The sequence below is a fragment of the Microcaecilia unicolor genome, chromosome 3 (genome assembly GCF_901765095.1).
Source record: "Microcaecilia unicolor chromosome 3, aMicUni1.1, whole genome shotgun sequence".
NCBI classification, from domain to species: Eukaryota; Metazoa; Chordata; class Amphibia; order Gymnophiona; family Siphonopidae; genus Microcaecilia; species Microcaecilia unicolor.
In genome coordinates, this window is record NC_044033.1 from 355,951,716 (window position 1) to 356,023,804 (window position 72,089).

General features: G+C 44.2%; 1 protein-coding gene across 1 annotated transcript; it reads left to right on the plus strand.

The window, feature by feature from the left end:
• The first annotated feature begins 18,808 nt into the window (after positions 1-18,808).
• On the plus strand, positions 18,809-58,028 carry LOC115466930 (tumor necrosis factor alpha-induced protein 3-like). Its single transcript, XM_030198520.1, has 9 exons — positions 18,809-19,064; positions 33,150-33,451; positions 42,045-42,235; positions 45,382-45,529; positions 45,765-45,935; positions 46,881-47,061; positions 49,219-50,135; positions 54,638-54,870; positions 57,128-58,028. Exons 1-9 carry the CDS (start codon positions 18,949-18,951, stop codon positions 57,377-57,379), a joined length of 2,511 nt encoding a protein of 836 aa, XP_030054380.1. The 5' UTR covers positions 18,809-18,948; the 3' UTR covers positions 57,380-58,028.
• Positions 58,029-72,089: the final 14,061 nt, after the last annotated feature.

Here is a 72,089-nt window from a genome sequence, read left to right on the forward strand (position 1 = left end):
GATTAAATTGTCTTTTAGTCTTGCCAATATAGTTGAGATTCCAGGGGCAGATGGTGGCATATACCGCACCAACAGTTTTTCAATTGGAGAAGTGTCTCAATTTAAATTCTTTACCAATAACTGGATGAATAAATGTTTTAATTTGCAAATTAACCATACATACTGAATAGGACCTACATTTAAAATGAGCAAAAGTGAATTTCTTTTTTACAACATCAGTCTGTATTGCAGATGAAAAAAGCATGTCCCTCAGATTTCTTTCCCTTTTGTGAGCAATCAGTAACCCCTTGAGGCTTATTTTCGAAAGAGAAAAACGCCCAAATACCGACCTAAATCGGGAGATGGACGTGTTTCTCTTGTGGGTGCCCAAATCGGTATAATCGAAAGCCGATTTTGGGCGTTTCCAACTGCACTCCGTCGCGGGAACGCATAAAGTTGACGGGGGCGTGTCGGAGGCGTGGTGAAGGCGGGACTGAGGCGTGGTTATCGGCTGAGCAGAGATGTGCGTGCTCGGCCGATAATGGAAAAAAGAAAGGCATTTTCAGAGAGAATTTAGGTCACTTTTGTTGGACCCGTTTTTTTCACGAACAGGTCCCAAAAAAGTGCCCTAAATGACCAGATGACCACCGGAGGGAACCGGGGATGACCTCCCCTGACTCCCCCAGTGGTCACTAACCCCCTCCCACAAAAAAAAAAACGAATGTTAAACACTTTTTTTTCCAACTTGTAAGCTAGCCTCAAATGTCATCCCCAGCTCCATGACAGCAGTATGCAGGTCCCCCGAAGTAATTTTAGTTTAGTTAGTGCTGTGCAGGACCCATGCAGAGAGGAAAAATCGGAAGAAAAAAAAAAAAACAAGCAAGTGCAGTCAGGGACGTCTAAATTACCAGGATAGTAAAAGGGGGAATCAAACCAGCAACCTTCTGATTATAAGCTCAGTGCTGTAGACAGTGAACCGCATTATTCAGGTGCTTAGATATCCTTCCCTTTCCATTAAGTCCCTCCAAGTTTCTGTCAGCCAATCATCGCTGTTTAGCTGACACAGATGTCAGCTAAATGAGCTGTGATTGGCTGACAGAAACTTGGAGAGACTTAATGGAAAGGGAAGGATATCTAAGCACCTGAATAATGTGGTTCACTGTCTAGAGCACTGAGCTTGTAATCAGAAGGTTGCTGGTTGGATTCCCCCTTTTACTATCTTTTAATTTGGACGTCCCTGACTGCACTTGCTTGCTTGCTTGTTTTTTTTTTTTCTTCCGATTTTTCCTCTCTGCATGGGTCCCGCGCAGCACCAACTAAAGTAAAATTGCTCTGGGGACCTGCATACTACTGTCATGGAGCTAGGTATGATATTTGAGGCTGGCATAGAAGCATCTCAGGGGGACCAGTGCACTACGAATGCTGGCCCCTCCCACGACCAAATGCCTTGGATTTGGTCGTTTTTGAGCTGGGATGCTTCGGTTTCGATTATCGCTAAAAAACAAAAACGCCCAGCTCAAAAAACACCCTAATCCAATGTAAATTCGAAAAAAAAGATGGACGTCCATTTTTTTCGAAAATACAGTTCGGCCCGCCCCTTCACGGACCCGTTCTCGGAGATGGACGTTTTTACAAATGGGCGTTCGCGTTCGATTATGCCCCTCGTCTGAAAAACGATCAATATGTTGGATGACATGCCAATCCATGTCTTTTAAGAATCTTGACTAGATCATTTGACATATGTGTGACTGGTAAGGGATGCAATACTGTCTGATTTCTGCCTTACTGTATTTTTCAATAATTCTTTACTATCTTGTGTGCCCTTGCTGCCACCTTACTGCACAGCCATTTCTTTTTTTGATCTTTTTACCCGCTGCGGTAAAAGGGACCCTAGCAGCGCATGGCAAAAAACAGCCACCGCTGCTACCACATGGCACTTTTACCGCAGCTTAGTAAAAGGGCCCCTTCATTTTTAATGGTTTTCAGAGTGTTTATCACAGCCTTCATGTCCAAGATGTTGTAAACCATTTTCTTACATGGACAAGAGGAATTGGGTGTGAACATCTTTGCAGTCTCCCTGATCCAACCTGCACACATACATGGGCAGTACAGCTTGACGGTTGAGATTCTGATAGAAGTGTTTTGGCATGGTAGAAATAGGGGAGACATCAAGTCAATAAGGCCCCTATGTTCCATTATTTGGATATAGTCCTGTTATCATCTCAGTGTAGCAGGGCCCTCTTTCCATTACACAATAGCATGGTGGATCATTGATCCTTAGTCAGGGCTGATTCTTTTTGGTTGGGGGGCACTACGAAGGGAAAATTTGGTTTTGGTTTGAATCCTTAGAGGTCGAGGTGGGAGGAGAATTATCCTCGAGGCTCTAGTGCAGTGGTGATTTCTCGCTCAGTCAGTTATCTTTCACTTTCCTTTCATGTAATCGAAAAGAAAACTGCTGTCCACTCCAGTGTGTTTGGCTAAAAATATAATTTACTGGGTGATATAAAGTGAAACTGTCCGTCTGTTAATTCATATACCCACAGTGGTATGACAAAATGAAAAACAAAATAGGCACTGGGACTTGACACTGAAATCTTCTTCCCAGTTTTCCACTCCTGATTCTTAATACATTGAGGTTCTTCTAGCCAGGATCCTCTTTCTCCTCTGTTTGGTTCCTGGGAGATCCTCTGTCAGAATCTCTCTTCTTCTCTAAGGATCTCACGACAGTGGTTTCCCTAAATTCAAGGGCATTCCTATTTGGCACCAAAACTTTGACAGAATGACCTTTTTTCCAGACACTCCTCTGGTTTTAGGACTATCAGCAAATGCTTCTGACTGCACATCCTCTTCCTCAGCAATTTCTCAGCTGGTCCTAGGCTCCAATGCAGTCTCTTACAGAGTTTCTCTCACACTTAAAAGGATACAATGAACTTTAGAATAATATTCTGACTAATGATCAGAGCGTTATAAAGAAAAAATCAACCATAACACAGTATTCTGTATTGTCTTTATGCATAAGGATTTGAGAACAGCCTAGATAAATAACATTACAGTAATCTAAAGAACTCAATAACAAGGTTGAACCAGTAGCCGTTTGTGAATACAATGTAGATTTTGCATAAGAAAGAATGATTTTTACAATCAAAGAATGGGAGTTTTTTTGGACAAAGAGCATGCGGTCCTCATTATCTGCTGCCCTGCTGCAATCAACATATTATATTGTACACAAATCCTATTGGACACTGAAGATCTTCTGTATCCAACTTAAGCTGGTCTTGTCAATCTGCAGTAGGGTCCCTAGAACACATGCTCTATTCCTGCATTAATCTGCAGCTGTATTGGAAATTGATCTGGAGATCCCTTCAGACAATATTCGATAATTCAGATGTGTTAACCTTTAAGGTACTAATTCTTAAAGCATCTACTCCTGGCCTATTAATTCCATTGAAACATGCTAAATTGTTTAATTTAATGATCTTGATTGTACTCCATATGATAGATCTATATTGGAAGAATAGTCAACATGTCTCCTATCATGAGTGGTGGAATTGGCTTTGTTCATATAGGCGATATGAAGAAATAGCTGCTTTGAGAACTGGTCATATTTTGTCCTTTCGTAAAACTTGGTCATTGCTAGACAAATATGCAAGTTTAAGGGGCTAATAACGGCTTGTTTTACTTGTTTAAATTATACATTACTTGTTTACATATGCTGTCTGTTATATTCAATGTTAATCCACTGTCATTTGTTTTTTTCTTTTGTTTTATTATGTTCACGTTTTCTAATTCAAAATTATAAATAAAGATATTTAAAAAAAAAAAAAAAAGAAAGAAAGAATGATTTTTGTACCACCTTATTAACCTAAGGCTCCAAAATGCCCGTAGAATCCAGCATCACTCCCAAAACCTTCACTGACAAGGAGAAAGAGTAAACCTGTTGATCAATTACAACGCTGGACCCCATAGGCCCTCCGGAGCCATTGATCAGCAACAGTTTTGTTTTTTCTGTGTTTAACTTTAGTCTATATAACATCATCCAATGCTCAACAGTATGGAATATCAACTGCAATACAGGCAATGCGGCAGCAACATATTTTTGAACTGGAAGAAGAATGGTTATGTTTTCCACATAACTAAAGTTCACAAACCCTAGTTTCTCCAATTCAAAACCCAAAGTATGTATATACACATTAAATAAAAAGGGAGACCGCAGAGATCCTTGTGGGACCCTGCAAACATTACTCAAATAGTCTGACAGATCACCTAACATTTTAACTCTGTATCTTCTGCAGAAAAGGAAGCCATGGAACCAAGATCTTACCATACCTGAAATCCCAATGGCATCCAAAATCCACAGGAGAATATCAAAATCAACCAAATTGACTGCACTTGATAATTCAAACTAAAGGCGCAAGGACTTTTTCCCTTCACTAAGACACAATCAAACTGTATCAAATAATGCACCCATTACAGTTTCTGTACTAAAATTAGATCAAAACCCTGATTGCAAAAATATGATAATTGAGCAGCAAATACCCCCTCCATTAATTTCATAAACAGCGGAATTGAAGCAATAGGCCTGTAGTTTAAAACTGACCCCACTGAATCCTTAGCGTTCTTCAATATTGGTGTAAACATTATACCTCCCAATTCAGATGGAAATCTACCTAAAGCAAAACAATGGTCCATCCAACTAATAAGTTGTTGCTTAAATTTCAAAGAAGCAGATGTCATCATTGATGGAGTTCAATTATAAAAACTACAATATGAATTAGCATATCTATATATATAAAAGGCACTTTGAAGCCTCAAGCCGGACACTTGAGGCACCCAAGATATCCGGTTTGGCCTGCAGGCTCCAGTCACTGTAGCTCCGCCCTCGCGTCAAAACGCGATGATGTTGAGGGCGGGGCGGCCCTCGCGTCAAAACGCGATGACGTTGAGGGCGGGGCGGGGCGGCCCTCGCAACCACGTCACTGAGGGACGAACAGAGGAAGAGGAGAGGTGTGCAACTCGGAACGGAGGCACGGAGGGGGTGTCTGCAACTCGGGAGGGAGGACGGGGGGGGGATTACCCTGCTAGCGCCCGTTTCATTTTTTCCAGAAACGGGCATTTCTTACTAGTTTCTAATAAAGTTTACCAAACACTTTGGGCTCAGCTCCTCCATCTCCTCCCAAAATAGCAGAAACATTGCTATGGCTGGTGGGGATCCCCAAGCCACTCCAATTGAAGAGGTCTTCTCCAGCAGCCAGAAACTCCCCTTTGCTTGCGGTCGGTGGCATATTCCATGGGTTGCTACCGTGCCATACCCTCCCCCCCCCCCCCCCCCCCACACACATGCTCAATTTTCTCACATATGTAAAAACTGAGCATGCCACCAACTGAAAGCGTAGGGGAATTTTTAGCTGCTAGAGGAGGACCTCTTCACCTGAAAGGGGTTGGGGATCACTGTCAGTTCAGGTGTCTATAATTTGAGTCAGAGGTCACAGAAGGGAGGAGAGTGGGTCAGAGAGTGGGGATGGGAATAAATTTTGTGCCCAACCACTTTGGGCTCAGGCCTCCCAAACTTGAGTGCCTGGCTATGTATTATCAAAGGCTTTTCTAAGCATAAATGCATAAGTCCTGTTCTTATAAGGCCATTGTTTATTAGTTAACTCCACTGAGTTTATTTGTCATTAAAAAAATATTAAGGGCTCTGTTTTCTAATATGTGTTAATATGCTAATACTTGCTAATGTGATTTAACATACATTAAATGTCACAAGCCCCATTATTCTCAATGGGGCCTATTTACTAAATATGCATTTAATTCAAATTAACAAGTTAATATGCATTAATGTATGGTAACACAACACAGCTTAGTAAATAGAGCCCTAAGGGGTCCTTTTACAAAGGTGCACTAGCGTGCGCACTAAAAATTAGCATGCATGAAACGTTAGAGACCCCTTTATAAAAGGTCCCCTTATTACTTACCTATGATGACAGTATCTTAGTGGAGTCACACAACCAGTCCCCCCTCCCCCCTTTTTTGGGAGTTCTTAATCGTTATTTATTTTTACTGCTTGTTACGTTGAGTAATAGTCTGTTGCCACCTGGATCCCTTCCCACATATCCTCATAAGATGATGTATGTCATGGAACCCATGTGTGTGACATCATTGATCTGCTTTTATTAGAGAACAAACATAGCCTGGATAGGAGACTGGTTGAGTGGACCTTGAGGACTAGTGTGGTAATCAGTGAACTAGAGCAGCTGAAGAAATGAAGCAGAAATTTAAAAAGAAGCCCACTGTGACCTGCAGTTCCAGTTACTTATATATGTGCTGATTTATTTTCTCTCTTGCTCAGCCTGGCTGCTGTTCAGACTATCTACAGTTTATGTATGAAAGGTCATAAGTGCTTTTCTAATGGGCATATTATAAGTTGTCCTACCTTATTTAGCTTCTTTACCACAGAATGCCACCTTAAAGATCTCTGTGTCTCCACATGAAGAGCATAAAACTGTTGGAAGCCTTTCTACTGGAAGAATTTGCAGAGGCTTGAAACATTCGACTGGATTTTGACAAAGGTAAGTGAAATATCTCAGCCTGATTTCTGCCTTGATCTTTAACTGGTAAATCAAGGAAATACTTATGGTTTAGCAACCTACCAAAGGCCAACATGAAGTGAAATTGCAAGAAAAGGGATTTCCCTCATTTCCCCAAGATGAATCATATTGTCTTCCTATTTACCTGTTTAGTTGCATCTAGAATATGAGTCTGTTACAGTTCCTTATTTTGAACCTAGGTTTTATGTATCCAGAGGTTTCGTCCATTCTGTATCTAAGGAAATCATTTTGATACATTAAAAGATCCCCTTCTTTCCTCTTTAAAGACCAATAACCTTTTTATATTCACCTTTTAAGAACAGATATTTTGTTCCCTCCCTGAGAAGCTAAGTACAGGAAGGACCATTCTCCAAGTCTGTACCTCAAACTATTCTGCTTTATGATCTTTCAGCTCCCATTTAATACTCCTCCATTGTACACTAGACAGGCCTGCTTATCCGACATTGCTGCATGGATGTCCAATCGCCACCTGAAACTGAACATGGCCAAGACTGAACTTCTTGTCTTCCCACCCAAACCCACTTCTCCTCTCCCTCCACTGTCTACTTCAGTTGATAACACCCTCATCGTCCCCGTCTCATCTGCCCGCAACCTCGGTGTCATCTTCGACTCCTCCCTCTCCTTCTCTGCACATATCCAGCAGATAGCCAAGACCTGTCGCTTCTTCCTCTTTAACATCAGCAAAATTCACCCTTTCCTTTCTGAGCACACTACCCGAACTCTCATCCACTCTCTCATTACCTCTCGCCTTGACTACTGCAACCTACTCCTCACTGGCCTCCCACTTAGCCATCTATCCCCCCTTCAGTCCATTCAGAACTCGGCTGCATGTCTTATCTTCCGCCTGGACTGATATACTCATATCACCCCTCTCCTCAAGTCACTTCACTGGCTTCCGATCAGGTGCCGCATACAGTTCAAGCTTCTCCTACTAACCTACAAATGCACTCGATCTGCAGCCCCTCCTTACCTCTCTACCCTCATCTCCCCTTACGTTCCTACCCGTAACCTCCGCTCTCTAGACAAATCCCTCCTTTCAGTACCCTTCTCCATCACTGCCAACTCCAGGCTCCGCTCTTTCTGCCTCGCCTCACCTCAAGCGTGGAACAAACTCCCTGAGCCCATACGCCAAGCCCCCTCCCTGCCCATCTTCAAATCACTGCTCAAAGCCCACCTCTTCAATGTCGCCTTCGGCACCTAACCACCACACCTATACTCAGAAATCTAGACTACACCAACTTGACATTTTGTCCTTTAGATTGTAAGCTCATCTGAGCAGGGACCGTCCTTCTTTGTTAAATTGTACAGCGCTGGTAATCCTAGTAGCGCTCTAGAAATGTTAAGTAGTAGTAGTAGTACTTCTATACTTTGCTTCTAGCACTGGAATAAACTGGTTACTGAGTCCTCACATTCGGGGTAATCCTATGGTTTCTCTTGTACTAAATCAGCTAAAAGCCTTTTCTTTAAACTTGTCTATCTGGATGCTTAAAATTCTACAGTCCAATTTTCAAAAAAAAAAAAAAGCTGACTGATTGATATCCAATGCGCTTTAGCCGGTCGCTGATCAGTTAAATCACTTGGTCGGAGCTAGTCGTTAATTTTCAGTGGCATTTAACCAGCTAAGTGCTGCTGAAATTCACAGTTAGAGCCTAACTCAAAGTCAGCTATGTCAGGCGCAGAGTCAGCACTTGGCTGCTTAAGTGCTGATATTCTATGCTTAAGCACAGTGGCATAGCCAGAAAGCCAATTTGGGGCAGGCCTGAGCCTAAGTGAGTGAGCATAAAATTTCTTTGGCCCGCCCCCCCCCCCCCCCCCACCTCAAAATATAAATACACTTTCTCTGATGGTGGCCAGAATTCCCTTTTACCAAGAGTGGCAGGCAGCAACAACATCCCTAAGTTGCTGATGCCGGCACCCCACTCATGTTTAGTTGTCAGTGGCTCAAGGATACTGTCGCCGACTGCAGAGCTTTGTACAAAGGAGTTCTGGCTGTCTTTGGAGGAGGAACTCAGCTTGGGATGCTTGGGGATCACCACCAGCTATACAGCAAGGGTCAGGATTGGTGTTAGCCATACTAGGGGCCTAGGTCAGAAAATAAAGGAGGACCCCCCTCCCCGAACCCCTCTTCTCCCTGCCTCCCCTCCAATTTCGCCACCTGCCATTACTATCACACCAACAGACCCTCACCAATTAATAAAAATATTTAGACAAAAATTGAACTGGGAACCCCATAAACTTAAACTTAGCATGTATTGCAAACCTGGAGAAATAAAAACAGAAATGCATTTCCTTTTCTAGTAAACACAATATAAAGAAATTTACTATGCACATTTCCCAAAGCTAACATATTCTATTTAAAGCATTCAAAATAAAATTCTTTTTTTCTACCTTTGTGGTCTGGACATTTTATTTTTCCATCATGTTGGTTCCAGTTTCTCTTTTCTGCTTTTCTGTTTGTCATTTGCTATTCTCCTTCAAGCAGCAGCTGTCCATTTGTCTTTTCTCCTTTCTCCTGTCTATTATCTTACTACACCTGCCTCTGACATATTGATCATTCCTTTTTAGCTCTTTCCTCTCTAGTTTTTTTTTTCTTTTCTGCTATCTACTCAAATTTCACCCTTTCCCTATCTCCTCCTTTTTACTTTTTAGCCACCTATCAAATTTCCATCTTCCGCTCTCACCCACTAGCTCTCCCAATATCCATCTCACTCCTTTTCCAGTGCTCCATTCCCTTTCATCTTTAATCTACTCTCCATTATCATATTTCTACCCTCTGTAATCACTATCCTTTCTTTTGTTTCCTTACCACCCCCTCCTGGCCTCTCCCATATGTTTCCACCATTCCCAGCATCTTCCTCCCTCCACCCTTCTAGCCCAGCATCTGCTCTCTCTTTCTCCCCTCCCCACTCTCATAGCCTGATATCTCCCTGTCCCTTCTCTCTTCCCTCCTGCCCTCTCCCCCATGGTCCAGCATTTCTCCCACACTCTTCCCTTGCTCCCATTGTTCGGCATCTCTCCACCACTCCCTTCTGCTCCTGGATCCAACATCTCCCTCTTTATCCCCTTTCCACCTCCTGTGTATCTCTCCATCCCTCTCATCCACCCCCATGTCCAACATCTCTCTTGTTTTCTTCTACCATATCTCTCTCTCCCTCCCTTGTGCTCCGGGTCCAAAATCTGTCTTCCCGCTTCCCTATTCAGCATTCTCTCTCTTCCTCCTTTCCTCTACCATGTCCAACATTTCTCCCTCTCCTCCACCCCTATATCTAACATTTCTCCCTCTCTCACCCCCTTTCCCTCTCCATTCAGCATCTCCCCCTCCCCTTCACCCCCATATACAAGATTTCTCCCTTTCTCACCCCTCACCACCCCTTTGCTGCATCTCTTCCTTCCTCCCCTTCATCTTATGTCTAACAATTCTCCCTCTCATCCCTCTTCCAATATTGTTCAGCAAAAATTATTACTGGCAAAATTCTATAATATCAGCAAGGATACAAGGACAGGGGAAGAAGAGAAAGATAGCATCTCCTCCTTGGAAAAGATGAACTGAAGGAAAAATAACATTGTGAGCAGAGGTTTCCCTGATAGCTGTGAATCTCAAAGGATCAAGATATGCATACAAAAAGCTCTTCTGTGCCCATGAGGTCATTTATAAGAATCAATGCCAAGACTGTACATTCTCAGAGCTGAAGGAGGAATGGATCTTATAGAAACGGATTATACCTACAATCAAGCTACTATCAAAGCCCCCCCAGGCAGTGGCGTAGCTAGGGTAGTTGACACCCGGGGCCGGTCATTTTTTAACACCCCCCCTATAAAATCCAGTACTAGACATACCGAGAATACAAAACACTCAGGACCTATAGAGCAATTCTACCATACCATAAGCAGTAATTTGTACGAGGCACACAAGGAAAAGGAAAGCATCTTAAACACTACAGTGAGCACTAGAACATCGATTCACCTATTGTAAAACGAAAACAGACAGATTAGTACAGATCGTCAATCCTGCACAGTCAATGCCAACTGAAAGCCATGTCTTTTTCACAAACACAGATAAGATACACCCTAATCCACTATAGAATAAGTAATCATAAACTTTCTATTTAGACAAAAATTAAACTGAACCCCCGATGCCAGACTCTGCATACAATGCAACACCACAGAAACAGAAAATGTCCCCTAGTACTGTGCAAAATATAAAGACAGCAGATGTAAATTTGAAAAAACTAATACCAATCACCACTTTACAAATTAACAAATAGAAATAAAACAAACACAGAAAATAAAATAATACCATTTTATTGGACTAACACATTTAGCTTCCAGAGGCCAAAATCTCCTTCCTCAGGTCAATCCAGTATAGTACTGTTACAGTATCCTATCCTGACCTGAGGAAGGGGGTTTTGTTCTCTGAAAGTTAAGTCAAAATGTATTAAAATTAGTCCAATAAAAAGATTACCTTATTTACATGTTCTATTTATAAACATTTATTAACACAGCTACAATACTATATCCTAAAGCAAAAAAATAAAAATATATATTTTATTTACAGTTTGTTGTCTCTGGTTTCTGCTTTCCTCATCTTCTTTTCACTGTCTTCCTTCCATCCAGCATCTGTCCTCGCTCTCTCTCTGCCATCCAGTGTCTGCCCTCTCTAATGTCCCTTCCATCCACTGTCTGCCCTCTCTCTCTGCCCCTTCCATCCACTATCTGCCCTCTCCCTTCCATCCACATCTGCCCTCTATTTCTGCCCCTTGCATCCACCATCTGCCCCAGTCTGCCATCTCTCCCTCCCCCTTCCATCAACATATACCCTGTCTCTCTTCCTTCCATCCACATCTGCCCTCTATCTCTGTCCCTTCCATCCACCATTTGCTCCAGTCTGCCCTCTTTCTCTCTCCCCCTTCCACCCAACATCCGCCCTTTCTCTCTACCCCTTCAATCCGTCTGCCCTCCCTCTCCCATCCATCCAGGGTCTGCCCTCCCTCACGTGCCCCCCTTCCATCCAGGGTCTGTCCCCTCTCTGCCCCCTCTTTTCAGCCCCCAGTTCCAGCCCCCTTCATCCACCACATGCCTTGCATCCCCCCTTTTCAGCCCCAGACCCATTCTCCCACCTGCCCCAGACATGGACCCATTTTCCCTCCTGCCCCCTTGTCAGACCCCAGTTCCAGCTTCAGACCCCTTCTCCCATCTGAGGACCCCACTGAGCTCCCCCTCCCCAATCCCCTTCTGCCCTCTGAGCACCCCTCTGAGCACCCCCACCCCTCCCCAATCCCCTTCTGCCCTCTGAGCACCCCTCTGGGCTCCCCCACCCCTCCCCAATCCCCTTCTGCGCTCTGAGCAACCCTCTGAGCTCCCTACCCCTCCCCAATCCCCTTCTGCCCTCTGAGCACCCCTCTGGGCTTCCCCACCCCTCCCCAATCCCCTTCTGCCCTCTGAGCACCCCTCTAAGCTCCACCACCCTCCCCAATCCCCTTCTGCCCTCTGAGCACCCTTCTAAGCTCCCCCACCCTCCCCAATCCCCTTCTCCCCTCTTTACCCCCCCCTGCCGAGCCGGTCCCGTCCCCCTCCCCCCTCTTCTCCTGCCACCACCCTGTCTTTTTTTTAAATCCATGCAGCGATGCAGGCAGCGCCTCACGTCTACCCTGCATGTGCTGTGAAGAAGACAATCGCGTCGCTGGCGTCTGACCTTCTCTCGCTTTGTCCCGCCCTCTTCTGAGGTAACTTCCTATTTCCTCAAGGGCAGGACAACGCGAGGGAAGGCCCGACGCCAGCGACATGATTTTTTTCTTCACAGCACACGCAGGGCAGACGCGAGGCGCTGCCTGCATCGCTGCATGGATTTTTTTAAAAAGGCAGGGTGGTGGCAGGAGACGACGGAGCACCCCCCCACCCGCTGACACCCGGGGTGGACCACCCCCACCGCCCCATCCTTGCTACGCCACTGCCCCCAGGCTTACTTAACAGCATCATAAGATCCAAATGCACAAAAGATATTAAAATACAAAAGAAAACTTCCAGAATCCATTTCTAACATTAAACAAGGACAAGTGTTCCGACAAGTAGAAAGAATGAGTGAGAATTCACTGGTACCAAAAGGGAAGGAAGCAACAGAATTTGTGAAGGCAGTGGCGTACCAAGGGGGGGCCGGTGGAGCGGTCCGCCCCGGGTGCACGCCGCTGGGGGGGTGCCGCGCGCCTGTTGGCTGAGTCCGCTCGTTTCCTCCCTGCTGCTCCCTCTGCGCGGAACAGGTTACTTCCTGTTCTGGGGCAGAGGGAGCAGCAGGGAACGAGTGGACTCGGAGCCGACAAATGCGCTGCACCCCCCCCCCCCCAGCAGGTAAAAATGCACACGGGGGAGGTCGCGCTGCACCCAGGGGGGGGTAATTTCACCGGGGGGAGGCCATGTTGCACCCAGGGGGGGGCGCATCAGCAATCCGCCCCGGGTGTCAGCCAGCCTAGGAACGCCACTGTGTGAAGGAAAAGAAAGAACTCGTCAAGGAATTAGATCAGCAGGTGAGAAACGAGAAGGGGCAAATGCATAAGTACAGTGGGAAGTACAGTGTTATTTGCAGAACCATTCGTTGATCAAAACTAGACACATGAATGGTTAAGGAGAGGTGAATTAAAATGTAAGGATGAGTGATTGATAGCTGCAGCCCAGGACAGCACATTACATATGAGATGGTTTACAGAAAGCATAGAAAAAACTGGTGCCACAGACTTCTGTATATTCTGTAAGAAAGAGCTGGAAATGATTACTTATCTTGTAGCTGGCTGTGAAGTTCTGATGTCAGAAAATCTTTATACAGAAAGGCACAACAAGGTGGCACATCTCATTCATTAGAAACTTTGTAAACATTACAACATCGCTAAGCTGGAAAAGCATTGGGATCATGACCCTAAGAAAATCATGAAGAATGAAGAGGTTATAATCATCTGGGATATCCCCTATTTCGACAGATAAAAGGTTGAGTGCCAGGAAACAGCCGGATATAGTGGTGAAAGACAAAAACATCAGAATAGCATTGATTATAGAGGTGTCAGGCCCAGGTGACTACTTGTTGAATCACGTAGAGAGAGAAAAGAGCTATAATTATCTATGACCAAGAAAATGTGGCAGGAGGATATAGAAATATTTCTCATAGTTTTAGGTGCCACAAGTCTGATAAAAAGAATTACCAAGCCCACCTGGATAAAATGCCTATAAATGTGACATCATATGAACTCCAGACATAGGACCCGACTCTGTGGGTGCTGAGGGTGCTTAAGCACCCCCAATATTGAGAAAATTCCTTGTATGTGTCCAGGGAGGGATTATTTCCATTAGGCTTAACGCCCCCAATAATTTTGAAAAGTTGGCTCCTATGACTCCAGAAGGAAGCTTCTTTGGCACAGCTCAAGTACTACAGTGCGCATTAACAGTAAATTTGAGAGAATGAGATCTTACTCCACATATCCTGGCTTAGGTTGACATTCATTACTGTCGGGATATGTGCAAAACTCTCCCATCTTGGAGGCATTACCCCCTCGATAAGTCATACCACTCCAGTATTGGGTTTACTTAGAAGCCTTTTTTTTTTTTTATATAACTGTGACAATAATATTAGCAGAGACAGTGCATTGTGGTAAAGGCAATTATTAGTGTATTTACCAAGTTTTTAAAATCTTCCTTATGAGCTCTCCTCCTTGTGAGAAGATGTGAATATCATCTCCCTAACTCCTTAATAACAGTGTAGTAGAAAGAAATATGTTTTAAAGAGGATTGCCACGCACATTCTTATTTGTTAGAGATGCTCAAGGATGCTGAGGCTCCTAATCTGTGCTTTAGGTGGCTTGGTCCTGGTTGGATGTGTGATGGTCCCCAGGAAGCTTGGTGCTGTAAGCAGTTTGTAGTTTATTCTTCAGCCTCTGAAACTGTTCCAGGAACTGGTGTAGATGGCAGATGGTCTGCTTGCTATGCTGGAAATACACCCAGGGCTTGTGTTAGACATTCAGGGTCCCAGGGCAGAAACTGGAGAGGAGACCCCAAAGCTGGTCTTCAGCCTATGCCTTCATCAGCTTGAGGCAAGTTTGGGGGCCCCCTGTAGTATGGGGGCCAAAGACAATTGCCCTGTTTGCCACCCATGGGCGTAGTTTGGGGGGTGAGGGGGGCATTGCCACCCCAAATGCAGGGCTGGCGCAACGCTGCAGGCAGCTCTTGGACAGTCCCTCCTTCCCGCCCTCAGCTCCCCGACTGACAGCCCTCCTCTCCGTTCCCCCCCCCCCCCCGCGCGTTTAAACCTTTTATTTTCAGTAGCAGCGACGGCAGTGAAGAAGACAGCACAGCGGGCTCGCCTCCAGCTTCTCCCTTCCCTCACTCAGTGTCCCACCTTCCTGCGATGATGTATTTCCTGTTTCCACGAGGGCGGGACACTGTGTAAGGGAAGGGAGAAGCTGGAGGCGAGCCCGCTGTGCTGACTTCTTCACTGCCATTGCTGTGACTGAAAATAAAAGGTTTAAATGTGTGGGGGGGGGGGCAGGAAAGAACGGAGAGGAGGGCTGTCGGGGAGCTGAGGGAGGGCAGGGAGAATCGCTGGACATGGATGGAAGGGGAGGGCAGGGAGAGAGAAGAGATCGCTGGACATTGAGAGGAGGGAAGGGCAAGGGAGAGAAGAGATCGCTGGACATGGAGAGGAGGGGATGGCAGGGGAGAGAGGAGAATTGCTGGACATGGATGGATGGAGGGGGCAGGAGAGAGAGCAAATTTGCTGGCTATGGGTGGATGGAGGAGAGCGCAGGGGAGAATGGAGAGTTGCTGGACATGGATGGATGAATGGAGGGGGCAGGGGAGAGAGGAGAATTGCTGAACATGGATGGATGAATGGAGGGGCAGGGGAGAATGGAGAGTTGCTGGACGGATGGATGGAGGACAGGGAAGTCAGGAAGGAGATGCACATGGATGGAGGGGAAGGAAGAGAGGAGAAATGCTGGACAAGGATGGAGGGAAGGAAAGACAAAGGAAGGAGATGCACACAGATGGAGGGAAGGGAGAGAGGAGAAATGCTGGACATGGATGGAGGGGAGGGAAGACAGAGGAAGTAGATGCACATGGATGGAGGAAAGGGGAGTGAGGAGAAATGCTAGATATGGATGGAGTGGAAATTGCTGAATTTAAGGGCTGGATTTGAGGGTAGATGCTGAAACTGGAGGAAGGATAGGGACAGGGCTACAGATGGTAGACAGGATACATAAGGACACAGGAAGGATGGTGGACATGGTGAGAGAAAAATATCAAATGGAAAGAAGACTCTGCATAAAACAGAAGACACTGGGACCAAAGCAAATAGAAAAACTAAACAATCAGACAATAAAGGTAGAAAAAAAGTATTTTATTCAGAATTTATTAATTGGAATATGTCAGCTTTTGGAAATGTGCATCTGTGATATTTTGCATGTAAGTTTCAATTTTTCTAGTATTGCTGCATGCTGAGTTGAACTTCTTGAGGTAACTTTCCAGTTCAGTATTTTGCCTTCATGTTTTTTTTATTTCTAGTTCCTTGTATCATATCTGTTCTCATGTGTTTTTCATGTATGATCAAGGTGCAGTATTCTGCTAGTGTGTAGTATTTGCAACCCTTTTTGTTTTTGTTTTTTTTTCCACCAGATAGTGTACTGGTGTTTTAGAGCCCGGTGTAACTATAGTGCTGCCTTTCCACGCATAAGCTCGTCCTGTTCTTGGAATTAGTGCTGTTATAGTTTGGTAAAGTTATGAGTGTGTTTTTGCACAAGTTTGTGTATAGTGTTTTGCAGTGGAGAGATTGTGTGTTGGCCTTACTGAGGTAGCACCAAAACATCAGAAAGGGTGTAGAGCCTAAATCATGACACACTACCTCTTGAAGGATCTACATACAGAGCTTATGCATTTCTAAGGTCTACACTGGCATGGTATGGGGAAATACTACTGGAGAGGAAGAGGGAGTTCTGGATTAGGAGGAAGGAAGGGAGAAAGAGCTGGCTTTTTGGGGAATAACCATAATGTATATGCATGAGATATCTCATGCATATTCATTATGGTTATTCCCAAAAAAGTCAGCTGTTCCTTCCTTCCTTCCTCCATATTAGCATATTCATTTGCATCCAAGCCAAAAAATAGCTTAATCTTCAAAATATCAAATAAAGACTCATATATATGAGCGATTTAACCGGCTCCTGGACAGTTAAATCGCTTGTTAGGAGCTATCTGCTCATACTCAGTGGCACGTAACCAGTCAGTGCCACTGAATATCACCACAGGCCGCTAAACTCAAAGCCGGTTATTTTGTGAATGGTCTCGGGGCAGAGTCAGCACTTCTGCACTTAAGTACCGATATTCAGCACTTAACCGCCTAAGCTTAGTGGTTTACTCAGCCTGCAAAAAAGGTCAGTCCTATCTTTATACAGTGTCGCTTATGTGTTTAAGTGCTGAATATTGCACTTAACTGCAAAAAAAATAGCCGGCCACATAAACCAGATCTTCAAGGCCAGTGCCCAGACATGGTCCGGCATTGAATATCTGGGAATAATGCCACCACTGGCTAAACAAATTGGTCACTGCCACTGGCTGAATATCGACCCCAATATTTTCAATTATTTTAAGACATACAAACTTGTGACAAAATACTGTCTCTTAATTTGCTTTAAATGTGCTTCCTATTAGTTTCATGGAGTGCCTTAGTACTATCTGACAAGGTAAACTGGTATTTACTTGTCCACCCCACTCTGGATTTTACAGACCTCTGACATACCTCCCTTCTCTTCTGAGGATCCTTAACCTCTTTAGCTTTTCTTCAGAGGGCACTGTTCCATCCCTTTATCATTTTGGGTGCCTTTCTCTGCACCTTATCAATTTTCACTATATCCATTTTGAGATGAGAGGAGAACTGAACACAATTCTCAGGTGTGTTTGTACCATGGATCAATAGAGACGCATTATATATCCTGTTTAAATCTCCATCCCTTTCTGAATAATTCCTAACATTCATTTGCTTTTTGGCCACATAATGAGCCAAAGATTTCAACATATTGCTCACAGAGACCCCCTCACAATCCTTTCCTGAATGGGATTCCTAATATGGAACCCAGCATCACATGCCTGTATTTAAGATTATTTTTCCCTGTATGCATCACTTTGCACTTCACCACATTAAATTCCACCTGCCTTTTAAATGCCATGGTGAAACTAGAATTCACCATGTGCCCTGCAACATCTCACAATCCACTCATGGTTTAACAATTCTGAAAATTTTGTGTCATCTATAAATTGATCATCTCATTCATTGTTCCCCTACTACAGTCACAGACCATTCACAAATATGTTAAAAAGTACCAGTCCCAAAACAGACCGCTGATCTTTCTTCAGTAGGAAAACCATATAGACCTTGTGTTTCCTATTTTTTAACCAATTGCTTCCTATATCATGACTTTTTTTAAATTACTGACATTTCCCATGAAAAAGAGAGAATGCAATAAAAATGGAAAACATCTGCCCCCACCAAAACAACAGAAGCTCAGTTCTTCAGCATAATGCCCTTCACCTTAGAAAAACAGCAGAGCTTGGAGGTGTCTTGCTTTTTGGACCTCTGAGCAGACCATCCAACACAAAAGTACTCTATGTAACAGGATAAAGGAAGGATTAGATCAACTTATCAAGCAAATGTGGATTCAGCTAACAACCTTAGTAAGGCTACCAACTGGATCTAGATGCGCAGGACAGGTTTGATCCAGTCCTGGGTTTACCACATTGCATGCAGGGCCTTGTCGTTCTGATTTTCTCCCATTACGTTCCCTAAGAAAAGCAAGACTACAAGTCCCAGCATGCACTAGGGTAAACACAGGCCTAGACCAACCCTGATCTGCGAATCTGGATCCAGTTGGCAGCCTTAACCTTAAGTGCAAAGTAGGCATTCTGATTAAAATAAGTGCAACTGCAAGAAGGTAGTGACAGGGAGCAGCTTTCAGAACACCGCTCGGATCGCGGCTGCAGCCTATCTTTATGTCTCACATTGAGCTCTCAGCAGGACCCGACTGCTGGGTTTCCCCTAGGAGGAGGTATCTATCTATACAGTACAGCCGGCGCACGCTGTACGTAAGAGCAGAGCGGTAGCCCAAGCTCCTCCCCCCTTCTCTGTAGCCAGCGTCATCATCGGCTGGAAAGTCCCGAGCCATGGAAATCCCCCGCAAGCGCAAGAGCAACAGGGAGACCTGAAAGCTCGGAACTGGGACTTCATTGCGAACTGCTCAGGCTTTAGCAGGAGTCCTGCGAGCGATCGGGTGCCGGAATGTGAAGCGCTGACGGAGAACAGGCTTCCGATCCTCGCTTTCTTAGAGCTGCAGCTCTTTGCATGGGGAATTACAACCGGCAGAGAGGTTTTGCAGCAATAAAAGGACGTCGGGTGGAAATCTGCATTGCACTTAGGAAATTTGACCACCCTCTTCCCGAAGCTGATTTTGCAGACAGGTAGAGTTCAAGGCAGTTGCTGCAGGTGTTTGTTTGCTAGGCTGCAGGCTGGGGTGTAGCCAAAAGGGGTTCCTAATGTTGCTGTGAGATAGCAGAGCTGATCGCGTTAAAGACATATCTACTATATGTGTATGTTAGCGTGTTCATATCTGTATCTTATGCAGGTTGAGACTGTTCCATACAGTTTAAGGTCAGGTAGCTAGTGACATGCGCTGTTATTATTATTATTTATTACATTTGTATCCCACATTTTCCCACCTATTTGCAGGCTCAATGTGGCTTACATAGTTCTATGATAGTTGCATTCTTTCCTATTTTTTAAGCTTGCTTTGCCTGCTGTTACTTTTTATTTATGAGCGAGCGTATCCACCTCCAGTGGACCTCAGCTATAGCATTTACTGCGGACCCAGTAGCAAAATGGCCAACCAATCAAAGGAAGCCTATTGGCAAGGTGTGTTGGTATAATAAAGCCAGCCCTTTCTAAATATACACCCCTTTCTAATTTAGTGCACACCTTTTTCAGTACTAGCTCAAAGTGAGTTGTATTCAGTTATGCTAGGTATTTTCACAGTTCCTGGAATAAGTCCTCCAGGAACTGTGAAAATACCTAGCATTAATCTAAATTAATGCATGAGGCAATGCCGCAATGGAGTGTTAAATTACTTGCCCAAGAGCACAAGGAGCAACAAGTGGGTGCTCTAACCACTAAGCTACTCCTCCTCTCCATTTGTTTGGAAAGGCCACATGTGTTATGGCGAGGTTACCTTGACTTCTGACATTACTGCATTCACAGGAGTAAGTAAAGGATTTGTTTATTTTGCAGTTTAATACACGTTTGGGCCCTCTGAGGTCCTTTCAGGCAGCATCATTATCTATAGATTCTGTACCCTCATCCAAAGAAATTGCACGATGTGATACCCACCAGTGAGCCTTCTCAGGAGTAGCCAACACACACACACTGGGACTCACTCAAGACTACCCTGTGCTTCAGGAAGCAGGTGAAAGCCTGGCTCTTGTTCCAAGCCTTTAATACACGTGGCAACTGACTATCTGCTCAGTCTGTCCCTGGACTAGTTTACTGTGCAGTCTGTAATTTAGAACAGTTTGCACATATAATTTGCCTTCAATTTAGCTACCTGTCTATTTATCCCAATGACGTTGTACTACACCGCTTGTCCTATCTATATATCTCAACTGCACTTGCCCCTTCTCTATTAAGATGTTTCATTGTATTATATGAAAAGCTTGAGCCTTGTATCCTGTCTGATGTTTGAATGTTCTAATGCATGCCTGCTAAGGTATTTTCATTTGTGTTGTTCTGACACTATGAGCATCATATCTGTTATATGAATGCGCTTCCATGCTGCCTATTATGATATCATTCGTATTCTGCTGACATCTGTCATATTTCCATTAAATGATTGTATTCAGGGGCGTATCTGCGTGGGGCCACAGGGGCCTGGGCCCCCGCAGATTTCACCCTGGACCCCCCTACTGCCGCCGTGGGTACCTTTGCTGGCGGGGGACCCCAACCCCCACCAGCCGAGGTCCGCTTCCTCCTGCCGCTGCGAGGTTTTTTAAGTTCATCGGGATTCGTCCTCCGTCACTCTGCTGCTGTTCAAAGAAGCTGCTAGCTGAATGCAGTTTCGGACTGACTCTGACGTCGCTGCTGCACGTTGTACATGGGTCTGACGTCCTGCACGTACAACGTGCAGCAGCGACGTCAGACTCAGTCCGAAACTGCATTCAGCTAGCAGCTTCTTTGAACAGCAGCAGAGTGACGGAGGACGAATCCCGATGAACTTAAAAAACCTCGCAGCAGCAGGAGGAAGCGGACCTCGGCTGGTGGGGGTTGGGGTCCCCCACCAGCAAAGGTACCCACGGCGGCAGGGGGGGTCGGAAATAGCGACGGCGGCGGGGGGGGGGCTATAATGTGCCCCCTCACTCTGGCTTCGGCCCCCGCTACCGCCGACTTTCAGATACGCCCCTGATTGTATTACAGTGCTATTGAATGTTTATATTTCTGATACTGTATCATGTTGATCCTATATTACTAGGATTCAGTTTGCCATCTCCAAGTTTACCTCATTGATTGTATATATGGTTATATTTGGTCATTTATTATTATTATACTGTTAACAAAATTGTTTTATGCTAAGTTGTACCTGCAGCACACTGCCTTGGGTGAATCTGTTCGTAAAGGCGGTTAATACATTCCAGTAAATAAGTAAACAAGCAATGAAATGAGGCAATAGATACTATATCATACCATACAAGCTTATATCCTGCTAATACCGTGCAATTCAAAGCGGATAACAAGAGCAAGACAAACCAGAACAAACCTCTGGGATATAATTATAAAGAAGGGAAAGAAAATGAATCAAATAAAATCTTATGTTTAAAAAATGTCTGAAACAGTGAAGTCTTAACCTTTCTTCTAAACATCATATATGACTCAGAAGAAGAAAATATCAGAGTGAGCTCTTTCCAATACTGAGCAGCTTGGAATGCTAAGGTGAATTCTGTCATCCTTAACGGTATGTTTACTAAGGGGGAAGGGAAATGGGACTTGCTATACCGCCTTTCTGAGGTTTTTGCAACTACATTCAAAGTGCTTTACATATATTCAGGTACTTATTTTTGTACCAGGGGCACGTTAAAATTATGTCTTACCTGATCATTTTCTTTCCTTTAACGCAGCAGATGAATCTAGGAGCTAGTGGGTTAAGTCCCTCTACCAGCAGGTGGCAATAGAGATAAACAAACTAAAGGCAGTGATGCCAGACGGCCAGCTCCTTCCTCATTTAGTATGTCATTCGTAAGCATTTGCCAAGGCCAAAAATATGAAACCAGTAACAACCAGAAGCCATCCTCACTATGAAAAACAGAGAACCAAATAAGAACTTTGAAATAACTGCAACTTGATCCAGAAATCGGAATCCTTTCCGTGTTCCCATATCTGTCTGAACTCTGCAAAAGAGAACCCGGAAGGAAAAAATAGCCACACTGCACGGAAAATGAAAAAAACGTCGGCTGAACTAGGGAGGGATTCTGGATTCATCTGCTGCGTTAAAGGAAAGAAAATTATCAGGTAAGACAAAATTTTACCTTCCTTGTCACTTGCAGCAGATGAATCCAGGAACTAGTGGGATGTACCAAAGCAGGAACGCCGCCACCACCACCATGACCTTGGAAAAAGTGCGTGGGGCAGTGGCCATTCCGAAATGAAGGGCCCGAAACTGGAAGTGCTGACCCAGCACCGCAAATCTGAGAAATCTCTGATGGGGCTGCCAAATGGGAATGTGTATGTAAGCTTCCCTCAAATCGAGAGCCGTCAAAAACTCGCCTGGTTGAACAGCAATAACTGCCCTTAATGTTTCCATGTGGAAGTGACAAACCCACAAAAACTGGTTTACTTTTCTGAGATCGAGAATAGGCCGAAAAGCCCCCTCCCTTCTTTGGAACCACAAAGAAGATGGAGTACCGACTTGTCCACCTTTTGAGAGGAGGAACAGGCACGATAGTCCCTATCATTAGCAGGTCTCGCAAACACTGCAGAACCGCTGTCCTCTTGTTCCGTGATACACAGCGGGACTCCAGAAAAAAGTCTGTGACGGGAGAGAAGACATCTAGCTTGTAACCTTCTCGCACCACATCGAGGACCCACTGGTCCAAAGTAATTCTGGCCCACTCTGGAAGAAACAGAGAAAGCCGACCACCGATCTGCTCTCCTCCCGAGTGGACCTGCACCCCATCATTGGGAGGCTCGAGAAGGAGCCCCCGTTGTGAAAGGAAGAACGCTGCCCAAAACGAGGATGCTGAAAGGCTGCGTTGGACCACCCCTGGTGATACCATCGCGTCTCTCTGAAACGTGACCCCGAGGCTCCCTACCTGTAAGTAGACTTGGGTCTATCCTCCAGAAGACGCTGAGATTTGGAATCCCCCAAATCTTTAACAATGTTTTCTAGGTCTTCCCCAAAAAGCAATTTCCCTCAGAAAGGCAATTTAATGAGCCGTTGCTAGAGGCCATATCTGCGTCCCAATGACGGAGCCACAGATGACGCCGAGAGGAAACATTCAAGGCCATGAGTTTGGCCAAAGCACGGACCAAATCATACAAGGCATCCGCCAAGTACGCCAGCCCAATATCCATCAGCGACATCTAAGGAGTTCCCGGCATATTAGACTCCGAAATCGAATCCATGACAGAATGTAGCCAACAAAGCTCTAGCTGTATAAGAACTACAAACAGAAGCTTGAAGTGTCAAAGCGGCCACCTCAAAGGCACGTTTTAAAGAGGCCTCTAGCCATCTGTCTTGCCACATCACCTTCCACTGGAAGAGTAGTCTTCTTAGTGACCGCCGTAACCAGGGCATCCACCCTAGGTAGAGCAAACTGCTCTAAACAGTCCGCTGAAACCGGATACAGCCTGGCCATAGCCCTGGCTAGTTTCAGTCCCCTATCCAGATCCACCCACTGGGCCAAAATCAACTCTTCAATAGCTTTATGTACCGGAAAGGCCTTAGAAGGTCGTCTGGTACTAGCCATCTTGGGGTTGACCGCCTGAGAAGCAGCAATCTCAGGGCCCTCTATATTCAGGAGAGATAAAGGAAGACAACTCCTCCTAATGGAAAATCCTCACGGTGGAAGAGTCCTCCGGATGGTCAGTGAGGACACCGTCCTCCACGTCCTCTACCCCCATCTGCTCCTAGAGAGCCACCACGGAGGAAGCTGCAGGCGACTGTATGCAGGACCCGTCCTCAGACCCCCCCCCCCCAAAAAAAAAACGTAGGCTTTTTAAGGGAGGAGAAATCCTCTGGGGAAAAACCCAAAATCTCTTGGTTACCCCCAGACTCCTTAAGAGGATCAAAGGCCAAAGCTGTCGCAGCAGCGTGAGGGGAGGGGGCAAGGGCCTTTTCAACAAAAACGCCTGATGGAATAGCAAAATAAACTCTGGTGAAAACCCCTCCCCCGCAACGGAGGAAGTCGCAGCCATGGCACCTGCACCACCGCCCACAGTGCCTGACGCCCCCCCATCCCGACTCCCTACCAGTGGAGAAGAAGCTTTTCCCAAAACCGCTACCGGAGCCGGCTCCGCGACCAATTGCAAAATGGTGCGAGAATCACCAGGCTCCGGGTGGGAAAGCACGCTCTTGGGGGGGCCACCGCTCTGTCGAGTCCCGCCAAATCAGCGCACCATCCGCTGCCATTGCCCGCCCCCAAACAGGAACCCAGCAGGACTTACCCCGGACCAGGAAAGCACGGGAACTGACACCTGAGCCAAAGAAAAAAACTCTCCGACTACACTTCGAAGCAGGCTCAGACAAGCAGGCAACAGAAAACAGGACTCGGACAGCAGTAACGCAAACCTGCTCTCAGCAAAAACACACTTCCCTGTGCTTAAATTCTATGGTTCTCTTTTTTTTTTTTTTTTTAGTGAGGAGGCAGAAACAAACAGGGAAGGAAAGGAACAGCAAAAGCCTGTTCCGAGGGAATTTGAGGTGCAGCAGGGACCCAGCAACTGAGTATGCTGCCAAAGGGGACACCACCAGTCCACCACCCCCGGCTCAAACTGGCCACCGGCCAAGGAGCACCCTCGGAGACCTTGGGCCCAGGAGCTGGAGAAAAGCCGTCCACCACCTGCTGAGATAGAGACATACTAACTGAGGAAGGAGCTGGCCGTCTGGCATCACTGCCTTTAGTTTGTTTATCTCTATCTCCACCTGCTGGTAGGTGGACTTAACCCACTAGTTCCTGGATTCATCTGCTGCAAGTGACAAGGAATGGAGGGTTAAGTGACTTGCCCAGAGTCACAAGGAGCTGCAGTAGGAATCAAACTCAGAATCGAAGTCAGTTCCCCAGGATCAAAGTCCACTGCACTAACCACTAGGCTACTCCTTCACTCGTTTCTAACGCACCTTTAAATTTAAGGTGCGTTAAACACTACCGCGCCTATACATTTCTATGGGCGTGTTAGCATTTTACACCTGTTAAAAACGCTAACGTGCCCATAGCGCACCTTTAGTAAACATAGGCATTAGTCTCTTCTTATCCTTGGGTGAAGGAAAAGAAAACACATAATTACAAGTAGTCCTCCCATATGTAATAGAGGCTGTAAACTGAAAGTGGAGGTATAGGTAATTACATGCCTAGGCCATGTAAAGTTTTGTACTGTGAACAAGCCAATTTAAACAGGATTCTAGCCTCAAAAGCAACCAATGATGTTTAATATAATAAGGCGATGTATGGTCATATTTGGTTAAACCACATATCAAACATACCGCAGTATTCTGGACAGTTAAATTCTTTTAAATTGAGATTTAGAGCACCCCAAATAAGCTACGTTACAACCCCATACTGCACCAAAACATTTGCTGTTGTACAGAGTGCAAAAAGATTTGATATGTACAGTTTGCATAATCACTGTTTTTATGGCCATACTTGCTATCTCTTTTCAGCTGTACCATGAGGTTTAGTAAAGACTTGCATAGGAAGCAATTTCTGCCCTCTCTAACTTATTACTGGTAAATTAAAGAGAAAATCATCAGATCGAAAGAACAGATCAGTGTCCACGGGGCAAGGGCAGGCCAGAATAGAACTGGTTGTTCTCATACTCTTCAGGAAGGTTATGATGACAGTGGCTGAGGGGGATGGTTGACCTAGAATTTGGTAGTTTGTTGTCAGCCTTAAATTCAGGTCAACTCTATGTTATTGTTAAAAGAACACTGCACTTAGTTATACTGTACGTGATACCCAAGCTGTCAGCGTGTCTCCTTTCTCCTGCAGCAGTTGCCAGGGCAGTAGACATGAGGGCCTGCAACCCCAAAGTCTCCATCCGCAACCCCAAAGTCTCCATCCGTTGGCAATGAGTACTTAGCTACCAGTTGAATCTGGTACAATTCTGTAGTATGATGTTTAGAAGCGACAGACACTCACAACTACAAAGATCTTTTTAAAGACAACCACTTTTCAAATTAACATACAGAGAGGATCTGTTTGTTCTTTTCACAAACAAACGAGATTCCTGAGGAAGACATACTGTTTGTGCCGAAACACAGTACCTTGTTGAGTCATCCTCCAATAAAGCTTTTGATTCATATACAGTGTCTCTGGCCTGTTTTGAGGAGCCTTACTCTGTTCCCACGCCTTGTTTCTGTCCTACATTTCTGTATATATATATAAAGATCAATATTGATATATAATTAAAATAATAAATAATGTAAAATGTTAGAGGTTAAAAAGATTAAAAAGGTAATGTGAGTGAGGAAAAATATATGTACAATCACTTATAGAAATATAGATGTATATAAAAAAATATATAAGATAATGTATATATAAAAAAGAGGGTACACGTGTATGGTATCAAACTACTAGTTAAAGACATAATCTATAAAGCCATGTATTAAGAAGTTACATATCTGAATAAAGGAATACGCTTTCTAAAAATGCCTTAAAACCTGCATTTATTTATTTATAGCGTTTATATCCCACATATTCCCACCCAAGGGCAGGCCCAATGTGGCTTACAGGAATTTACAGAAAGCATACATCAAGTCTACAACAAACAGTCAATGGCATTGTAGTGAAAGAGGCTAGTAAGTAATAGCAGAGGTGGGGAAATGTGGAAAGAGAATTGGAATTCAATAGACAGCGGTGCGGGGCGGGTCAGGAGCGTAAGCTTTCCCGAATAAGAAGGTCTTAAGGTATTTTTTAAAGGTCGGATGATCAGGGTGAATTTCACAAATTTAGGTAGACCATTCCACAGTTGTGCGCTAATGTAGGAAACGGTGGAAGCGTAGGTGGTTTTATACTTGAGGCCTCTGTAGATTGGGTAATGCAGATTTAGGTACAAGCGAGTTGATTAACCGCATAAACCATATAAAATAAGAACCTAAAAACGTGCCTATCTCTGGCAGTCAAATTAAACAAAAGTGTGCCTGGTGCAGGAGTGCAGCACTGTTTACTGGTTCAGGGAAAAAAAAAATACATATATGTATGAAGTGCGTGCAGAGCTTAATGTAAATCTGATGACTAGTAAGTGGTCTGTGTATAAGGTAACGTTAGGGTGTGGTGGTCTAGCAATGTTATATATCCATATCTTGATGGTGCAAAGAAATGCACTTCTTGTACCTTTGGGCTGGTATATTTCAACACCTGACAAAAACATGTGAAGGGCAATTCTGTAAAGAGCATTAAAAATAGGTACCAATTGCATGCACTCATTTATAGAATAGGTGTGGTTATATGCATGAATGATATCACGAATTGGCATTTATGCACATATGTGTTATGTTACATCATATCTTATAGACCGCCTCCACTGTGTAGTTTAGGACGGGTTATAATAAAAGAAACCAGAACCAAGCATCTGGGAATTACAATAACCAAATAAAATTACCAGAAGAAGCATCAAAACATGCATTCCATATATACACATAAATTACTGAGGCCCGCTTTGTGAAAAAAGGAAGGTGTTCAAATTTTTCCTAAACAGTAAATAATGTGCTAGGCGCTATTTTGTAAAATTGGTACACTGGTCATGGTGCATAACAACCCATAGGCTGTAGCAGGGGTGTGTTGTGGGCATTTCAGCTAGCAACGTGCACACCTTATAGAATAGTAGATGTGTGCAGTTAGGCGTGCCTACTTATGCCTGCCATTGACGTGGTGTAAGCTGTCGTACCTAAGTTGTGGCTTTGCCCTACTGTTCTATAACAGGATAGGCGCTAACCCCCCGGATTCTGTATAGCATGCCTAGAGATCCATGCCAAAATCCATGCATATTCTGTACAAGCCAATTGTACCCTCATGATCAAAAGCAAACGCCGGCGCTAGAGGCTGTTAGCGCCATACTAGCGTCAGCGTTTGCTAACCCCGCATAATCAGAGCCCTCGAGCGCGTGAAACAACGCGCTCAAGGGCTCTTACCACAAGTAGTATGCAAATGCATGCTAAATGGGGCTTAACGCATTCATCCCCAATGATCAGTGACCAGCGCGCCAAAGATAAGGTTGCTGGCCGCGACAAACCCTACGCCAGCTCGGAGCTGGCGTAAGGGTTTGCAGATCATTGGGGGGGAATGGTGAGCCCTGTCCAGCATGCATTTGCATGCTGGCAGACCCCCATTACCCCCAACGACGCAACCCCACCCCACCCCACCCCCAGCGACAGGGGACTGGAGGTCCGGTGGGTCTCCAGCCCCCCAACCCCCCCCCCAAAAAAAATGGTCCCTGGTGGTCCAGTGGCCGCCACTGCCCCCCCAACCCAACCCCCAGCATTGGCAAGGGTCCACTCTGCCATTCGATCCAACGCCCACCCTCCCTCTCTGCCTGCCCGGTGCCCGCCCCCCCTACCTTGGTTGGAGGAGGGACGCAGCCTGCCTCCCTCCTCTTCCTTCAACGCCGCAAAACTCCCTTATATGGTGTGTAGCCCCGCCCAGCACATCCCAGGATGCACTGGGCAGGGCTGGGCGCCGCCATTTTGCGGCGTTGAAGGAAGAGGAGGGAGGCAGGCTGCGTCCCTCCTCCAACCAAGTTAGGGGGCGGGTGGGCAGGCAGAGAGGGAGGGTGGGCGTCGGATTGGATGACAGAGTGGGCCTTTGCGAATGCTGGGGGTTGGAAGGGGGGGCTGGCGGTCCAGCGGACTGCCAGCCCCCCTGTCGCTGGGGGGGGCGGCGGCCACTTGACCACTAGGGACCAATTTCAGGGGGGTTTGGGGGGGGCTGGAGACCCACCAGATCTCCAGCCCTCCCTGAACCTGGGGGGGGGATGGTCGGGGGGACCTCCAGCCCCCGTTTTGCCCTCTCGGGGCAGGGGTAGTCAGGGCCTGGTGGTCCCATGGACCTCCAGCCCCTGTGTTTGACAGGTTTGGGCTTTTGACAGCCCAGACCTGTCAAACAAGTGCGGGAGGATTGTTAAGGAGAGCATGCTCGGCACAATTCGCCCGCATTTCTACCCCATGATCAGAGATAATTGCGCTGCTTAAATTTTGCATGCATTATCTCTGATCATCCATGCAGTAAAGCCCCGCGCTGTTCCAGCGCTATTTTTAGAGCGCTGTTTGGAACAGCGCGGGGCTTTGATCATCTGCCCATTGGTGTTGTTAACAGTACTTAATAAGCAATAATGAGCGCTAATTGGCAATAATTAGAATTTACGCGCACAACTCCCAAAGTGCATTCTGTAATTCACTGCACCTAAATTTTAATTCATGCAGGCAAAAAAGGGCGTGGTTATGGGTGGGGAAATGAGCGTTTCAAAATTTACACATGAAGTTATAGAATATGGCCCTCTTCACCTAAATCTACACGCCGAGATTTACACCATGTTTTCGTTGGTATAAATGGAGGCGCATACTTTAATTGCTGGGCCATCAACTAAGCATATTCTATATACCAAGCCTAAATCTAGGCACCGCTTATAAACTACACTTAGGCAGAAATGTTTGCCGCACAGTTTTTCTAGGCGCCATATATAGAATCTGGCAGGAAGTATGCTTCTAGGTTTCACCTACATTCGGGTGCCTCTGTAGAGAATTGCCCCCTTAAACTTGTAACTTTTTTTGGTAGCAGGGCTAGTATCCTGTATTTTGTGTGGTGTAAATTTGGAGGCAGGAGAGCTGAATTCTGGTTGCTTTTGTAAATAGAAATTAAAGAAGTGTTTCATACATTATAAGTCTGAGCAACACCATGAATAACACTGGGAATTCAGAAGGTAGTTGGGTCAATATTTGGTGATTACCCCAGATAAACACTACTAGACAGGAAAATATTGATTTTTTTTTTCATTATAGTCATGTTTGACTAATAGCTTTAGGTCAGTTCAGTGTTCAGAGCTAACTCAGAAAAGACCAAACATGTACACTAATTAATTGATTTTTTTTTCGCTATAAAGTATCACATATAATGAGTTTATCTTGTTGGGCAGACTAGATGGACCGTATAGGTCTTTATCTGCCGTCATCTACTATGTTACTATGTAATTATGCCCTAGAATTTTATTTCAATTGTATAAAAAATATCTAGTAATGCTGACAGTTCAGAAATTGTATAATGAAGGGCTGCTCGCTGGGATAGATGTTGCCAGGGTATTTAATAATCATCCTTGAGCCCTGGCATTAGCTTTCAGAATGAGTAGCCTGGAGTAAATGAGTGGAAGGCTTCTTGTTGTGTGACCTTTTTGTTCTGTGTGCTCGTGTTAACACCCACTCAGTAGTAAGTCACAAACAACAGAACTTGCTCCGCAATGGAAAATAAATTGCTTTCTGGGTGAAGGGGAAACACAGAACAGCAGCTACGTAATAATAGACCCATACGTTAGTCCTATTCTGCATTAACAGAGTTGACATCTGAATATCCAGGTAGTCTAGACCCTTTCACTTGTGTTGGATGCAACAGGTCAGGAATGTCTTGTTATTGTAGCCTTCAGCGGGAGAGGACTGTAGTATTCGAAATGCAGAATCATCATTTGATATTCCTAAGCGTCTTCATTCTAATGATTCAGAGATGCTAGTGATTGCCTAAGACCCCAGCAGAACAGGTAACATATCCAACTGGTTACTCTTTATCACCACTAGTATTGGGACTTCAGTTCATCGAGGTAGTCACAACGGTGGCAATTTGGTGAGCAAACTAATTTTTTAAAGACACGGACACCAGATGCAGCTGTGTTTCAGCCTCTGCCTGCTTTGGGGGGTACAGTAAAATTGCAGGTCTCCTGAGTCCTGTAGTTCAAACAATCTTCCTGCAATAAAATGCTCCAAAGCCGAACTGTACTAATTACATGGGTCGCTCAGAACATGCAGATAAACTTTCAGTGAGAGCACCTTGCTTAAAATTGCTCTGCAGCCACGTCTTCTGTTTGTGTCTTCAGTAAATTAGTTTGCACACCACACTGCACACCGTTTTTGCTGTTTAATACAGCTACTATCCTGGTTTATCGCATTTGCTGGTTCAGTGCATTTTGTTTTTATGTTTGTTCATCAGGGGTCAGAAATGTGTTCAGGTCAGGGGCAAGGAAAGGAGTGGCCAAGTGAAATGGATTTTCAAACCCGTCTCTTTCTCTTCACTCTGCCGCACAGGTAGAAATGGAAAGTGAAAGGGTGTACCTTCCCTCCTTTCAGATCCTTAAGTCTTTTTCACCCACTCTGCACCTTTTCAGCCTATCCATGCCAGTATCTGTATCCTCTTTCACTCATCATATCTCTTTTTTAACAGCTGTTCAGGTTCATTCCTCCTCTCCACCTTCTTGTCTTCTGAATGCTCCTGCTGCTCAGTCATTCTCAATCACTTCTTTCTCCCCATCTCTACTTCTCTCTTCCCCCACCATTTCCCCCTTCTGCTCCTCCGTCTTCAATTTCCCAGATAGTCTAAATATGTTTTGCTGAATTAAAGAAGATGGTGAGGAAGGAAACGTATTTCTTAAGCCAAATATGCACACATTTGTAAAATTAAAATCATTTGACAAAGTTATGGGGCTCATTTTCAAAAAAGGAAAACATCTCAAAACTGCATGAAGTGGCATTTGGACATTTTTAAGTGAAAAAGTGTCCAAATTGCAATCTTTGAAACTTGGATTTGAGATGTTTTTCTCTACAGTGCGTCCAGATCACAAGGGGGCGTGTTGGGGATAGTATTTGGGCGCTTCCAAAACTTGGATGTGTTTCTACCATAATGAAACGCAAAAACATCCAGGGCTAAAAATTAGACATTTTGGTCTAGACCTGTTTCAATCACAACGAAGTCACAAAAGGTGCCCTAAGTGATGAGATGACCACTGGAGGGATTAAATCATGATCCCTCCGCTTGCTCCCCCAGTGGTCACTGATTCCATCCCCCCCACCCCAAATATGTGAAAGAAACAGTACATACCAGCCTCTATGACAGCTTCAGATGTGATGGCCAGTCCTATTAGAGCAACAAGCAGATCCCTGGAGTAGCCTAGTGGTTGGCACAGTGGACTGTAGAGAAGGGGACCCAGGCCCATCTCCCAATTTAACTGATACATTTGTGGTGGAAAGTATGAGCCCTCCAACCCCCCCCCCAAAACAAAAACCTATTGTACCTACATATAGGTGACACCTGCAAACATAAGGGCTATTATAGTGGTGTACAGTTGGTTTTTGGTAGTTTTTGGAGGGCTCCCCATACAGTATAAGGAGTTAACGGTGAGATGTGTACCTGGGACCTTTTTATGTGTGAAGTCCACTGCAACATCACCTAAGGTATCCCACTAATGTGCTGGAATGTCTGTGTGGCCAGTATACTAAGAATGCTGCCTCCCGCCCCCCCCCCCCCCCCATACATACCAATGGCTTGTTTTTGTGTATTTTGCATTTTTCCCTTGGGTGTTGGAATGCTAGATGCCAGAGGTCTCTGTTTGGTCTCTTGTAAATGCACTCTGAGTCCCTGCTTAGTCTATTTGCCACTGGCACTCTATCCCTGTGGTTCATAGCACTGGGTCAACCTCTTGGCGCCTCTCAGCTTCCAGCTCTTTGTGTCCAGATCCCTGTCATTAGCTCTGGTTTGTGGGAAATGGCTCAGTGGCTCCTTGTGGTATCCCAGAATGAATCCTGCTGTTCTCGCGCCTCTACTGGACCACAGCTGTTTTTGCAAACATCAGAAGAATTTGGTGTCGGAAACTCATTTGGTTATATTTATCAACACATCTAAAAATGTTCAGAAGTTACCCCACTTAGTTTCTCTAACCAGAGGGGTTATCAACATCTTCCTTTGACAGGAAGACACATTTAGACTTCTGCCAAGTTAATGAGTAAAAAGTAAATGGTCTGCTTTAAATAACAAAGAACTGACACTGGGACTGTGTCAAAATGGGTTTTTTTTCTCTTTCTCCTGAAATTTGCATTTACTGATCTTTAAAAGTGATGTAACTATATTGCTCTGCTATGACTCAGTTTGACTTCTTGATGGAGTGTATAAGTGATGCATAGGAAACTCGGATTAGCTGTCCTGATTCTGAACAGAAGCAGTGGCAGGGGATTTCTGGTAGGAGTTTTATATAAGACTGGCAGCACTGCACGTTAACATACAACTCAAGGCAATGACTGTTATTCCTCTGCTGTTTTCCAGCAAGATGGCCACCCAGCAAGTCCTCCCTCAGGCTTTGTACATGAGCAATATGCTGAAGGCTGTGAAGATCAGGGAAAGAATGCCCGAAGACATTACCAGACCCAATAGTGGGACTATACATCACTTTAAAACCATGCACAGATACACAGTGGAAATGTTCAGGACTTGTCAGTTCTGCCCAGCTTTTCGGGAGCTACTTCAGAAAGCCCTGATAGACAGAAGTATGCAGACCTCACTGGAGTGCCGCAGGAAACTGAACTGGTGCAGAGAAGTCAGGAAACTTGTGCCACTAAAGACTAATGGTGAGTTTCTGTATATCTCTAAATGAATGTGGTTAGATTGTTCCTTTAATGTGTTGCTGTTTATTGGTAAATGGACTTTGAGAGTAAAGAATTTAAATAGAGGGGAGGGGGGGGCTGTCTGCTCTTGTAATGCCTGGTAATATCTGAGCTCTCCTTACCTTTATGGAAGGATATTGACCAGCTCTGCTGATTTGGGATGGGATGGAATAACAGACCAAGGAAGAACATTCCAATTCTTTTGGAAAATGCAGCATGTGTGTTTTTAGATGGGTGATTTGGACTTAGATGTTTAGAAACATCAGATGGTTTGTCTGTCTGACTTGCAGCCCTAGAACTGAATTCCTGGTCTAGAGGGTTCTGTTTTCTTTATTCATAATGTTAGATCCAATCTTGTTTTCCAAAGACCTCTCCCCATCATGGCAATTTGACCCTACAGTCCTGTGTGGCTCCAGTGTTTCTGGATATTTCCGCATGGAAACATAGTAACATACATAGTAACATAGTAGAAGGGATAGGGTAATAGTACAGTACAGGTAACATTTATCCAAAATGAAAATGTGCCTAATATTATTATAATTTATGATAGGCAAATTCATAACTAGTTTGCAGAAGAGCCTTGCATTTGGACATATATGTACATTTTAAAAGAAGTATAACCGTATAATCATTTATCATAAATAAGCCTCCCTCTGAAAGTAGAATCCACTTTAGGAGCAGTCAAGAACGAATGTGCTTGTAATGGAAAAAGCTTTTTTTTCTTGTCGTGCCGGTAAAAATACCTCCTAGCTCTGCTCTAAAAACACACCCAGTCTGGCTTCTAGGATTGTATTAGTATGAATGCATCAGCACATGTGTGTGATTATGTGACCCTGTGGAAATGTTGGTTTTTTTGGGGTGATTCACCACATATGCATTTGAGGATATGAGAGTTTAGCAAATGGGGAAGACAGTAGGTGGTTTAAATATTGAAACTTCATGTAAAGAAGAAGAAAAATTCCAGCTTCTATTGGTTGCAGCGATTTCACTTGTGCAATGAATCCCAGCACAGCCTAGCCACGCCCACTTGGAAAGTCCAGTGTGTGCACTTCATGGTTCAAATGTCTGCATGTCAGACAGAAAATACAATAGCTATTGCCCAATTGCAAGTCAAATAGATATTGCTGGGGAATTCCAAGTGATACTTAGGGAATTTTATAATGATGATTTTCAATATCTAACTGAAAGTAGAGGGTAAAAGAAAGTCTTATCTTTGTTCTAGATTTTACAGGGGGAATTCTGCAGGGTGCAGCGCTTGGAGTGTTTAAACCCTCATAGTCCCTTGAGCTGTAACAGCATGCTCTGTCCGATCTCGTGTGAGGGCTTGCAGGTGTGCTAGTAATAATTTTGCTGTGGTAGAGATTTGGCTTATTAAGTGAATGAATGATTTATTTTTGTTTCATTTTGGGAAGGGCAGGCCAAGGAAGGCCGTTACTATGGAAAAAGCCCAGGGGAAGCGTTCTCAGCCTCCTTAGTTGTAAAGCAGCCAGAGTGGCAGCGCTGGCAACTCATTTAATCGGGGCAGCTGCTGAGAGTGATTATTTAAACAAGATGCTATATTTTTAATATGATATCTTTCAAATATTCTGAAGGAGTAGGGTAGGAAAATGAACTGATGAAATTTAGCAAGCTTCTGATTGCCGTTTCCCACGGCTGCTTATTGTTAGACTTGGTGGCAAGGGTTAGAAAATTCTGTGCCACGGTTTTCAGAGTTTTGCTCCACATTTTTGTAAGTTTGTGCACTGCTTGCTTAATATGCACAAAATTATGTTTTTTTTTTTTTTTTAATGAAAACGTTTCAGTTGTGTTAATTCTCCCTGTTTGCCTGCCTCGTTCATCCTGTTCTACATTCTAAGGAGGTTTTCCTGCTTATAGGATATCACTTTTTCTCTAAGTTCACAAATAGTGAACACAAAGGTGGACTGGGGAAGTAGAAATGGGAGGAGTAATGAGCGGCATTAGACATTCAAGAAGATGGACCTCTCTTTTTATTTAATTCTGTGATACTAGTGATAGAATCACAAAGGGGACCCTGACTATTAAGAGTCTGGCATAAAAGATTCCGTTCTGCCTTGATCATACAGTGTGTAGAGAGCAGCTGACATTTCAATCTACTATTAAAATCAGCATAACTTGTATAAAAAAAACAAACTCTTAAGAATTAAATTTGGGAATTCACTAAGATAGTGTTCCACGTGTATGAACAGAATGTTGTTTGGACTATTGGTCTCTGTAGAGCCGGCAGTGTTAACTTGGAGAAGGCTCATATAGCCAGAAGGAGAGTTGGAGAAATACTGAAAATCCCGCCGGAGGCTGGAAGGACTCAGAGGATGTGGCACAGGAGGGGAAAACAGAGATGCTACTGTGCCCACAATATGAGTACTACACAAAGCAGGGTCTGGTTTACCTCTACATGAGCCTCCTTCCTTCCTGAAGCGTGGGAAGCAACAGGCAGCCTGTGACTATACAGTTGCTCAAAAAGGAGCTTCTGTACCTTAAAGAGCCAGTGCTGGTGAACTTGTAGCTGTGGGTTGCTGAGAGCAAAGACCATGTGCTGATCTTGAATTTCTGAACCTTAGCATCAGGCAGTGGTGACTTTTATTGTATGGCACACCTGATCAGCAAAGAAGGCACACTGCTTGGGAAAAGTACACTAGGGCAGTGGTCTTTTCATCCCAGTCCTCGGAGACCACCTGGCCAGTCGAGTTTTCAAGATACCTACAATGAGTATGCATGAGAGAGATGTGCATGCCAATACATCTCGGTATGTTCATTGTGGATATCCTGAAAACCCGACTAGGATCCACCTTGGGGGTCAGCGCTCAAGAAAATGATCTGGGTGTCGTTGTAGATAAATCTTCTGCTCAGTGTGCGGCAGCAGAAAAAAAAAAAAAAAAACAGAATGCTAGGAATTGTTAGGAAAGAGATGATGAAGAAGACCGAAAATACTATAATGCCTTTGTATTGCTCCATGGTACGTCTGCACCTTGAGTATTGCGTTCAGTTCTGGTCGCCGTATCTCAAAAAAGATATAGCAGAATTAGAAAAGGTTCAAAGTAGAGCAACTAAAATGATAAAGGGGATAGATTTCCTCTTGTATGAGGAAAGGCTAGAGAGGTTAGGGCTGTTCAGCTTGGAAAAGAGACGGATGAGGGGAGATATGATTGAGGTCTATAAAATCCTGAGTGGTGTAGAAGTAAATCAATTTTTTTACTCATTCCAAAAATACACAGACTTAAGGGACACTCGAGGAAGTTATATGGAAATACTTTTAAAACAAATAGAAGGAAATATTTTTTCACTCCACAAATAGTTAAGCTCTGGAACTCTTTGCCGGAGGATGCGGTAATAGCAGTTGGTGTATCTGGGTTTAAAAAAGGTTTGGACAAATTCCTGGAGGAAAAGTGCATAGTCTGTTATTGAGACAGACATGGGAAACAACTGCTTGCCCTGGGATTTGTAGTATGGGTTGTTGCCACGATTTGAGTTTCTGCCAGGTATTTGTGACCTGGCTTGGCCACTGTTTGGAAAACAGGATACTGGGCTAGATGGACCATTGGTCTGACCCAGCATTGGCGCTGACGCTGTGGGTGCTCGAGCACCCCAATATTTCCCCACCGGAACCGGAAGTTTCCCAGGAGCCAGCCCGCTGCCGACCTCTTCTCCCACTTCCACAACAGTCCTTCGCCTGCCCCTCACCTTCCTTCATGCCGCCCATAATTTAAAGTCGTCTTACTGGGGTCCCAGCAGCAGCAGTAGTGAAAGGCGAGCACGAGCAGACTCGACGAGTTGGCACTAAGTTCAGCCTGCCTTCCCTTCTCGTTGCTCTCAGCTTTGCCTCTGGTCCCGTCCTCAGTTCCTGTTTCCACAAGGGCAGGACCAGAGACAGAGCTGAGAGTAATGAGAAGGAAAGGCAGGTGAAGCGCTGACTCACCGAGCCTGCTCATGCTCGCCTTTCACTACTGCTGCCGCCGGGACCTCGGTAAGATGACTTTTAAATTATGGGCGGCATGCAGGAAGGCGAGGGGCAGGCGAAGGACTGTTGTGGGAGTGGGAGAAGAGGTCGGGCTGGAACTCGAGTCAGAGGGAGGGAGGGAGGGTCTGGAACTCTGAGGAGAGGGAGGGGGCCTGGAACTCTGAGGAGAGGGGGGCAGGGGGGAGGGGAGGGGGACAAATGTACCACCTATAAAAAAAAAAAATTAAGCACCCCCAATCATTTTGAAAAGTTGGCTCCTATGTGACCCAGTGTGGCTACTCTTACGTTCTTATGGTCCCTGAGGACTGGGTTGAAAACCACTGCACTAGGGTATTTTAATAAGTATGCAGGTTGGGTCACCGTTATCACACTGATAACTGTGCTAGCTGGGAGAGGTTATGAAGTAGGGGGAAAAAACCCCAGGTAATTGTCCATAAAGGCTCATGACATATCCTGGTTCCATTTAAACTTAAACTCCTAAGGAGCAGGACAGTAGAAAAAAGGGCACTCTGGCTATTGAAAGCATTTGTTAGGATAGTCCAATATAAGTTAGCAATGCAATGTGTTCCACAGCTTTGAGCTTGAATTATAAAGCATGACATTCAAGGGAAGGGGCCCCCTTCCTACATAACTCAACTCACTAGGAAAAGAGCCAGTGCAAATATGTTCCACTCTGAGGTTCAGTTCTGTTTCAAGTTTTAGAAGTCAACAACTTCTGCTTGGCTTAGAAGAATTCCTGTGTTTTTGGAAGTGGTAACATCACAGATTTTGGAAGTCATATAATTCAGGGATTTTTTTAAATATCCCCCGTCACGCAGAAGGATAACGAAAGCTCTGGTCCCTGTATTATACAGGACACTATGGTGCAATTCTGTAACAGGATGCATCCATTTAGGTATCCTGAGGCCATTGTAGGAAATTTCCTGTAATGGCATTTGGGTGCCCAGGTTCTGTTTCTAGAATGGTAGTAGAGAGATGTGGTAGCCATGTTAGTCCACTCTTAAAGGTATAAAGCATAGAAAAGAAAATAAGTTGATATCTTTTTTTTATTGGACTTAGTACATTTTTTTTATTAGCTTTCGAAGGTAACCCTTCTTCATCAGATCCAAAATAAGCAAATGTTGATAAATAACAGTATATATAAGTGAAACATCAAAGCATTTCAGTGACAGCCCCACAGGATGAGGGTGGGGTTGGTTAGGTGAGGGACGGGGAGATATGCATGGTGATAAGAGGGTGACAAAACAGTAGAACTTTATGGTTTATAATGGGCTAGAAAACCCAGATCATTGTTAAGTCTTGTCTTGTGGATGTCAAAATATGTAATCACTAGGTTACACTAGAATGTTAGTGTAACCTGGTATCACTGCATTTAACATTTATACACCTGCAGTTAACCCAGCCCTAGACCTGTAAATGTGGCAGGGACGTGTACTTTACATTATTCTAGTGTTATGCTTGTAAGTAAGAGCCTTGCCCATGTGTACTCCCCCCTTTCATTTATGCATTGACCCCTGGATTCTCTATATGGTGCCTAGATTTGCGTGCCAGAATTAGGGCATGCTCCTCAGATGTGCACACAAATTTAGTTGGCTAATGAGCCAATTAAAATCAATAATTGGGTGCTAACAGCCAATTATTGACAAATTTATGCACACATCTGGCTGCATGGTATTTATAAGGCAAGGTGCCAAACTCTAATAGCATGTAAATCAAAGGGGGCAGGGCATGGGCGCATCAGAGGCATTCCGTAAGTTTACATGCGTTGTTACAGAACACTGCCTCAGCAATCCTAACTTGAGCATCAGCCTGTACGCCAGGCTTCAGCAGGCGTAAGTCTGATGCCCAAAGTCTGGCACAGGAACCGAGCGCACGCCCTTTATAGAATCGTTCTTGGCGCTGATTTTTTTTTTTCTGGCGCCAAATTTCGAGCACCATTTCTAGATTTCCCTCTCGTGTCTCGTGTTTAAGTGAGGCACGCTGTTACAGAATATAGCACTTAGGCACCCGGCTGATACTTTCAGGCGAGTGCTAGAATTCTTTTAATTCCTAACTTGTCACCTGCTTGTGACTTTTATCTTGTCTTCCTCTCTTCAATAGTCTCTTCCCATATGTCCTGTCTGTCTGTCCCACCCTTATAGTTTTCATCACTGGGGAGGGAGATGAATAATAGCAACAATCAACTGGTCTTGCTACCTTGGCTAACAAGCATGAGCTCCTGCCTTGGGATTCCACAATTAGCAGGGTCCCCACACCAGTGGGCCCAGTGTAACAAGGAAGAAGGAACAAAATACTTGAACAAAACTGAGGCACATCCTGGTTATGCTCACTGAAGGCTAATCGGAAAATCTAAAGCAATGAGCAACACAGTCACCAAACACCTGCATCATCACACATGATTTCCTCTAGCAATATCCCACACTTCTAAAATATGAAAGGCTAGAATTAGGCAAGACATTTTCCACGTTGATTCAAATAAACGTACAACAATATTTCCTATGTTCATGCCTGAAATGACAGGAACTGAAATTTTCTGGCCTTTTCCTGTGTCAAAACTATTTACGATCTTGCCCACAGAAAGAAATAGGAAAACCAAACATTTCTATAAACAATTTGGGAAATGAAACATTTTGGCTGCATACCCCTAGTTAGAATATTTCTTTGTTTAGAAATGTAGTGGGCAATTTTGAAAAGCCATTTACCCATGTAAGTAGCCAATTACACTGGTAGTTGGGAGGCAAAGCCAGTACTGGGTGGATTTCTGCGGTCTGTGCCCTGATAGTGGCTGGATAGATTTGGATGGGTTGCAGTGAAGCTTTTCAAGGGCTTCTATGATAACTTCAGAAGTTTATAACAAGGATAGTGCTGGGCAGACTTCTACGGTCTATTCCCTGAAAATGGCATGGACAACTCAAGATCAGGCGTAGGTTATATCACCTCATACCTTATGTAATGCGTTTATCTTCTCGAGCAAACTGGATGGATCATACAGGGCTTTATCTGCCGTCATTTACTATGTTACGATGTAAGAGGGTTCTTTGAAAATTACCCACTCTATGTGAATGCAAAATAACATGTGTTTTGATGTCCTGGGTCAGGGGAGGTAATAAGATGCATACTTCTGTTGGTAGTTTTTCCTTGGGCAGTTTTAAAAGGTGAAGAACTAGGACTATTCATTAAATCTGTGCGGAGTGCTGTTTAGCTGGCGCTCTGAGTTGGGTACCATTTATAGAATAGCGCTAAGAGCCATTTCCATGCCAAACTTTGGAGGAGTAGCCTAGTGGTTAGTGAAGCGGACTTTGATCCTGGGGAACTGGGTTCGATTCCCACTGCAGCTCCTTGTGACTGTGGGCAAGTCACTTAACCCGTCATTTCCCCAGGTACAAAATAAGTACCTGTGTATATATATAAACCGCTTTGAATGTAGTTGCAAAATACCACAGAAAGGCGGTATATCAAGTCCCATTTCCATACACCAACTGAAACCTGGTGTAAATCTTGGCACGTAATTTAGGTGCAGATCCCCAGTATTCAGTAATGCTGCGTTCATCTTTAGTGAACTCCCCTGACCTGCCAATGCCCCCCCCCCCTGGCCGCACCCCCTTCTGAGTTGCGTGCTATATGATTTGCATGCTGGTCTTAGCAAGATGTGCGCGTGAATCCAAATTGTTGCCAATTAATGCCATTAATAGTACTCAAATATTGGTGCAAATTGGCTCAGTAGCCAATTTAGTTGCACACGCATTTCAGAATAACACGCAATTTTGTGCATGGAAATTTGCACACCATAAATAGAATCCGGGGGAAAGTGTGTGCATATTTTCCCTATGAGAGCTGGTGTATAAGCTAGGTTTGGCATCAAAATGCAGAGTTTTGAAATTGTTCTACTGGGGGAGTAATTTCCTAAAGTTTGTATTTTTTTTCCATATTGAAAACCTATTTTAAAGGCAGAAACGGGCTTTTATGAAATTGTGCGGCCACATGCATGTAGGAAGTGTGCCCAGTTTTATGCAATTGTCATGTAGGCATTCCCAGGGGTATAGGGTTGTGCGGAGTGGTTTACATATATACCAGTACTTATTTTGTACTTTGGGCTATGGAAAGTGACTTGCCCAACAGCAGCAGAAACCCACACCTTTATATTTTATATCACCCTCGGAGCACGTGTGTGTCAATCTTTACACACTGGATAGACCACTTAGCTCCTTATCTACCGTTATCTATGTTTCTACAGAAATGAGTTCTGGGAGCCTCTTTTGTAAAGACTTGTAAAGGGCAATTCTATAACTTGGCAGCCTCATCCACACGCTGCTTGCCTGTGTAAATGTACAGAATACCTATTACTTTGTGGAGAAATGTATAAATGGTAGCAGAGTGCTGAACGTCTCTGTAAGGAGCACTTAACTGGCATAGCGTGTAAATGCATGAGTGGGGGCGTAGGCATGTTTCCTGCTTTTACAGTATTCTGTAACTTATCTGCATGCTCCTCACTCTGCCGTGTTTACGCCACTGCAGTTACGTCACCAGCTCTATGCTGGTGTAACTGAAAAATGAAGCATCCACATTTTTTTTTCCTTTTAGGAGATGGAAATTGCCTCATGCATGCTGCATCACAGTACATGTGGGGTATCCAGGACACTGACCTGCTTTTGAGAAAAACTTTGCACAGCGCTCTGAAAGAAACAGATGTACGAAACTTCAAGTTCCGATGGCAGCTGGAGTCCATTAAATCAGTAGAGTTTGTAGAGACAGGACTCCAGTATGACACCAGGGTAAGTTACAGATGTATTCAGTGCTAAAGGAACCCTAAATAACACTGACAGCTGAAGAGGGGTAAGATCAAATTCAGATAGTTGATTTCTCTAATACTAATGGCCTATAAGGGAGTAATTTTATACTGGTCATATTGCACTCCCTAAACTTTGAGTTAAGGTACATGGATACCTTCACTTTGAAAATTATCCTAGGACAGTACTTGTCAACCCAGTCCTTAGGACACACCCAGCCGGTCAAGTTTTCGGGATATCCACAATGAATATGCGTGAGATAGATTTGCATGCACTGTCTCATGCCTATTCATTCTGGATATCCTGAAAACTTGACGGGCTGGGAGTGTCCAAAGGGCTGGGTTGAGAACCCCTGTCCTAGAAGGAATACTCATTCCCCAACACTCCTAATGTGTGAGAGTACCTTCTACTAAAAATGTACACATAACTTTTGAACATTCAAAACTCTGACTCTTTTGATCATTGATGTCTGAATTTTTGCCTGTAACCTTTCTTCAAGAGGCACAGAATAAGCATGTTTTTGGAAATCTTCTCTTCACTTAAACTTACTTTTGTGGGGCTATTTTATAAAGAGAGAAAGAGGCATCTGATAGCCTAAAATTTGCACTTTCCTAAATGCCCTGTTATAAAATTACCCCCTTTATGGGCGGGCAGGTATAGAATAAAACTTAAAATAGGCAGCGCCTCTGCTACTGAGGGTGTGCATATATTAGCAGGAAGTACACAGACCTGCTGAGCTCTGAGCATGGCTCTGCTTTTCCTTTTTTCGGAGCTGGCAGTACTTGATAATGGGGTGAAAAAAATCTCTGACAGCTCTGCACTTCATACTGTGGAGGATTTTTCAGGAGGCAGGAATGCTCATCCTCTTCCAATTAAAAATATTACTAGCAAGGCATTATTTTTTTAGCCTTCACTCTGTTCCCCTATAATTCTCCTAAAGTCCAGGTGGCAGCCATATTTATATCAGTTGTAGATACTCTATAATGGAATGGAATCTTATTGGCTCAGGTAGTCCAGGATGCAGCCTGTGACATCACAGCCCACATGAACCAAGTGGATCTAGCAAGTATGAGGTAGTATTTGACTGTGTTAGGCTGCTTCTACAGGTTCAGAGGATTTGCAGTGAAATTGCCTGAAGAAATTGAAAATAATGGCTTCACAATTCCATTTTGAATTTATACAGCATGAATTGTACTGTATGTATTTTCATGTAGTATGTAGAATATGCAGTTTTTCTTCTGAGGCAAATAGTATTTTTGTGCATACTGGGGGGAACTCTATAAACGATGCCCAAAGTTAGGTGCTGAGAATCCACGCTAAACTAATATTCTGCAAAGGGTGCTCTGCGCAAATGGCCTTTTATAGAATACTAGTGTAGCGCAGATCTGCTGAAACCTGCTGTAAATGCTGGTGCACAACTATGACCCTATTATATAACATCCTGCCAAATTTCTGGGAATGCCTCTTATCCACCTATGCTCCTCCCATGACCACACCCCTTTTGGAGCTGCACATTATAAAATTTAGACACATATGTTATGGAACAGGGCACAAGACAGATCCAAACCCAAATGAGTGCCAGTTATCACTAATTAACAATTGTTAATGGCTCATTATCTCATTAGTTTGCGTGCAGATCTGAGATCTGTGCCCAAATTTGGGCACCTAAATTTTGATAACCTATAGAGAGACTATGACGGGAAAAAACCTCCCTAAGCCAGGGTGTGTGGAGTATGATCTCAGTCTTTTAGGTTTAATGGTTACTGTTTCCCTGCCAGTGTAATGTGGAAAAAATGTGACTTGCTGCATATCCCATGAATGTCTTTTTCCTCTTGCTATAAAATATTTGATTTCTAGTTGGAATGTTTTTTTTTTCTTCACATGAGTCTTTTTTAATCCACTTTTGGTTATAAGTAGATGGTACCATCTATTGTCACATAAGTAGTTATGCGACAATATACGGTACCGTCTCATCCTGTCACAAGCATCGAGAAACACGTTTTTCATTTAGACTGGAGTGAGCTTTGAGGCCTATCCTTTGGAAAAAAAAAACAAAACCTAACGCATAGGGAGGTTTTTCATTTACCTTTATTTTCCTGTACAGTATTTGCTTTCCAAGAAGCGGTAGGTTTGAATGGGGTGAAGAAAAGATAGACGTGTCAAGGTTAATTAGGCAGGAAGGTACTTGCTCTGATCCTGTTTTATAAAGATACCTGAACAGAAATTACACTTAGAATGAAGGTGCAGATATCGTGCCTGCTTGAGACAAGTCCTAAATGTTCATGAATGCACCCATGCTCCATCCTAACTTCTTCCCTGAGCACAACTAGGGTGGAATTCTATAAATAGCACCTAAAAATTCTGCACTAATAAAAAAAAGTAGCACTAAGCAGTAGCACGCATAAGTTACAGGAATGCCCCAACCTGCCTGTGACCCTCCCATGGCTGCACCCCCTTTTGGACCACACATAAATTTTAATTCCAGTTAGCACCAATAATTGCTTGTAAAGATCTCAATTATTGATGCTAATTGGCTCATTCAATTAAATTGCATGCGCAAATTCGGCTTATGCCTAAATTTGTGCATACAATTTTAGCACTTTTATAGAATTCGGGGGCTACTCTATAAGATCTCGCCAGCTTGTATCATGCGTACTTTTAAGCAGCCTAATTGTATAAAAAGTCTTTCTTGCATGGAAAGTTTTGTAAAATTATCTCCAAAAGCAGGGAAAGCACATGAACCATTAAAGCAAAATCAAAAACTATAATGTAAGCTTTTCGTTCATTTGTTTGACTTTTGATACCGCCACTATTTCTGAAGAGAGTTACCGAGGCTCTTCTCTTGTGACAAAAGTAGATTCTGAAAAGTAAAATACAGTGTACAAGTGGTCAGTGAAACTGGTCTTTTATTTTAGAATTGCATAAGGAACAGGAAGAATTAGGGGTTACAGAGGATGGGCAGACTGGATGGGTCATATGGCCTTTATCTGCCGTCATGTTTCTATGTTAACAAGGTGGGAGACGAGCAGAGACATCTCTCTGCTTCTAAGTCTCCCCAAATCTAGCAGTGCAAGTGGTTACATTTATAGTTCGGAAACCACAGATAAGGTAATTAATCATTTTTTTTCTAGAATTGGGAAGAAGAATGGGAAAACCTTGTCAAAATGGCCTCAGCAGAAACATCAGTTGGCCACACCGGGCTTCAGTATAATTCACTTGAACAAATACATATATTCATTCTGGCTAACATTCTCCGAAGACCTATTATCATAATTGCAGGTGAAAAGATTGTTTTATTTTGTCTTTTACAGTCATTTTCTATGAATGTAACTATTGTAAAATAATACATTAGATTCACATGAAAGATTAGTGGGCATTTTGATGGATTGTCCATCTACACTCTTAACTCATGCCCTGAAACATATGTTAAGTCAACTACTGTTTGTAATATACAAGTAAAAGTTTGCGTAAGTCAGGATAATCTGTTTTTCATTTTTGTTCTACCTAAAAACAGATAATGTATTGAGAAGTTTAGAGACTGGTTCAAGTTTTGCACCTGTGAATGTTGGTGGGATCTACTTGCCTCTTCACTGGCCAGCACAAGAATGCTACAGACACCCCATTGTCCTTGGCTATGACAGCCAACACTTTGCACCTTTAGTCACCCTAAAGGACAGCGGTCCAGGTATGAGAAATTGATGTATCAATGCCTGAGAATGTCTTTGTTTGTCTTCCTTACCAGGAAAACTGTAACGCTGTTTATGATGAAGGGTGTAATAAGTGTGCGTTGAGATGTCCCACAGTCATTTTTGGATGTGTGCAAACTACCCTTGTGTTTAGAAAATAACATTTATTTTTGGGCACTGGGGATGGAGAGTGGGCAATTGGTTAGTGTAGCTACATTGCCACGTGCTAACCGATTAGCATGTGCTTAGCGCGTGAGTCCTTACTGCCTACATAAGGGTGACGGTAGGGACTCACGCACTAATGGGAAAATTAGCATGTGGCCAATAATAGAGAGAATAGAAAAATCAGCCATTTTATCCTTGCAGAAAAAATGGCCTTAGTGGGAATGACCCACGTAAGGATGCACTGAGGTCACTTTTTAACGCAGTTTGGTAAAAGGGTACCCAAAACTGCTTAAAGGTGATCCGAGCAGAGAGGGCATTGAGGGACCCTAACACCTGTACCCATTCTCTACTTGTTGTATGGCTAGAAGAGACATTTTGGTTTTTAAGTCAGTCAGTCTGACAGTTCGTACTTAAAAATGGGTGAACTGATTTAGGGCCCTGTTTACTAAGATGAGTTAGCGTTTTTAATGTGCCTACAATTAGCACGGGGAATAGCGAGATGCTTCTGAGAATGATCACCAAAGAGCAGAGCCATTTCTGAAACGATTGCAATTGTTACATAAGCAATCACAACATATTAACATAAAGGCCCAGCTTGAAAATACAATTACTACCTCCATTCACTAGCGTCTGTTTGGTGTTCCTTGCACAATCGTGCAGCTTTTTTTGTACTGATATTACCTCCGTTTCCAGGTAGGCAGGATGTCGACACCTTCATGTGTTCTTTTCAAGGGGCTATTGACATTTTGCTTAAACCAAAACCTTGTTTATTTGCATAGAAATTCGGGCTGTCCCACTGGTTAGCAATGAGCGGGGAAGATTTGAAGACCTGAAAATTCACTTTATGACTGAAGCAGAAGGGAAGACAAAGGAGAAGCTACTCAAGGAGTACCTGATCTTGATTGAGATTCCAGTTCAAGGCTGGGACCACAGCACTACCCATCTAATAAACGCCGCAAAGTGAGTATTGCTTTATCAAGCCCTATAATGTTAACAGTGTCCCAACGAGAACATATCATGACAGCAAGGGGTCCTTTTACAAAGGCATGCAGAAAAATGGCTTGTGGTAGTGTAGGCGTGGGTTTTGGGCGTGCGCCGATCCATTTTTCCACGCACCTGTAAAAAAGGCCACTCTCTTTCTTTTTTGCCGAAAATGGACGTGCGGCCAATTCAAAATTGCTGCGCATCCATTTTGGGTCTGAGACCTTACCGCCAGCCATAGACCTAGCAGTAAAGAATCTGGGCGGTAATGACCTACACGCGTCAAATGCCACTTGGCATGTGTCCGCTACGCGCATCTGAAAAATATTTATTTTCTGGCGCACGTAACGGACATGCGCCAGAAAATAAAAAATATTTTTCAGACTTGCTTAGTGGACGCACGCCAAAATTGAAATTACCGCGAGGGTCACAAGGTAACTCCATTTGGTGCGCGTTCGGCACGCATAGGTGTCTACGCATTCAGTCTTTATTTCTTCATCTTCCACATTTTAACCTGGCTTTGCATACTCTGCAATTCCATCAGGGTTTGCAAAAACATACAGTATTCATTCTGGATCTGACATCCATTCTCTCAGTCCATAAGTTATAACTCTGCTCTTACTCATTAGTTATCTCTTGTGCGGAGAGGGAATGCAGACTGGAACTTGTGAATCAATAATATTAAGAGAGGATTTTTCAAAAACCATCTGAAAATTGTCTGCCCTGAGTGTCAGTAAAAGTGCACAGGTGTTTAACATGCCCCACCCACGGGAAAAGTAGATGCGATGAGTAGCGGGGATAAGATGGGATGGTGGCAACTCCTGTAGTTTAGCACTTTGCTTTACAGGGAAAAAACGTTTTTGGAGATAAAGCAGGTGTAGATTTCCGCAGTTACTTTTCCCAAGGAAGTTTTCAAAGGGAATGGACCTGTGTACGTTCCCTTTTAGAACTAGTGCAGCATCAGCAGGGGAAAAGTACTAAGAGAAATTTGAAAACTGCCTCAAAGATGTGTCTGGTTATTTTTATTTGTTCTTTCCTGCTTAAGGCTAGATTTACTAAAGGGCATTTACCACATTAACATGCACTATTACTAAAATAGATTCCATTGCATCAGATGACACCTGTGCTATATAATGCATGGTAATGAGTGTTAGCACATTAGTAAATCCAGCCTATAATTTGAGAAAACCAAGGGCCCTGTTTACCAGTGGCATAGCTACGTGGGGCCATGGGGGCGTGGGCCCCCGTGGATTTGGCCCTGGACCCCCCTGCCGACGACCCTCTCGACCCCCCCCCCCACCGCCAACCCACCGTCGCCTACCTTTGCTGGCGGGAGACCCCCAACCACCGCCAGCCGAGGTCCTCTTCTTCCTTCGTTCTGAGTCTGACTCTGCACGTTGTACGTGCAGGACGTCGGACTCACAGAAACAGAACGAAGCCTTGCAGATCAGCCAGCAGGCTTCGTTCTGTTTCTGTGAGTCTGACGTCCTGCACGTACAACGTGCAGAGACTTAGAAACAGAATGAAGGAAGAAGAGGACCTCGGCTTGCAGGGATTGGGGTCCCCCGCTAGCAAAGGTAGGCGGCAGCGGGGGAGGGGGGTCGAGAGGGTCGTCGGCAGGGGGGGGTCAAAGTTGGTGGCGGCGGCAGGGGGGGTCGGCAATGGCAGGTGGGGGCTAAAATGTGCCCCCCTCACCTTGGGCTCTGGACCCCCCCTCCCGCTGAAGTCTGGCTACACCCCTGCTGTTTACTAAGCTGCGCCCTAGTGTTTTTAGTGTGCACTAACTGTGTAGATGGCCATAATATTCCTGTGGGCATCTACACAAATTAGCATGTGCTAAAAACGCTAGCACAGCTTAGTAAACAGGGCCCTAAATCTCTCGTGCTCCCTTAGGGGTATGTTTACTAAGGCGTGTTAGCATTTTTAACGCACCTTTAAAGTTAAGGCGTGTTAAATGCTAACAAGCAAATACATTCCTATTTGGTGCATTAGCATTTAACGCGTGTTAAAATTCTAACGTGCCTATAGCGTGCCTTTGTAAACACAGGCATTCATTTCCATTGCCTCTGACATCTCCCCCTAACTTTGCTTTTGTATTTTGCTGTGACTCAGTGGTTTGAAATCTGTCGTTCATAGGCTGGATGAAGGTAACTTACCAGAAGAAATCAATCTGATGGAAGATTATTTTCAGCTGGTGCAGCACGAATACAAAAAGTGGCAAGAAAACTCTGAACAAACGAGGAGAGGGCCCTGTTTCAGGGACAGAGTAGAAGTGTCCCTCTCCCAGCTTTCACTGGTAGAAATGAAATGCGAGACCCTCAACTGCCCATTCTACATGTCTGTGAGCACTCAGCCTTTCTGCCACGAGTGCTTCGACCAAAAACAACGAGAGGATACGTCAAGCACAAAAACTGTCAATGAGAAACCAAAGGCTATTGGAACGGTGTGTTCCAGAGGTGAGTTATCCAACCACTCAGAACGGACATCTGAAGAGTCGGTGACGGGGTCTCGGTCTACACCACCAACAGCCCCTAGCCTCTTCCTTTACAGCGAAACCAATGCAATGAAGTGCAAAAGTCCCGACTGCCCATTTACCTTAAATATGGAGCTCAATGGATTTTGTGAACGCTGCTATAATTCTACACAGCCTCGTATGAGCAGCAACGTGGAAAAGGCCAGACAACTAGACATTATGAAGTGCAGAGAATGCCTTCAGGACACCACAAGGACCTTTAATGGCATTTGCAGCTCTTGTTTCAGGAGGACTACGGAATACTCCACAAATATCAGTTCCAGTTTTCCACCCACAGCTCATCAGAGGTCCATGTCCGACCCTTCACATTTATCAAGAAGCCTCCTCCAGCTGTCATGTCATACGCCCTGCAACAACAGACCAGGGGATATACTTGGGCCACAACAGCCACAGACTCCATTCAATGCAGGGGACAGGGCAGGAAGCCGCAAGTGCAGAAAAACAAACTGTCCTTTCTTTGGAACTCTGCAGAATGAAGGATTTTGCACATTGTGTTTTGTCGAGTTTGAGGAGAATGCCGGTAAGTAAATGGGTGTTAGTCAAATAATGGCATCTGATAAATGTGATTGAGGGTCAGTAATAGAAAGGGAAATAGGATATTGCCTGTCTCGGTTTTGGGGGTGTGGGGGGGGGGGAGTGTATTACACAGATTCCACATGCAGACTGCCATGATTACACAGCACACGCTACATTAAGTTGCCCTTTCTTTCTCAGCTGCAGAACAAGCACCTCTAGCTTGCTCCAGAACCCCTTAAGCACATAAGCATTGCCATATTGGGACAGACCAAAGGTTCATCAAGCCCAGTATCCTGTTTCCAAAGTGGCCAATCTAGGTCACAAGTACCTGGCAAGATCCCAAAACAGTAAAACAGATTTTATGCTGCTTATCCTAGAATATACAGTGGATTTTCCCAAGTCTATCTGATTTTCCTTAAAACACAAGGTAGATCTCTCGAGCTATCCTGGCAACAGAGCTCTCACTGAAGACCTGATCAGGATCGTTTCTTAATGCTTACAGGTGTAAGCTACAAAAATAAGGACTACAGAGTGAAAAAAACATAGAAATGGACTATAATTGCAGCTCCCTGAGCAATGCTTTATGGCTGAAAATTACAGTTTTCCGGAAATGCATCATGTCGCAGAAGCAATTCACTTTTAAAGTAACCCTTTTGTAAAACTATGGCCCTAATAAATTGTGTCGGAGATATGATTGCTTTGGGGGTAATATTCAGCCCACGGTAGTCGATGATTTTACGGTATTATGTAAGCTACATTGAGCCTGCAAATAGGTGGGAAAATGTGGGATACAAATGTAACAAATAAATAAGTAAAACAAACAAAAAAGTGGGCACAAAACCAGGAGTCCCAGAGACTGGATCACAGTAAAGCTAAAACCAAATTTTATTAATTAGTATATTTGACTCATATATTTGACTGTGATCCAGTCTCTGGGACTCCTGGTTTTGTGCCCACTTTTTTGTTTGTTTTACAAAGTATTCGTGGGTCGTCTTTGAGTTCTCCACGCTTTGTGGATTCTCTATTGACAAATAAATCAGTGCCAGCCACTGTGAACTTTTAATCCTCAGATATTCAGAGCTGGTATCTGGATACTGGCTGGCACTTGAATATTCAGATGTAAGTTGGCCAGTGCTACTTAGCAAGGTACCATTTTTTCTGTCCTGACTTCACCTACCCCTAAACTGCCCTAGCACCATTTGGTTAATGTACTAATCAGTATTAATGAGGTGTATACGTATCTTGGGCTTAAGCAACTATTTCTATTAACATACAATATTTAAACCCACAATTTTACCTACTATTTATCATTTTTATAATTAATATTTTAATTAATAATGTGGTGCTCAGTAATTTAGTGATACTGGAGGTATAAACCTTCAGAAACACATTAGGCACTCATCAATTCCACATCACTGCAGCGCCCTCCCTGCCTACCCTATTCACACATTTGTTCCTCAATATAAATAGCAGTCCAAGTGCCAAGACAGTCCGATCACATATTCAGTGGATAATGCTGCTGAAAATTCAGGTATAGAACGAGTCATCAGGATTTATTCAGGAAGAAAAGCCGGTCCTTCCCAGATAAGTCTTGTTGAATAGCGACCCCTTTGATTTTATCCTGTAAGAGTCCCAGCAAGCCACCATCTTTTTAGTCCTTCCTCCCTTCCTTTGTAGTAGATTTCATGAGTCCTGTAACCAAACACGATTCATTTGTTTAAAGAGCTTTCTTTTCATAGTTTATGTTGGGGGGGAGACCAAGTGGGTGCCTTTGAGGCATATTTTCAAAGCACTTAGACTTACAAAGTGTCACTGTAACCTATGGAACTTTGTAATCTAAATGCTTTGAAAATGAACCTCTATGTGTTTTTGTAGAAACTGTCCTACAAATCCTGCAGAAATCACTGATAAAGCGAAGCCACAAATATCTCTGCCTGTTTGGTGGCAGATATAAATGACTGTGTGCAGAATACATACAAATGCATGTAAACCATGACTCTCTAAGCAGGCATACACCATACAAGTATGAATGAGGAAATTTTATTTTTTAATTTATTCTTCATTTGTATGAAGAGATACATCCAAAGTGGTGTGCCACAGGTGTAACTTGACATAAACAACTTATATTTCGCTAACATACAATAGTAAAATGACCAAATGTAAGCATTGAATACAATCAACTTAAATCTGGAGATAGACAAATTAAATTCTTGTAATAGCAATGACATGATACAGAATCATAAATATACATATTAAAACAGCACAGAAGAACATTCTTATATGATAAGTCAGTAGAATAAAATGATGCACTATAATAATTCGTTGCCAGAGAATGTGGTAAGCTTAGCGGAGTTTTAAAAAGGTTTGGACAGCTTCCTAAAGAAAAAGTCCATAGACCATTATTAAATGGACTAGGAGAAAATCCACTATTTCTGGGATAAGCAGTATAAAATGTTTAGTACTTTTTTGGGATCTTGCCAGGTATTTGTGACCTGGATTGGTCACTGGGCTTGATGGACCTTTGGTCTTTCCCAGTATGGCAATACTTATGTACTTGTGTAATGGGCTGCATGGAAGAAGATTCATATAGGGCCCTGTTTACTAAGATGCAGTAGTGATTTTAGCCTTCGTTAAACACTAGAGACACCCATATATTCCTATGGGTGTCTGTAGCAATAGTGCATGCTAAAAATGCTAGTGCGCCTATAGCGCAGCTTAGTAAACAGGTCCCATAGTGTAATACTGATATGATACAGTCAGCACAATATAAATGAAACTCCTTGAGAGGCACGCATTAGAACACTCATCTAGCATAGATATGATGCTCCCCCTGTTGGTACAATGCAATGAAACATCTTAATAGGCCTGCGGGGAGTAGTTCAGACATATGGAGGGGCATTATCAATATGACATCTTAAGTCCGACTTTAGACGTTTTGCAAAAACCGTCCAAAATCTGAATAAGAGAGAAGTTCATTTTCCAAAAAGAAAAACATCTATCTTTTGTTTTCAAAAATACTGTTTCTAACAAAGTTTTGTGTTTTGGACGTTTTGTGTTTTGGTCCATTTTCAAAAAAAAAAAAAAAAAAAGTTCAAGTAAAAAATGTAGAAAATCAAGCCATTGGGATATAGGCGGGCCCAGCATTTTTAGTAGACTGGTCTCCCAGACATCCCAGGAGATAAATGGGGCACCCGAGGGGTCACTGCAGTGGACTTCAAAATCATGCTCCCAGGTACACATCTCACCATTGCTCCCTTAATCTTGTTTGCTGAGCCCCCCCAAAACCCACCCAAACCCCACTGCCCACAGCTGTACACAATAGCCCTTATGGGTGAAGGGGGCACCTATATGTGGGGTACAGTAGGTTTCTGGTGAGTTTTGGAGGGCTCACAGTTTCCACCACAAATGTGACAGGTAGAAGGAGATAGGGACCAGAGTCCCCACTCCATGTTGCACTGCACTGACCACTACACTACTCCAGGGAGAAAAACGTCCAAATGCAGATTTATGCCACTTTTTTGATGTTTTTCTCTTTTGAAAATGAGCTCCATAGACAGACAAATGGATAGGACACAGGCATGGGAAGAAATAAACGGGGGACTAAATTGATGGGGAATTATGCTTACAGTTGAATAAGTTATGTGGAACTGGTCATAGTTGCCCAGTGTGGGGCAAGCTAGTCTCGATGTGGAGTGAGTGAACAGTCAGTAGCCACAGGCATTTTATATGCAAAAAAGCCTTTATAAAATTACCCTCGTAATGTTATTCTTATGGCCAGTGAACTTGTGCAGGTTTTGATGCTGCTTAATAATTTTGTTTTAATATTAATATGTTAAGAACACACTCATTAATCCTTTGATTAGATAGCACGTACTAAATAAATGGGGTAAGGAGGAAATGCATTTGATATACTGCCTTTACGTGGTACAACCAAAGCGATTTACATATTATATAGGTAGTTCCTCTGTCCCTAGTGGGATCACAATCTTACTTTTGTACCTGAGGCTAGAGCTGCACCAAATAGCATATTTTACTATTCGGCCAAATATAAATAACAAAAAATATTATTTGGCCGAATACGAATAATGGGCTTTGAGCTTTAATGTGACAAATAATAAAAGAAGCCATGTGAAATCAAAGATCAAGTGTTTATTTCAGCCGAATGTAGTACAGTGGAGCCCCGGATTATTCATATTCAAATTTAAATCACTATTCCGACAAATACAAATAATGTATTTGAGGTATTATTTGGGACTGAATCACATCAAATATTAATATTTGGTACAGCCCTACCTGGGGTGGGGCAATGGAGGGTTGGGTGACTTGTCCAGGGTCACAAGGAGCCACAGTGGGAATCAAACCACTGGATCTTGGCCCACTGCACTAGCCATTAGGCTATGCCTGCACACCTAAAGGACCAATCATTTGAAGATATACACTAGACAAATTCAGCTTGCTAAGCAGATGTGACATTTAGTATTATGAAGTTGTGCTTCTCTTTTGCAGGTGATCCTTCACAGATACAGCAAAAAATATCCCGCAGGAATTCACCCACATCTGGTTATTCCAAGCCTTCTGCCGCTGTATTCTGCAGCACTTCTGCCTGCTTGGGAAAAAAGTGTAGCACCCTTGGGAGCACCGTGTTTGAAGGATATTGCCAAAAATGTTTTGTTGAAGGACAGAATAAACGTTATCAGGAGGCAAGAAAGACTGAAGAGCGCTTGGTCAGAGAGTCGGAAGTAAGGAAACTTTTAATTGACTACTCTGGTTTTACTTTGGAGATGGTATACCTTGGTTGGTATCTCCTGGCAGGGTAGAGTTTGCTCTAGGCTGGTATAAACTTAACCGTCCTTCTGCTAATGGCTACATATTGCCACTTGATTTTAAGATCATGTGCTACTATACCTCCAGGAGCTTTTATCCAGTGAGAACTTAGAAAGTGAGCAGGGCATGGACCTTTGGACCTGGATAGTACCAGAATGTGAATGCTCCAGGGACCAGTGGATGCTACAGAAATGGAAATGGATGTAGATGACTCAGTTAGGGGAAGCCTTCCTCTGAGACACTACTGGACCAGTATCCTAGCATGGATTCAGAAGTCACTTGTCTACTAAGAATGTCTTTGGTCAGCTGAGAAAGTTATACTGAGGGTTTCTGTACTCTGAATCTTAGACTCTGTGGCACTTTTACAAGAATAAGGGATGCTAAAGGCTGTACAGTCTGATTTGCCAGATTTTGCCTGTAGAAGTAATCAAATTAGGCACAGACAGTATTTTGGGTGGAAGTGTTGGACTGGTCCCATTCGTAGTTAGAATTCAGGTAACTCAGTTCTTATGTGTTTAACCCCTTCATCTGATATTGACTCCTATCTTGGACCAGGGGCATAGCCAGACTTCCGTGGGAGGGGGGTCCAGAGCTCGAGGGGAGGGGGCACATTTTAGCCCCCCCCCCCCCGTCTCTGCGGACCCCCCTCCCGCCGCGAACCCGCCACCGCCGCCTACCTTCGGTTTTGCTAGTGGGGGACCCCAATCCCCACCAGCCGACGTCCTCTCCGACCGTTCTGCTGCAGTCAGACTCAGAAAAGTCTTCTTCCTTCAACAGTTGCATGCTGACATCCTGCACGTTGTACGTGCAGGACGTCAGACTCAGAGAACAGAACTGTTCTGTACGTGCAGGACGTCAGCATGCAACTGTTGAAGGAAGAAGACTTTTCTGAGTCTGACTGCAGCAGAACGGTCGGAGAGGACGTCGGCTGGCGGGGATTGGGGTCCCCCGCCAGCAAAACCAAAGGTAGGCGGCGGCGGGTTCGCCGGGAGGGGGTCCCGACTGAAATCTACAGGGGCCCAGGCCCCCTCAGGCCCCATGTAGCTACGCCATTGTCTTGGACAAACAATACAGAAGAAAGCTGAGTAACAAGACAAACTGTGAGAGGAAGGTTGTCTTTGGCTTAACAAAAACTGCCAGTGAGAAACTAGGCCTGTTTAATGATATAACTTGATAGTCTTGGCCAATTCTGAAGGAAGCATCCTGTTGAATTATGGTGCATGCTTTGAAGGTCCAGCTTTTTGCCTTGAAAGAGACAAAGGGCTACAGTTCATCCTTTGGAATAGCTAAGGCTGTGGTTTGATCTGGGACTTTCTAGAAAGATGATTGTAAATTCCAGCAGGGAGGTGGGGGATGAAAACTGATGTAACTGCCAGCTTTGATCATTAGCCATCAAGATTTAAGGTCCAAGTACTGCTACTACTATTTAGCATTTCTATAGCGCTACAAGGCATACGCAGCGCTGCACAAACATAGAAGAAAGATAGTCCCTGCTCAAAGAGCTTACAATCTAATAGACAAAAAATAAATAAAGTAAGCAAATCAAATCAATTAAGTTTCAAGTTTATTTGATATATACCATGTATTCTACTAAACATCATAGCGGTTACAAAAAAAAATAAACTTAAGGAAAAGAGCATTAAAATAAAAACATAAAAACATATACATAAGGATAAAGTAGTTTATATACATCTATCTGAACTAATTATATTAAATTACTATTGAAATGATACCAAGTGTAAAACATAAAACAAAATAATTTAAAACTAAGTTAAATTAACAATTAATTAAGAAACAAAATGATGGGAGAAAAGGAAATAACAATATTATATAGCTAGTCCACCATTTGCCCACTGCAGCGTGAAAGAAGAATAGACCTTTTAAATTTAAAGGAGAGTCCACAGATCTTCCTGCCATATAGGCATATTTTCAAAGCACTTAGCCTTCCAAAGTTCCATAGAAACCTATGGAACTTTGGAAGGCTAAGTGCTTTGAAAATATGCCTGTATAATGGACCAAATATTTGAATAAGCCAAAATGAGTGACATCTTTAGGTTAAACAGAGATTATTGTGAGTGATGAGTGCAAACAGAGTAGCAATGCATTATTCGCTGTTAATAGGATTAATTTAGGAAAGAGTTGTAATCTCTGGTATTTAACCATTCTTTTCAGAAGACAAACCAACACCGAGATCTTGGCACACCTAGCTTTCCCAGAAAATGTGGCAAGAGTTCCTGCTCAAATAATGTGATATACAGAAATGCTGATCTCTGTGGGGAATGCGAGCAAGGAAGATCCCGGGATCACACAACCGAAGCGGCCCCAAAGCAGCGCTGCCGAGCACCTGGCTGCGATCATTATGGGAATAATAGGTGCAATGGATTTTGTAACGAGTGTTACCAGTTCAAACAGTTGTACGCATAACATTATCCTGATGATGACTTTAAAAAAGACCTGCTGATATTAGAAAAATGGTGCTATGTTCAAAACACTTAATTTTATTTCTTTGGATATATGTAGTCACTAGCACTCTTCTGAGTGCCCAATCGTATGAATATCTTAGAATGTATTGAGGCAAAGATGTATGTTTGCAGCCCTTATCCCCCCACCCCTCCCCCCTGAAGAAATTGTAGAAAAATCTTTCAATGCGAAAATAAAAAATAGAGAGATATGTAAGAAAAATATATATAGGATGTTCTAGCAGGATGGCAGAAGAGGTGTCACTGACTGGCTACACAAAGGACACCAATCTGGAGGGCACGTGAATAAATCGTACCATTTGTCTCAGCTAGCATTCTCTGACTTTTGAGTAAGCCTGCGTTTTGTGGTATTTATTTCTGTAAAGCATAACTAACTAAGGAGTCCTTTTACTAAACCTCAATAGTGCTTATGCGCGCCGAACGTGCGCCAATTCCAAGTTACCACCCGGCTACCACGTGGCCCGAGCGGCAATTTCATTTTTGACGCACATCCGATACGTGCATCAGAAAATATTTTTATTTTCTGGCGTGAGGGCGGTAATCGACATGTGGCCACCCGTTAACCATTACCACCCAGTTAATGCGTGAGACTTTACTGCCAAGTCAATCGCTGGCAGAAAGGTCTCAGACCCAAAATGGACACACGCCAATTTTCATTTTGTCACACGTTCATTTTCAGCCCTCCCCCCCCCCCCAAAAGGCATTTTTTTACAGGTGCGCTGAAAAATGATCCTGCGCGTGTCCAAAACACGCGCCTACACTACCACAGGCCATTTTTCAGCGCACCTTAGTAAAAGGACCCCTAAAAGGTGTATAGTTTGTTTCTAAACTGGTCTTCTATGAAATATTTCCCTTTAATCCTTTCAGCGTCAGAAGTATTTTGACTTGCAGACCTGACCAATGCATTTTGTTCAGCAATGCAAATTAAAAATGCGAACTTTGATTTCTAGGCCCGTTTAGTGGCCAATATCCTATGGAACTGTGTATTCAAACTGAAGGGTATACCCAGCATATAGTTTTAGCAAATTGCAAGATGACATAGTCCGGGGGATAATTATTATAAGGGATGTTTTTAGCGTGTACACCATCCTTTATGCGTGTAAAAGTCCTCTTATAAAATTACCCCGAGGGTAACACATGATGACGAGAATACACAGTTTTACACAACTCGGGTGTAAGTGTTTTGGGGGGCAGGTTTTGGATGGAGTGTAGAGTCGCAATGTACGCATGTGTTTTATAAATATGTGCATGTACTGTACACATGAACATTTATGCCTGCCCCTGAGCAGCTGTAAATGACCACAGATTTAGTCTGGACATGATTTCTGCTGCTTTTGTCGCTAGAATTGTATAAAGACGTACATGTGCCTGTGTGACTTTTTATAAAATTGGCCTCCTCTTGCTCTGTGTCTCAGCAACCTGTTCTAAAATGACCCTCTTAGGTACCAGATTCTACTTTGAAGATTGGATGTTCCTTCATTGAAGTCCAAATGTTCCTTTCTGTCTTTAATTTCCCAAGAGTCAATGTGCGGATTCTGTAACTTCAAGTTGGATCTCAGGCGCTGAATAACTGCTCTTCACCTCTAATGATTGTGACTATATTCCTGCTACACTGATGAGCTTGGGAATCAGCCACAGGAAGGATGTGATGCTTGTGAAGGGGGGGAAGGTGGAGGAACTTGGTATTACCTCTTTGTTAGGCTGTTAAAGAAACTAATCCCAGGTCTTCAAAGATGGACCCTGCTTTGCTAAATAATTGTATCTTCTGAATTGAGACTGAATTCAATCCTTTTTTAGACAACATTACAAGCTAAAAAGGAAAAAATAACAACTTTGTGGTAAACCAGCCAATAATCAAAACCAAGATACAAAGTAGAGTAATAGTGAACAGTTTGGCTAGAAGAACTCAAATGACCAACTTTTGCTGTAGGTGGGGCAGTTTTCAAAACCTGTATTTTGATATAAAAAAAATAAAGCAACATGCAGGTTTCTCAAAATATGAAACTGGGCATGTTATCCCCTCTGGCTTAACCCTCAATACAGGAATACCTCTCTGAAAACTCACTCTATTATTCTGTAATGCATCTACTTTACCCACCTACAGAGGGGGCAGTTTTCAAAAAACCCTATTAAAGTATTTTGAGTTTAGATATTGGCTGACAGTTTCTGGGTGTTTTATCTCTTTTTTTTTTTTTTTTTGGCTTGTATTTTCTTTCTTTCTTTTTTTTTAATCAATTGTACTCTGTCATACTGGTTCCCCTGTACTGGATTCTCTTTTGGCTTTTGTCAGAAAATAGGGTTTCCTGTTAGCCACTGTTGCAGAATTTAAACATTTTTACCACCGGTCTGAGACGGGGAAAGATTTATGATGCTTGGCTTTGATTTTCTTCGAAGTTGTCTAACAGTTGTAAATTGTTTTCTTGGGTTCCTATACAACTTATTTTATTTACGTTGGCTTCACTGTTGGCAATGTATTAAATGTGAATATTGAAGTATTTATATATTAAAACATATTTTAATTAACGCACACAGGTTTTTTAAAGGATATTTACATGACAAATGTATAACTTCTATTTTAAAATATCTGCATTGAGAAATAAATTATTTGACAAAGATGAACCTGATATTTTACATTCATTTGCAGTAGCCAAAGAAAAAAATAAATTACATGCTTCATTAAGGATTTTTCTAATAGGATAAAGCCATAGGCGTAGTTTGACTGTTTCATTTGGGGGGGCAAAGAATGGGCGGAGCATATTAGCATACCATTTGCATATATACATATGCAAATGAATATGCTAATGTGGAGGAAGGAATTGAATTTACAGGCAAAATATCACAGATGCACATTTCAAAAAGCTGACACATTTCAATTAATAAATTATGAATAAAATACTTTTATCTACCTTTGTTGTCTGATCATTTAGTTTTTCTATTCGCTTTGGTCCCAGTGTCTTCTGTTTTATTCAGTGTCTTCTTTCCAGTAGGCTTCCCTCTGCTCCCCACCCCTCGCAGTCCCATCCATCTCTTGCTCCTTCCCTCTGCTCCCCACCCCTCCCAGTCCCATCCATCTCTTGCTCCTTCCTTCTGCTTCCCACCCCTCCCAGTCCCATCCATCTCCTGCTCCTTCCCTCTGCTTCCCACCCCACCCAGTCCCATCCATCTCCTGCTCCTTCCCTCTGCTTCCCACCCCTCCCAGTCCCATTCATCTCCTGCTCCTTCCCTCTGCTCCCCACCCGTCCCAGTCCCATCCATCTTCCCTCTGCTCCCCACCCCCACCCCCCCCGCGAGGTCCAAGATGGTGACTCCGTTTACCCCCTCTCTTCCTCTCTCCCTCCCTCCGCCGCAGGCAGCAGTCTTTTCCAGCGTTCCTGGCAGCGGTAGCGATGTACACGCCTCCTTCGGTCTGCCCCAGAAGCCTTCTCTTCAAGTTCCTGTTCCCACCTATGCGGGAACAGGAACTTGAAGAGAAGGCTTCGGGGCAGAGCCAAAGGCAGCGTGTACATCGCTACCGCTGCCAGGAACGCTGGAAAAGACTGCTGCCTGCGGCGGAGGGAGGGAGGGAGGAAGAGAGAGGGGTAGACGGACACGCTCCTCTCCGTCCGCTACTCCGCTTGGCTTCCCTGCCCTCTCTGTCTGCGTCCCGCCTTCCTCTGACGTCAGAGGAAGGCGGGACGCAGACAGAGAGAGCAGGAAAGCCAAGCGGATGGAGAGGAGCGCGTGCGTGCATGTGTTTTTTTTTTTTTAACTAATGGCGCGGCGGCGCCTCATCATCGTTTGGGGGGGCATTGCCCCCCCCTCGCCCCCCCCCAGTCTACGCCTATGGATAAAGCCTTTAATGAACCCAACCCTAAAGTCAGAAACATAAGGGTCTATTCTATAAAAGGATGCCTATGTATAGATGCCCTACTGAGAGCCTATTTTATAAGTGAAAGTAAGTGTCCACTTTTCTATATAGAATAGAAAACAGTAGGGTTAAATATATTCAATATTCTCAAAAGAGAAAGGATCTGTGCTGGGACCGCTGCTTTTTAACATTTATAAATGATCTAGGAATGGGAATAACGAGTGAGGTGATTAAATTTGCTGATGATACAAAGTTATTCACAAGAGGATTGCGAATAATTCCAAAAGGACCTTATAAGACTAGGGGCCAGATGCACTAAACTTTACGAGCCATTAACGAGCAAGTAGTAAACCCTGGCATGCACTAAATACTTTTTTCTGACGACAGTAACAGCTAACACAAACGGAATGCAGATGAGCAAATTGTGTAGAAACCCTATTGAAATTTATTTATTTATTTTATTTTAGTTACATTTGTACCCCACGCTTTCCCACTCATGGCAGGCTCAATGCGGCAGGCAATGGAGGGTTAAGTGACTTGCCCAGAGTCACAAGGAGCTGCCTGTGCCGGGAATCGAACTCAGTTCCTCAGGACCAAAGTCCACCACCCTAACCACTAGGCCACTCCTCCTCTCGAGGGTCTAAATGAGATGCACTAAGCTTTTCCGCTTGCCCTAACGCTGGAAAACGCTGGGAAATCTAACAAGAGGTCTGTACCTCTCGTTGGGGCTGCGCGGCCTTGGAAAACTTATAAAATGTAAATAAAAAAAAATTGGGAGGGGCAAAAACGACCAAGTGCTCGTCAGGAGCGTCCTTCATTTACGGCCATGCCCTGCCCCGCCCGAGTTCGCCGCTCCCCCCTGCATTGAAATCAGAACTTTACGCAGCCCCGGCCCCCCTCCCTTCCTTCCTTGAAATGGTTCCCCGCCAACTTCCGCCCCCCCGAGGTCGTCGCCACCGCCGCCGCTCCCCCCCTCCACCCGCCCCCCTCTGTCTGCCACCGGGCCCTCACAGCGCCTCTCACCTCCGTGTGAAGGCGCTGCACCGGCAACAACAGCTGATCGCCTCTCCGGATTTCCCTCCTTTCCTCCCTGGCCCGCCCTCGTCTGACGTTACGTCAGACAAGGGCGGGCCAGGGAGGAAAGGAGGGAAGTCCGGAGAGGCGATCAGCTGTTGTTGCTGGTGCAGCGCCTTCACACACAGGTGAGAGGCGCTGTGAGGGCCCGGTGGCAGAAGGAGGAGGCGAGTGGAGGGGGGAGCGGTGGCGACGACCTCAGGGGGGCGGGACCAAGGGGGGCGGAGGATGGCGTGGAAGCTCTCATTTCAAGGAAGGAAGGGAGGGGGGCCAGGGCTGCGTAAAGTTCTGATTTCAATGCGGCGGTGACCATGGGGGGGGGGTAAGGCCGTCCATAAAGGGTGTGTTATTTTTTTTACGTCCTTGGCATGCGCAGAGCAGCCAGCATAACGCTTGGCTGCTCTGCGCATGCTCTATCGGCCGATTATCTGACAGTTTTATGAAGGATTAGAGAATGCAAGTGAGCTGCAACAAGCAGTGCATTTGCATTCCCTTTCCTTCATGCATAGCCGTTCCCTACCGATTCGCTATGGAATTCGGTACAGAACGGCTCTAACGACGATTTTAGTGCATCCCCCCCCCCCCCCCCCCCTAGGAGACTTGGCATCCAAATGGCAGGTGACATTTATCCCCTAATTCTCTAAAAGCCGCTAAAAATTGCGTGTGCTCAACTTGCATGTGCAATTTAATTGACTAGTGAGCTAATTAGCATCAATAATTCTTTTTAACAAGCAATTATTGGCACTGATTTGATTTAATTGGGATATACATGAGTAAATTTAGGAATGAGTTCAAAAAGGGGGCACAGAAATGAGAGGGTCATGTGGGGGAACAGGGACATTCCTAACATTTGCATATATTTTTATAGAATGAGGGGGTATACGTGCCTAATATAAGTGCGTATACTTGCACCACGTTTCGGCTGGTATAAATGGCTGCTCCTAAAGTTAGGCACGCTTCTTGGGCGTAAGCACTATTCTGTAAACCACACCTAAATTTAAGCGTGGCTTATAGAATACCACTTTTTTCACACCATCTGTAGAATTCACCCCCTAATGTAAGCAAGTGTAAAGTGATGCATATAGGAATGAGGAATCAAACTATACGTACATGATGCAAAGTTCCACATTAGGAGTTACCGCACAGGAAAAGGATTTTGGTGTCATTATTGATCATACATTGAAACCCTCTGTTCAGTGTGCAGTGGTGGTTAAGGCAGCAATCAGAATGTTAAAAGTTATTAGGAAAGGAAATACTTTTACTGGGAGGGAGGGGGTGGAAGGAATGAGAGAGATGCTGGAGACCGTGAGGGGAGAAAGGGAGTTAGTGAAGGACAGTTGGGGAGGGGGAATGGGAAGAAGAGAGCTGCAGATGAGGCGGGGAGAGAGGGAAGGAGAGACATGGTGGAGACCATAGGTGTGGTAGGGAAGGAGAGATGCTGAAGAGGAAAGGAGAGACATACTGGAGACCATGGAGGGAAGAGGAAATGAGACAGACTCAGGAGACCATGAGGAGTGGAAAGAATGTAGGGAACATGAGACATGCTGGACACCATGGTGGAGGGAAGGGGAGATGCTGGGGGTGGAGTAGAGCTTGGGCACCCCAGACAAAAAAGTATTCCACTGCCCCTGAATTTAGGTGTTTTATTTTCCAGCTAATTAGTGGTCTTCTGAGGGTTGAAAAATGAATGTTTGATACTACCAGAAAAGGTACTGATAAGTATGTACATTTTTGTCACATACAAGTTATAAATGCAGAAAGGGCACAAAAACCAAATGGAACATACAGGAGAAGCTGGGGAGAAGTGGCAGAGTACTAGGGAAAGTGACCTTTTTCTGGTGTTTATCCAGTAAACACTTTTATTTTTTATTTTAGGGCTTCTGAGCGATGAAATACCCTAACTCTACTGGAGAAAATTCTATAACACAGGATATCTATAAAAGAAAGATAAGCACCTATTGGCCTTTATAGAATATTAGTGCAATAAGTGAAATGTGGTCTATAATGTAGATGCAAGCGCTTGTGCAAGCCATAGAACTGGTGTAAGTGCATGCGCTTTAGTGCCGAAGATCTGCATGTAACTAATATTCTATAAGTTAGGGGGATGATTCTATAAATGACGCTCAAAAATGGGTGCTGAAAAAAATTGGCATAAAGGGCAATTGCACTTGGCGCCAATTCCTGTGTCTAACTGTAGGCACCAGACTTACACCTGCTGAAACCTAATGTAAATGGTAGCGCCCAAGTTAGGCGCACTGAGGCAGTGCTCCATAACTATGCGCACAACTTTTAAAATACTCCCAACATGCCGCCTTTTGAGTTATACACTAGTAGAGTTAGGTGCTATGTCTTTTAGAAGAGTGAGCAGCCAGATGCATGCGCAAATTTTAATGCATGCTGATTGATTGTTAGCACCCAATTATTGGTAGTGAAGGGCTTATTAATTTGCATGCGCATCTTGGACACACCCAAATTTCACGCTGAAATCTAAGCATATTCCATAACAATGTGTGTAACTTAATTGGCTTAACTAATCAGTGTTGTTAACAGCAACTAACAATAATGAGCACTAATTGGTAATAAGTAGAATTTATGCACACAAACCCCTAAGAGTATTCTGTAATGGACTATGCCTAAATTCTAATGCGCGCAGTTCAAATGGGGCATGGTCAAAGAAATGGGTGTTTTGTGGGTGTTCCAAAATGTACACACATTTATTTAGATTTTGCTCACACCTTTTTCAGTAGTAGCTCAAGGTGAGTTACATTCAGGTACTCTGGCTATTTCTCTGTCCCAGGAGGGCTCCCAATCTAAGTTTGTACCTGAGGCAATGGAGGGTTAAGTGACTTGTCCAAGATCACAAGGAGCAGCAGCAGGATTTGAACTGGCCACCTCTGGATTGCAAGACAGGTGCTCTAACCACTAGGCCACTCCCCCACACATTGTTATAGTATATGGCCCAGTCCATGTAAATGTAAGCCAGGGGCGTGGCTACGGGTGGGCCTGGGTGGGCCTAGGCCCACCCAATTTCAGCTCAGGCCCGCCCGGCCGCCCGCCCACCCAAGCGCACACACATTGCAGCAGAAACACTACCCGCTCTGGCTCATCTGATCGCTCCAGACTCGCAGCGGCGAACTGGTGCGGGCGCCACCAGTAAAAGCATAAAGCAGCCAGGCTCTTCAACTCCGTCCATCCTTCGCTTCCCTGCCTTCTCAGCGCGTCCCGCCTTCCTCTGATGTCATTTCCTTTCGGGTGGGCGGGACGCGCTGAGAGGGCAGGGAAGCGAAGCGAAGGACGGACGGAGTCGAAGAGCCTGGCTGCTTTATGCTTTTACTGGCGCCGCCCGCGCCAGTTCGCCGCTGCGACTAGAGAGAAGGATTGAAGGAACTGGAAGCCATTTAGAAAACCTTTTTCTACTCCCCCCCGCAGCCATCGCCTTCACTCAAATCACAGGAAGCAAACCTGTGAGCTGCTGCCTGCGTCCACGTTGTCGTTCTTTATTGTTGGTGAACAGAGGGAAGGATGGGATTGGGAGGGGTGGTGAGAACAGAGTATGGGGAATGGGGGACTAATGAAGTGGGTGAAAGATGGGGGGAGGAATTTAGGAGGCTGGGTAAGGGAGAGACAGAGGGGGGACTAGGAGTGCTGGAAAGGGAATGAGAGGGAGATGGTCAAAGGGGAGAGAGGAGCATCGATGGCCATGGATGGGAGGACAGGGCCCAGGGAGAGAGAAGAAATTGCTGGACATGGAGGGGAGGGCAGGGGAGAGAGGAGGGTTCCTGGACATGGGTGGGTGGAGGAGATGGGATGGACGTGAAGGAAGGAGATGCACATGGATGGAGGGGACAAAGAAAAAATTCTGGACATGGATGGAGGGGAGGGAAGACAGAGAAAGGAGATGCACATGGATGGAGTGGAAGGGAGAAAGAAGAAATGCTGACATGGATGGAGAGGAGGGAAGAGAGAGGAAGGAGATGATATGAGGGGAAAAGAAGAGAGGAGAAAAACTGCACATGGATGGAGAAAATAGGCAGAAGCTGGATCCACTGGACAGTCGGAGGACCAGAAATGAAGAAGAAAGGAGGAAAGGAAAGAAATAAATGGAAAGGAAGCCCTGGAAATGGAGTTAAGAGGACTTATAGCAGCAGAATCGGATACTGGGCCAGCATGATCAGAAAAACAAAGTCACCAGACAACAAAGGTAGAAAAAAATCATTTTATTTTCATTATAGTGTTTGGAATATGTCCACTTTGAGAATCAGGTGCTCAACATTAAAAGTTTATATTTATTTACTTATTTATGGCATTTTATCCCACATTAAACATGAATTAGATTGGCACCTGGGATCATTTAATTTTATTTCCTGGAGAGAGTAATGCATTGCCTCCACCCCCAGGCTCTCTCCCCGGCTATAGCCAGCTCTGCAATTTTGAGGGGAGGTGGACCGTGGGGGGAGGGCGCAGAGGTGGACCAGGGAGAGAGCCTGTTGTTAAACATTTACCAGCAAACCACTGTCTAGTGCCCACCCATCCAACCTGTTGGCCCACCCAAAAATTGACTTCTGGCTACGCCACTGATGTAAGCACAGGAATTTGCAACAAATTTTCACTGGTGTAAATGGAGGCGTGTAGTTTTAGGCACTGGGATATCAACTAAGGGTATTCTATATGCTGCGCCTAAATCTTATAGAATACGCTTAGGCGGAAATTTTTCTGTGTGGATTTTTAAGTGCCATATATAGAATCTGGCCCTATATAGAATCCAGGAGTATGTGTATAAGTAAGCGTTCCACTCAGACTCCACCTACATGTCCATCCATCTGTCAAATACACGCAGAATTTTGGCATTTGCATGTATATGTGCACTTGTTCTATATATGGGCCTTAAGTTGTGCACAGTAATTTGGCCACATAGCCAAATTGCGTTTACAGCTTAATTACCAAGCTAGGCAGTGCTGATAATTGGTACTTAGCCAATTAGTGGCACTAATTGGTTTTAATTCAGGTACAAAATAAGTACCTGAATATATGTAAACCGTTTTGAATGTAGTTGCAAAAACCTCAGAAAGGCCGTATATCAAGTCCCATTTCCCTTTCCCTATTTGAAATTCTACATGGAATGTTGCTACTATTGGAGATTCTGTTGCTACTATTTGAGATTCTACATGGAATGTTGCTATTCCACCATCAACATTCCATGTAGAAGCCTGCCCTTGCATATCTGCAACGCGGCCGCGCAGGCTTCTGTGAATCTGAGGACGTCAGACTCACAGAAGCCTGCGTGGCCGCGTTGCTGATCTGCAAGGGCAGGCTTCTAGATGGAATGTTGCTAGTGGAGGAGTAGCCTAGTGGTTAGTGCAGTGGACTTTGATCCTGGGGAACTGAGTTCAATTCCCACTGCAGCTCCTTGTGACTCTGGGCAAGTCACTTAACCCTCCATTTCCCCTGATTCAAAATAAGTACCTGAATATATGTAAACCACTTTGAATGTAGTTGCAAAAACCTCAGAAAGGCAATATATCAAGTCCCATTTCCCTTTAATTAGAATTTAGGCGCACAACTTTCTAGGCATATTCTACAACGCAGTGCATATAAATTCTAATGCACACAGTCAAAGGGGGTGTGGCCATGGGCATGGAATGAGTGGGTTGTGGGCGTTTCAAAAAAACTATGTCCACTATTATGGAATACACCCTATCTGCGCCTAACTTAGGCACAGGTATTTAGGCCTGGTTTTAGTTGGCCTAAATGGGTGCGCCTAAATTTTAGTCACAAGAATGGCATGTAAGTGTATTCTATAAACTATGCCTAACTTTAGGCATTCACGCTAACCGTGTGATTTTACAGCAACAATTTTTAAGGTGCCATATATAGAGTTTCCCCCATAGCGTATATGTGTATGTCATTCTAATCATGTACACCCACTTTATAGAATTACCCCCTTAGTGCTACTGAATATACATGTAAATGACCACTCCTATGGATTATAACCCCCACCCAACCCATGTTTTCAATATTATTCATTTATTTCTAATTTACCTGTTATTCTTTGTACCTTATTTGCAACAATATTCTGTATTCTGTTAATGGTGTTCGCCTGCAAATAGGTGGGAAAATGTGGGATACAAATATTCAGTTAAACGCAGAGTCCACAAAAGTGCAGAACACCAGAATCCCACAGGAGAACAAAACAGGGTGGAGGAGTGGAAAACAGCACTCTTTACTAATGTCTTTAAAGAACATCAATAAAGAGTGTTGTTTCCACTTTTTTTGGTGTTCCACGGTTTGTCTGTGAAGAACTGTCATTCATTTCCCACTCCTCCACCCTGTTCAATATGTAGTTCACATTTCTCAGCACTCGCTGATATCAAAGGTAGAAGATTTGCCTTCATATGAGGCAAGCCTAATGCCTGCTAAAGTGATAGCGGTTCCATGTCACCCCAAAATTAAGGTGGTAATTTTTTTAACAGGGCACATAGGTTAATAAGGCACATTGGTGCAGAAATAACACCAATCACTCCTCTCTTAGGGCTAGATGCACTAAAATAAATGAGCCAGTAGCGTGGGTTTTAAACTGGTTCTAACCAGTTTAACGTGCAAGTAGTAAACCAGGAATGCACAAAAGGGCATTGCCCTGTCACGATAGCAGCTAACGAAAACGGAATACAGATGAGCAAATTAGTATTATAATGTGTATAATTCGTATTACAATGAGAAGCACTACCGTTTTCGATCCCCTTACCTTGGAAAACCTAACGGGAGGTCTGCACCTCTCGTTGGGGCTGCTGTGAGGGAATCGAAAGGGGAAAAAATGTACAAACCTTACAGCTGTCCGCTACAAAGAGCTGTAGCAGGGCGCCGGCCCGGTCCCTTCAGCCCTTCAACACTGCTGCTCTGCACCTTTGCTAGGCAAAGGGGAAGAGAAAGGGCCGGCGGCAGGCCTCCTTCCCGCGGGGGGGGGGGGGGCTTTCACCCTGCTCAGCGGTCACTGGTGAAAAATATTGCATGCAAGCTCCAACCTCGGAGAAGTTCACAGCTTGTGCCCAGGCTTTTTTGATCATATTTCATTAGACATTAAAATGACTAGAGACTGGACAGAACAACCCCCTCCCTCCCATCCTGCTCCAAGCCAGTCGGCCCCCCCACGGCCTCAGCCAATCATAGCGCGTTTAGCTGACACCAGTGACAGCTAAACGCGCTGTGATTGGCTGAGAGAGACCTGGAGGAGGGGCATAATCGAGCACCCAGTGTTACATCCCTCACCTGCTGTGTGGCCCGCACGGTCAGCCTAGCGTCGGTCTCGCTCACAGTATTGGTGGCCGTCCATGTTTGGTCCAGTCACGATGGCCGGCTATCCCTCGGTATTATGGTGTCCGGGCTTGATGGCCGGTCGTTCCGGTCGCCGGCCATTGGTGCAGTCTTTCCATTTAGGGTCTTCTTGGCCTTGTTGGCCAGCCATTCCGATTCGGCCTGAAGGCCGGCCACGCGGACTGGTGGCGTTCCGGAAATGGGGCTTGTTTCCGGCGCGGTTCTTTCGCCGTGCCTGATTGTGCAGGATTGGCCACCTTTCGCTGCTGCGCCTCCTTTTTCCAACAGCCACCAATCCAGATTGGGTTCTCCAGCTGCTCAGAGTTACTGCTGATGAGAGGACTTTTAAGAGCCGTAGTATCCCTCATACCTTACTTTGGCTTCTATTGCTATAGAGGTTTGCTGCTCGAGATCGTGTGTTCTACTATCAACATTCCTGTGTTCCTGACTAGTGGATTGGACCTGACTATTCTCTGACTTCTGCCTGCCTAGACACTTAGACTGAATCTTGACTTCCCGTTGTTTTGCTGCCCGCCTAGACCCTTGGACTGAATCTTGACTACCTGTTGTTTTGCTGCCAGCCTTGATCCTTGGACTGCCCTGACCTTTTGGACTGAGCCTGTCTATTCCCGGCCTCTCTGCCGGCCCGGACCCTTGGAGTGACCTCCACTATCTCTTCCCAGCTGTTGTCCTGGCTCGTGGATTGGACCAGGTTTCCCGCCGCTACATCCAGCCAGGCCGGCGGCTGCCCAACCCCATTCGTTCCCGAAGTCCTGGTGGCCGCCTGCACCTGGGGGCTCAACTCCCGGGGAACAGCGGTCGCATCCCAAGTGAAGCTAGGGGTTGTCTGGCTGTCTGACTGAGTGCGGCGCAGCTCCTCTTTCACCATGCTCAGTCGTGGCACAAGGGCTCACTACCCAAGTTCTAACACCCAGTCTGCTCGCTGCTATCGAACGCGCAGCGCAATTTCCCCGATGTTCCTTCTAAGTGGTGACATGTCAAGAACTCTGCAGAGAAGGGAAAGGCTGGAGTTTGCAAGGTACAGCAGGTCACTTCTGAGCTTGAAAACACCGCAATAGCAGCTCCCCTTGTTTTCAGGCTGTTATTCCTGGAAACCAAATAAAAGCAATATCCTCTCTCACTTTCTCACTTAATATGAGCAGATGTTTAAGGGTTTGATCGTCTAGAAACAGGTTTGCTCTGTAAAAGTGCTTCTCACTGGAAGACTGTCGGGGCACACGCAAACGAACTTCAAAGAGTAACTTCAAAAGCCATTTAAAACTGTGGTTTTTGTTTGTAGCTAAGCCTTCCAGCAAACACATTTCATCTCAACATTGTCTCTTTGTCAGTGGATTAGAAACACAAATCCCATAGCGCTACACAAAGTGTGTTTCTTGGCAGTATAGCCCTCCAATCTCAGCTCTTCAATTACTTAAGACTCATGAGCCAAAGCCCGTCCTGCTCGTCAAGGACGTCCTTTTTTTTTTTTTTTTTTTAGTGAAGGACGTCCTTGGCATGCGCAGAGCAGCCAGCATAACGCTTGGCTGCTCTGCGCATGCTCAGCTGGCCAACTGGCTTGGAAGGAAATCCCATGCAAATGAGCTAGCAGCGACCAGCTCATTTGCATGCGATTTCCTTGATGCATGCCCGTTTCTTACCAATTCGCTAAGGAATCAGTAAGGGAAGGGCTTTAACGATTTTTTTTAGTGCATCTACCCCTTAGGGTCCTTTTGCTCAGCTACATTAGGCACTAATGTAAGCCTAATGAAACAAAAAATAGACTGCAGCGGACATGCTGCAGCATCATGCAGCAGTTTTTGAATGAGCGTGTGCTAACCGCATACTAAATCTTTTTTTTTTTTTAGAGGGTGTGTCAGGGGCAGAAAGTGGGCATTCCTGCACTAACCAATTAGCGTATCTACATCACCGTTGCTAAGTACTTAGTGCACGGATCACGCAGGAGTCCTTACCATCTACAAAATAGGTAGTGGTAACTGCTCCTGCGGTAATTTATTTAGGGGGTCTTTTACAAAGGTGTGCTAGTGTTTTTAGCGTGCGCTGATTAGCGTGCACTAAATGCTAGAAACGCTCATAGGAATATATGGGCATCTCTAACATTTAGCGCAGGCTTATTTTTAAAACGCGCTAGAAATGCTAGCATGCCTTCGTAAAAGGACCCCTTATTTATTTATTTGGATTTTGCTCACACCTTTTTCAGTAGTAGCTCAAGGTACATTGGGTATTTCCCTGTCCCTGGAGGGCTCATAATCGAAGTTAAAAGAATGGCAACATTAGTACATGAGCAAACAATACAAATCAGACCAGCAAATGTAGAGAAATGCAATATATTCAAACAAAGCACCTTACATGGCCACATTTTGCCTCAACAGGCTGCATCAGGGGTCTGGCTAGAAGGGATCCTATA

What these genes read in the sequence shown, in the direction of transcription:
- LOC115466930 (XM_030198520.1), top strand. Translation starts at nt 18,949, where the DNA reads ATGGGGAATTACAACCGGCAGAGAGGTTTTGCAGCAATAAAAGGACGT. An exon ending in CCTAAAGGACAGCGGTCCAG is followed by an intron (nt 45,936 to 46,880) that starts GTATGAGAAATT and finishes TTATTTGCATAG; the next exon opens with AAATTCGGGCTGTCCCACTG. An exon ending in CGAGTTTGAGGAGAATGCCG is followed by an intron (nt 50,136 to 54,637) that starts GTAAGTAAATGG and finishes TCTCTTTTGCAG; the next exon opens with GTGATCCTTCACAGATACAG.